Genomic DNA, 72,089 nt, shown 5'->3' on the forward strand with positions numbered 1-72,089 from the left:
GACCTTTGAGACAAGACAATGAGCAATTGGGGGTCCTTTGTTTCCATGCTCTTGACTCCAGCAGTGTCAAATGTTGGATACAGGTGAGTTATGTTGTTCTTCCCCTTTGGGAAAGGTGATGCCTGGTAATTTGAGGATATTCAGCAACTTAAAAACTAATTAGTTTAAAATTAAATTTTCCACTCTGCCAGGCCAAGCACAATAAGACAAGGCCTTAAGACACAAGAGAGCACTTTAGAAAGGGGTAAAGGGTGACTGGGCACATGGAAGATCCCAGCATGCCTTTCAGGCAGATCCAGGCTCCCTAATTAGGTGGAACACAAAACTGTCCCCTGGCTGCTGCAGACCTGAGCTGCTGCCAGTGCCTGTGGGATCCCAGAGCCCTGAAAGCTGCCAGGGAGGGGGGAGGTCCCCCTGATGTCCCCAAACCCTCCCCATGCACCACTTTGCCATGGGATGGCCTCTGCCCACCTGTACCTGCAGTTTGTTTTCACTCTCCTCCCTTGTGCTGTGCGCAGCAAACTGGGAGGATAAAATAAGCTCAGCTGCCCAACTGAAGACCATTTAATTTTTTTTTTTTTTAATCAGTTAAATTAATTGTGGGCAGAAATGATGGGCTTGCAAGGCACTGCTGTGCCTGTTACATCCCACTGCTGATCTAGCTGAAATCTGAAGGGTGGAGACCCAAATCCCTTCTCTTCCCTTGCACTTGGATTTCCTTCATTGTGCCTCTTGCCTTCATCGCCCCACTTTGGTTAAAACTAATGCTCCCCATTCCCAAGGTCCTGGTACAGCCCCAGATTTCTGGGGGGGTGTTTGTGGGGTCCTTCCCACCCCACGGTCATCCCAGCTGCTCACCACAGGGACCAGGGCCACATCGTCCCTTCCTGGCCAAACACGTGGTCACTGTGGGGTGTGCCCAGCTGGTCACAAATTTATCTGTGATGGGGACGGTGAGCTTTTCTCATGGGATGTGCTCCACTGTCTGCTGGAACCTGTCCACTGCACCAAAACTCAGCAAGCATTTTTAGGATTGGGCTCTAGTGGAGTAAAGCCTGCTAGGTAGGAATCTCCTCTCCAGTGTCATCAGGTTATAATTAATTTGTGTTTCTATGGGAAGGTGATTTTTTTTTAAATAAAACAAAACAAAACAAAACAAAAAACCCAACAAAACAAGACCCAACAAAAACCAATCAAAAAGCAAAAAAGAACGCCCCCACAAAACCACCACCAAACAAAAAAAACCAAAAAACAAACCACTGAAAACCAAAACAAAAACCAAAAACCAAACCAACAGAAAATCAACCAAAGCAAGAAGATCTTTCTGAATATCCTCAAACTACTTTTTGAAATACAAACAAACCCCAGGAAGGGTTATGTTAATAATGCTAAAAGCTGCTCCCCAAGCCCCCAGAAGCCCCAAGGCCTTACTCCAAGCCAGCTCTGCACCATCATCCTCTCATCCTGTGGTTAACATCGCTGAATGCTGGAGAAACTGTAATTGTTCATAAGCAAAGTAGCACTTCCCAAAGTACAGTATTTGTTTAATGGATCGTTAAACCAATATAAATAATGCTGAAGCAAGCATGGAAGCAATGAGGATGTAAAAGTAATTACACAGGGAAACTTGGAGTGTGACTGTCCGCTCTCACAGGCTGTGGTGGGGAAGGGAGGGGATTAAACCAAGCTCAGGAGAGGTTTAGCTCTCCAAAACACCCTTTTAGGTTTTTGCATTTCCTTCCCTCTTAAAGAGAAAGTTCTGGGGATGGGCTCTGACCTTTTTACCTTGTTCCTGGAATGATTTCCTCTCTAATGATTTCATCAAGATCAGTGAAATTAAATTAAAAAGGAAAAAAAAAAAAAAAAGATCATTGCTTCTACAGCTGTGGGAGTTGTTGGCAGTGAAATGAATGAAAAAACCATGCCACTTCTGGAGAAGATTTTGGAGTTGTCCTAGTGTATCTGACATCCATAGATTCAACTTCCAGAGGGGGAACTCAGTGACCATTTTAGCTGACCTGCCAGAGAATTTGCTGCAGTTTTTTTGACTTGTTCAGGTGTGTAGTTTGGTAACTCACTGCAGGGCTTCTTGGTCTGCAGATAATTTATCTTTTCTCTTTCTTTCTTTTATTTTCTTTTTTTTTTTTTTTTTTTTTTTTTGAGAAGGAAGATCTCAACATTGCAGCTGGAGGAAACCAGTGTGGTTGGGCTAAAGCCTCATCTGTACACTGGTCATCTCCAATCACTCTGACCTTTACTGCATGGGGAGATAATTTAGTGCTCTGAAAATGCCAGTTATCAGCCCTAGTGCAGCCTCACTGGCTGGTGCAGATGTACAATCAATGGAAGTTTGTTATTCTGTTCATTATTACTTAAGCTAACATAAACACATTTGCCAATAATCAAAAACATTGCACAGGAGAGCATCGATGCACCAATAATTTCCATGCTCTGTATACAGCATGGAGGAGCACTTGGGGGCTCCTAATACCTAAAATCAAAGTCTAATCTGAGCAGTGGAAAGCACAGCATCTTCAGGCTCCTCATCTCCAGGACCATGAGTTTTAAAATGAACTGTTGGGAAACCCTTGCAGGGGAAGGGCTTATTCAGTCATAGAACCCTCACAGAATGGTTTGGCTTGGAAGAAACTTTAATTATCACCTCATTCCAGCCCTTTTGCCATTGTCAGGGTGGTCACCCACTAAATCAGGCTGCTCAGAGCCCATCCAGCCAGCCCTTACATGCCTGCTGGGTGCACTGTGAGGACATGAGGTCTTCATGGACCTCCTCTGCTCCAGGCACCCCATGCATTGGAGAGGAGTTAAGCTCTCTGCTGTGTCTTGGTATCTAAGAGCTCTGGATTTTATCCCTCCTGTGCTTCTGGATGCCTGTGGGTCAATGTGATGTGGGGAGAGAGTGATCCCCATGGAGGGATGCAGCTCTTGCTCAAAGCCCTACCATGCTGTAAACAACATCTACGAAACCCTGACCTGCCTTCGTGCCCAGACCACCGAGCTCTATTATTTTTTTGGACATCCAGAGGGATCTACCAACCTCCCCTGCAGTTCCTCACTCCTCCCCACTCTAATCCCAGCTCTGGAGCTCAGTGCTATGTTTTGTGGAGCCAGCAGCATCCAGGGGATGCAACCAGAGCAGGCTGTGACACCCAAGGGTGCCCAGAGTGTGGGATTTCCCCGTCTTTCCATGGGATGTGAGAGGTGGCAGCTCTCCCACCTCCCTGGACCTGGAGAGGGCAGCAGAGAAAAGCGGAGCGTCCTTGGCTGCGAGCGCCTGGATGGAGCAGGAGCAGCTGCGTTGCAGTATCCAAACACACTTCTCTGTGAGGAGGGTAATTTAGAGCAATTACACCGATTATTATTGCTTTTCTAATTAGTGCTTTTCCTACAGAATTAGCTGAGTGTTTATTAGGAGCCGCTTGTTGCCAATAGCTTAACTGCTTCAGTACCAGTTTTTATCAAACATTAGAGTGGCTTAATTTTATTATTATTTTTTTTCCCCCTCCTCTGTGTGTAACTGGTTTTGTTATCTGGTTTCACATAAAAGCCCCAATTAAATATTCATTTTGCTTTGTTACATTTGGCATTAAACTTTCATGAGCTGTATGTTCTCCTTGAATTTTGGGGGGCTGGGTGGGCAGGGAGGAGAGGGGCAAAGTAACCCTCGTTCTCTTAAAGGCAGGGATGCACACGTGGTTTTTTTGCTTTAGTGATAGTGAGAGAACTGGGAAAAACAAAAGAAAAAAGAAAAAAAATATGAACAGAAAAAGCTTTTTCTCACGTACAGTAGAGATCCAGCCTTAAACCCACCAGCTTAAAGGAAAAAAATTGTGAGGCAGGTGGAGTTTTGGTGTCCCTCTTTGCACTGCGGCACGAGGTTGCGGCATCAAGGCTGATCCCGGGAAAAAAAAGGCTCTTTGGGGGCAGAGAAGGTGGCTTTTCACTCTCAGCCCCTTCTCCCCATCTTTTTTTAGTGTCTTTGAGCAAGTTTTATGGGTCTGCAGCCCACAAAATCCTTCCTCTGTTCAGTCAGGGTGTGAACTTGTGTTCCTGGGAAGGGGTTACGTCTTAGCAATGCAGAGGGAAATGGTTGGGATCAATGCTGGCTTGATCAGGGGATTAACAAAATTAGCAACAATTAAATCCTTACCCTCCTCTCTGATAAGGGGGGCAAGGATTTAAAGAGCAAAATTCTGACTTTTTTTTTTTTTTGAGCCATGAAATTTAAATCATAACAGCAAAGATAAAACTGCATTTGAAGCAAATTCTTTTGATATATCCCATAAAAATCCAATTAAATACTTTCTCCAGAATAATACTTGTTCTTAAGACACCTTAGAGGGATTTTTTTTTGTTTATTTTCCCTTTTTTTTTTTTAATTATGTGTTCACTGTCAAGGGTAAAGTGTGGTTTTGTTTAATTTTTTGACCAATTCTCTTTGGTCATTTCTTAAGCAATGTTGTGACTTTGTAAGAAATTTCAGCACCCCTGTCTTTATCCTTAGAAAACAGTAATGCTTTCCCTCTGTAGTTTGAATTGTAAAGGGAAACAAAAATGGGAAAATGAGGAAGAAGTATTATTCTCAATTTTTCTTCCTCTTCTTTTGATTCAGGAGGCAGACAGGGGTGATGGGACTTGGAGAGCCAGGAAAAAGCTGTCACATTTTTTCCTCCTATTACCTTCAAAATGAGACAAAATAACCAAGTCGTTTTCAAAATCTTGTAGTATGAATATTTTTTATGACTTTCAATAGTAATACAGTGGGTTTTAACACAGGATACAGGGGAATTCCCATGTCCTGCAGAAGGTGCTGGGATGAGCATGTGGGCTTCAGATCTCAATAAAAGGACTGAAATTATTATCCATAATAAAAAAGTTTCTAAGTGGTGACATTTCTGCCAATTCTGGGTGTCACAGTCATGCCTGACTGCTTGTTGTGAGCTTGCAGAGCTGCCTTGAGCAAGGAAACACATTTTTTCCTATTTGAGGGTAAAAGAGGTTCAAAAGTATTTGTCCAGCAAACCAACTGTGTCCATTGTTGCTTCTGGATGTGATCTGTACAACTGATTTTAAGCGTTATAATTAAATAATAAAATGCAACATGATTTAAGTAAGATTTTGTGTGTCTGTCTTATATTTTTTATATATATATATATTTATATTTAAGGACATATTTGTCCGCACAACACCAGGGCTCGCGGAAATAACTACTCGGCAAAACATTGACCAGAATATCAAATCCTCCGAATTATGTCCTACTTATGGGTTTCCAAAAGCGAGCTTTAGAATAAATTCCAGGGGATAAGTAGGATGGGAAATACACAGGCTAATATGTGTGCACGCATGGCGAGCGGCGCCGCTGCAGCGGCTCGAGCCGGGGAAGGCGGGAAGATAAATGAAATTCATAGTCAATATATCATTTCTTATCCCCCTCTTGGGGCAAAGGGTTCAGGTTTTGTTTGGTTTGGATTTCTCTCTCTTTTTTTTTTTTTTTTTTTTTGCCTGTGTTCATCTGTGGCTTCTTTGCTGCCATCCCTGAGTGTAAGAGCAGGAGCGGGGAGAGCTCGGGGTACCTGGTGGGACCATCCCAACCTTCCCAGGGTCTTCAGGCAGATGCCTGATACTTGGGGATTTTCCTCTTGTGAGGCATCAGAAATCCTGATTTTGGATAGTGTCATATTTTTTTTTTTTTGTAAATCAGCTTCAATTAACAGTGCCTTTCTTTGCTTTACATAGCAAATATTAAACCAAGCTTAGCACCAAAGAACCTATGGAGCATGTTAGAGGTGAATGAAAACTGGAGGAGAACACAAGTCATCCCCATGTCAAAAGGTGAACAAACTCACTAAATAGCATTTACTAAATTACATCAAATCAAACAGATTATTTTTTTCTAGAAACAAAATGCTCAAAAATTTGGAGGCAGAGCATCATTATAAGTAATCTAAATCGCATATTTAAATTTCTAAATAGTGTTTTGGAATGATTCAAAATTACTTGGAAAATGTGAAGCCCCCGTCACCACTGCCATCTTTGAAAAAAAAATTAAGTGAAACAAGGAGGATCAAACTAAACAACTCTTTAAAATAATTTTTTCTCATCTTTAAGAGAAAAAGAAAACCACTTTGCTTACAGGTTTCACATGCTGTTTTTCTCCCAATTTTTTCAGGGGCTAAAAAATAAGGGAGAACCTTTCAATTTGATCTCTAGCACAGTGAATGGTTGGCAGGGAGGACGTGGGGTGCTCTGGGCAGGATGGACATTTGAGTGGCTCATCTCTCCACCAGCATCCAAGGCAAAGAGATTTTTTTGCCCTGACTTTGTCTCCCTGTTAGTTTAAATATGTTTTTTTCATAGGTATCATAGATAGGTTTGGCATTCAAATTCTTGTCTCCTATCACATGCATCCAGCCTGTCCTTGGACACTGCCAGGGATCCAGGGGCAGCCACAGCTGCTCTGGGCACCCTGGGCCAGGGCCTGCCCACCCTCCCAGCCAGCAATTCCTAATTCCCAATAGCCCAAAATCTGTGCCTGCCCTCTGGCCCTGGGAGCCGTTCCCCCTTGTCCCATTGCCACAGGCCCTCATACAAAATCCCCTCTCTTTCTTGTAGGATGAGATGAAGGACTTCAGGAGAACAAAATTTCCTCATATCTGCAACAGCAGGGGAGAGCTGAAGCCGTGTGCATGCTGCCCAGAATTACTTTTCAAATTGTTACTCACCCATTGAGTTGTTGCCCAGACAGGCTGTGGCTTCCCTATCCCTGGAAATATTCAAGGCCAGGTTGGATGGGGCTTGGAACAACCTGGGACAGTGAAAGGTGTTCCATGACAGGGGAGTAGAGTGACACAACTTGAAGGTCCCTTCCAGCCCAACAATTCCAGGAGTCTGTCGTCTTATCTTCTCACAAGGCTGAAGATGGGAAGAAGAAAGGACAAAAGGTTACATTCAACCTGGGAAAAGCTAAAACTCCACAGCTCCATTTCATTCCTGAAAAGTGTGTGTGGGTTAGACTTGAAAAAAAAATAAAATATCATATATCAAAAGAAAAAAAAAATTGTTTGGCATCCAGCAAAGTTTGCATAGCTAACCAAAATTTCTCAAAGTTACAAATTCAAGAAAAGGCTTCTTGTTTAGACCAAAGCCCAAAAGCGTAAGTCTTGACTAGGTCTGTGCTCTGTATTCCCAGTGAGTTTGTCTCTTTCCTAAGCATGAAGGTGAGGACACTGCTGCTCTGAATGTGTAGTCTGGGAATGGGATCATATGTAGAGGTCTCCAGAAACCAGATCTTAGAGAGAATTTGGGGAATAAACAAGATGGAGACATACACAGGCTAACACACACAGGGCTGTAAAGCTGTTCTCCTAAGAGTTTAAATAGAGCAGGCAGCCAGGGATGAATTTTGATGGTTGCAAGTTTGATTGCTGCAGGTTATCTCCATCTGGGAGCTGCAGCTGAGATGCTGCCGTGGCTGGTGCTGCTGGAAGGACCAGACCTGGCCCTGCTTTTGGTGGCCACACAGACACTGAGCAGGGGTTTGCTGCTAGGTGGGGAAAACGAGCCCAGTGAGCTGGAGCTGGGGCAGTGCTGGTGCCACAGGGGTCAGCTAAGGAGGGCTGTGCCTCCTGGGAAATTATGGAATCATGGAACGGTTTGGCTTGGAAGGGACCTTAAAGATGATGTCATTCCAGCCCCCCTGCCATGGGCAGGGTAACCTTCACTAACCCAAGTTGCTCCAAGCCACGTTCAATCTGGCCTTGATCACTGCCAGGGATGAAGTAAATGAACATGTGGAATCTGTGGGTTTTTGGAGAAGCTAGCCAGTTTGGGATAGACATCACTGATTTTCCAGCCACAAGCCAGTGGAACAGTGACTAGCAAATAATGCTGTGCATGCAGGATTCAACTCTTCCCAGGCCAAACTTGACTGAGCAGCAGTCAAATCCAGGTCAACTCTGCTTTCACCTTGAGGCTGGCGAGGGAGTTTCTGGCAGAGTTCATTTTCCTGATTCCTCTAAACTGTGCTTCCCCACATGGAAGTGCACCCCTGGCTTAGGAAGAGCCATGACACCTTCTTTCCCTCAGGTGGCAGCCACCCCTCAGGGGTGCCAGGAGTAAGGAGCACCTGGAAAACTCCAATTCTGGAGGCTGATGAGCAATAACCCTAGGTGGGAAACATCCAGGGATGGTGAGGGATCCCCAAAAACCAGTTTGGGCCACCTTTAAGTGCGCTGACCCCACAGCAAGGCAAGGGCACAGAACCTCTCCCCTCCAGCATGGAAACCAGACTGTGTCCCCACAGGGTTTGGGTTGGAGGCTGGAAATCAAGCGGAGTTCCCTGGCCCATGGCTCAGTGGCATGGAAATAGGAATGCCCCAGCAGGTTAAGAGCTGGCTCTTCCACCTAAAGGATGGAAAGAAGGGGGAGAAAAAGCAAGAGAGAGAAAGAGCTGCTGCCATTGAATAATTGATGAGTTTCAGACCAATCAATGCGACAGCAGAGCAGGGCTAATTAAAGGTTTCTGAGGAATCCCTGTAGTAATTTACTTGAATGTAAGAAGTTCATATTCTCTCTCCCTTTTTTTCCCCTCCCTGTTCCCAGGAATTCCAGTTTTAGGCTTCGGCGGTCTCTAACCACCGCTCACTTTTCCCCTCCAGGGGGATGTTTGCTATGGAAATATGCAATTAATATTGCAGCGATCGTAATTGCTAATTATTAAAACAATGCTACCCCCTTTTTCATGGCCTACTTTCTTGCTCAAAATGATTTAAATAACAGGGAAAAGAAAAAAAAAAAAAAGAAGCGGAGACAAGGTGGCTGGGGCTCAGCTGAGCCAGGATTAAGTGCTGAGCATGGCTGGGGTTTTTTTGGCTGTAATTTGGTGAATTCCCACATCTGCCTGAAAACTAAGGGCAAGGTGATGGCTGTCAGCGAGTGGCCCTTGCCATAACCTTGAGCCATGCCAAGAAAACACCGTGCAATGCCAGAACAACCTGAACCCATTTAGTGATGAGGGCATCTGGATGGTCTGCCCGTGTTTCTGAAGCAGCTGTCATGGTGCTGTCCTGGTGCTGCCATGAAATATTAATAGTCAGTGATGAGGAATTAACTGTCAGAGGTGTAGGCTGTCAAGGGAAAGGTGAATCAGGCAGGGGAGATGTGCTCAGTGCTCAGTGCCAGGGACCTGGTCTGGGGGAAAGATGGAATTCCCTCTCGCACCTGGCCAGGACTTGCCATCTCACAAAAAAAAAAAAAAAAAAAAAAAAAAAAAAAAAAAAAAAAAAAATAAGGGCTTTTTGGATTGCCCAGATATTGGGATTCCGGGAGAGTGGAGCAGAGCAGAGCCAGCTCAGGATGCTTCCCACAGGACTTAAAACCCCAAGGTCAGGCTTTGAGGAAATGGCAATGGCCTCAAGCTGTGCCAGGGCAGATTTAGATTGGCAATCAGGAAAATTTTTTCATGGAGGGGGCTCCCAAGTGCTGGCACAGCTGCTCAGAGCAGTGGTGAAGTCCCCATCCCCGGAGAGATTTGAAAGCCATGTGGATGTGGCACTTGGGGACATGGGTGGCCATGTGTGTGCTGGAGGAATGCTGAATTTGTTGAACATAGAGGGCTTTTCCCACCTTAAGGATTCTGTGATTCTCTGACGGTCAAGAGTTGAGATGCTGTGGGGCTCCCCAGGCTCTGCACCCCAACCCTTTCCTAACCCATTGCTTGAGCCACTGGCAGGGACATGGGCTCAGCTGGGACAGATGGAGGGAGCTCACACGAGGCACCACAGGCTGCATGGATTTAGACCCGAGCAAGAGGTGGGAGCTGCCAGCACCCAGAGCACTTGTGGAGCTCCTTGGAGCACCTCCTCCACGCTGTGGCAGCTGCTGCCATTGAGGGCAGGGCACTCAAATAACAAACTGCACTTTAAAACAGCGTGAGGAAGAGCACCGGGGTGGTTCCACTGCCCGTGAGAATGCAAAGGGAGGAAGATGAAAACCCTGCTGCTGAGGGCGCTGGGGTTGTGCTCAACCATTCATGCTCTGACAGCAGACTGCAGGAACCCGGGGGGGCAACCTGCTGGGGGTTTCTGGAAGCAATGAATGTATGTGGAAATAAGGCGTTAAAAAGTCCCTCTGCCTGTTGAGGCTAGCGACAGAGCTGTTTTCTCCCGCACATAAATGAAAGTAAAAAAATTGTCAGGGTTATAATAAAACATGAAAGGCTTATGTATAAGCTAGGAAGCAAGGCTTTGAATGGGTTCCTGGTGGTCTCAGGTGGTGAAAGGTGTAGCTATAATACAGCCAGCAATTAGAAACAGGTTTGCTATTAACTGGCTTACTTTGCTGCCTGCTTTGATGGGGCTGACCTTTCCCTCCCAGCCCATCCTGGAGCAGGTGACAGGTTGGAGAGTGCCTGGCCCTCACCCCTCCCTGTTAAGTACAGGTTTGGGTCCCACCTATCACATCTTTTCCTGCTAGAAGGGTAGGCTTTGTTGTGTGTGGAGCTGATGGAGTGATGGTTGAGCCCTGGCTCTAATTGCAGCGTGTAGGCACTGCAAGCCTGTGGTGGGGAAGGCAGAAGGAGTGGGCTGAGCTTCCTGTTGCTTCCTCAAGAGCAAAAAGAAAACTCTGGTGCATCTGGGATGTTTGAGGAACTTTTTTTCTCTCTCTCTCATTACACAGGGATGCACCACCTCTAAAAATCCCTATGTGTTTTGTAGCACTGTCAAAGGTTCATTAGTGATGTTACTGGCTGATGTTCCTAGAATTTCTCCCATTTATCCTAGGAGTGAATGGGGAGCTCTGTTAACAGACCAAAATTTTCCTGATTTGCTGTTTTTTAAATTTTATTTTTAAAGGCCTTGAACTAAGTAACCTTTTTCTGCAGCTCACAAAGCTGCCTGGAAGTTACCTGATCTAGTTTCAAATCCACCACTGATCCTGCTGGGATTTGAACCAGTAATTTGAAAAAAAAAAGCTTTCTGCTGCTTTTCTTAGGTGTGCTCTGCTTTCCAGCACCAGGCATCTTGTTGGGTGACCCACGATGAAGAGGCAGAATGGGCAGAGTGGAAGTGGTTGGCTTCTGCAAAGGAAGAAAGGGAATTTCTGCCAGTTCCAGTGGGTGAGGAACAATTGGTTTTGGGCTGGGCATGGCAGAGGTGGAAGAGCTGCTGCTGTTACAGCTCCAGCCAGGCATCTCCTGTCTCCATTTTGATGTCACCACACCTGAGGCTGCACTGTTCTGTCCACAACAAATGCCTGGTTCAGGGGAAGTGTCCCTGTCCATAACAGGAGGTGGAATGAGGTGAGCTTTAAGGTCCCTGCCAACCTAAACCATTCTAGGATTTTGTGAAATGGAAAACACAGGTACAGAAGCAACTGAAAGGAGTCACTCAAGGCTGCTGTAAAGTCAGGGAAGTAGCAGAGCCTGCTTTCTTAACCTTGTGCTGGTCAGAGCTTTAACCACCACATCTTCCAAATCTGCTCCCCTCACTTGGTTCCTCATTTCCATCACACCAGTAACACCTCTGTTGGAGTTTTGGGGAAGATCCATTGTCAATTATTTAAAAAAATTGCCACTGCTGGTTCTTGCAGGCCTGAGCACCTCTCTGAAATGCTGCCAAGACCCACAGCAGGCTCCCAGTGCCTTCCCAAGCTGAATGATTACATCTTCACCCAGAGTTAGTAGAGGAGCAGGTCAGATCTGCCCCTAAATTCTGAGTATCTTGAAACCCATCACTGGGTTTTGGGAGGAAATCAAACCACTCTCCTGTCCAGCAGGTGTGGGCCACCAGGCTGATGGAACCATGTGTGCCAGGATCCTACCCTGCTCCTGGATAGCAGCAGATGGTCGAACAAACTCGACTGTTAATCCAGCAGAATTATGGCAACAAGTTTGAGGATGCTCGCACTCAAATCCACACTGTGATGAGGCTGCTTGTTAATTAAAAGGTGAGGAGAAGCAAAACCAGAGAAGGGGCGACTTAAGAGGAGAGCCTTGGAGTACTTCTGGGAATCAGAAGGGGAATGGTGCTAGTCCTAGTTTTAGTGCAATTGCTGAAGTGAGGATCAGGCAGGATGTTGGGTGGGTAAGTTGGGTGATGTCCCACTGCCCGGTATGTCATGCGTTGGTTATGCTGGAGAATAAGACAAGGGCAGAAGCAGCTGCTTGGGTCAGGAAGTACTCAGTGGCAGCTTCAATGGCTCGTGGGTGATGGGATTTTGAGATTAATGGGAGGATGGCGAGTGTGTTGATTTCAAGGCTGGTCCAGGCCATAATTCAGTGGTTACTTGAGATAGCAATGGTTGTTCCTAGGAGTAGGCTAATGATGAAGATTAGATTTGCTTGGGGGTTCATTAGCTGGGGAAGGACCTCCTTCCTCTGCTAATGACCAGAGCACGTCCTCATCTGTGCCCAGATGCCAGGTGGTTTTTAATCGGGTTCACAGGGAGGAGAGACGAACTTTAGGTGGGTAAAGCTCGGCCCTTCCACTCACCCCGGGACGGAGGGAGCGTCGCCAGAGGAGAGGAACTGGTTAAAGGGGAGCAGCAGCAGCAGCAGCAGGATGCTGGCGGGGCGGTGAAGGATTGGTGGGCTGTAATGATGCGCTCGGGCTCTATGGAAATGCCCACCAGCCCTCGGCGGCAGTGGCGGCAGGCGCGGCGCAGACGGGGGGACGCGGCTCCAGAGGCACAGGGAGCGTTATTGATGCGCTCGCCTCGGGCAGGGAAGCGGATAATGGATGTGGGATGCTGGCCGTGCTTTGTCATCAAACGAGGGGCCTGAAAGATGGTGCGGTGGAATATTATCAGTCATTCCTTGATCAAGATGTAATGCTCTCGGGGTCCTTTTCTTTCTCTCTTTCTCCCCCGCCGCAGTGGAGAACGCTTTTATTTCTCCCTCTTTGACCTTTTTGCTCCGGTGTTTGGGATGCTTGGATCCATTCTGCTTTTAACCAAGAGAGGGCTACCTTCCCCTCTTCCCTTCCTCCCTTCCCCCAAGCCTGAAGGTAGCGGTGTGAACTCAAGGAAATCATGTTTCCTGGTCTGTGTGGCTTCATCTTGAAAAAATCCTCTTGCTTTTCATTCCCACCCCCCCCCCGCCATACTGTTAATAGATTATGTTTATGCAGACAAATACTTAAGTTTTATTTCTACGGTACTATATGTAAGAATAGTGCTTCCTAAACAAATAAAAAGGTCAATTCCTGCTTTGGGATTGCCATAACACAGCAAGGGATGGCAAATAAGGGGTTTTATTGCATCTCACCTGTATTTAGGCAAATCAAACAATTGCATTTTTTACAACCCTGCGTAATGGCCTGATACAACCAAATGAGACCTCTCTCCCGGGGAGTTTAAGCAGCATATTAGCTTTATCACTTGATGACCCATAAAATGGTTATGCACCCCTTAGTGATTACCTGACTTACTCAGCACAGCTTGGCAGGGAGGATATTTAAACATTTTTTGCATTATCTGTTTCACAATGTCATCGTTCTAGACGTCAGCCTCTCAGAGGAGGTGGCTTTCCTTTACATCTTTGTATGGGGTATTAGACCAAGGAAAAGGGTGTTGGAAAGAGAAAAATAAGGTTTCTCCATATCTTGGAGGCGGAATTAGAATTTGGGGCGTCTTCTCTTCCCCTCATGTCACCTCTGATGGAATTTCATTGTGTGAATAACTTTGTAGGTGTGAACCTCATGAAGTTGATGGATAGGATAAAAGGAAAAATGCTTCCTCTCCCACAAAGTGGCAGGGATTTGGTGTGTGCTGCAGAGTGGTGCTAAGGTGCACAAGAGAACAGGGGTGGGAATAAATGCTGCACATCATCTCTGCAGGCTGCATGTGGCAGGAGAGCCCCAGGTCCTGGGCTGGTTTTCTGGGCTGCAGAGCTCTCCACCCACCTTTGCAGGCTCAGAAAGTTTTTGTTGTGTTTATCACCACCTGTTCACTAATTATCTCTCAGCACAAGGTGCCACAACACCATGTTTGTGTCCTTTGGTATCTTGGCTGGGGTTCATCTGCAGAAATGCCATGTTTGGGGCTGATCCCATGTAAAGGATGTCTGCAACAGGAGCAGATGCTGAGCAAACCCTCATCAGCATCCTATTGAGTCACCTCTCATAAAAGATGAGAAATGTTTCTTTTCCACAGCTGACAAAGAAATCTGTAGTTAGAGAAACCCTCTGGGCTGGCATTAGAAGGAACATTTCAAAGCATTTCTGGTCAAACTTCTCCTCCACTCCATCTGAGGTTGTTTCTCCTTCCTTGTGGATAACTCCCAAATAAAGGGTGTAAGTGATGACAGCACCAGGGTTTGCCTGTAATTACCCCACAGTACAGCTGGAAATGTAGGAAAAAGTGATGCAAAAGGAATATACTCCAGAGCAGTTTATGAGAGAACAACAATAACCTTGGAGGAATGAGATTCAAAAACTGGGCCTTGGGACAAGAACTTTTAGTGACAATGCTTTTGAGCATCTCAGTTTTGGGGAGTTGCTTTGTGTGTAAAGCAGGTTAGACAAAAGATTTTTTTTCATTTTGTTGAAAACATCAAGGTTTCAGAATTCACATTTTGCTGATAAAAAATAAAAATTATTTATAAGCAAATATTTTTGTACCTTTTAAGAAAAGCTCAGCTGATTGTTTAATTGAAAAAAAACCTCCTAAATTTAAATCTGCTGAAGACTTCAAAAGTAGTATGACTTGAGATGAAATAAAGTTTATTGAAACAAGACATATCAGTATCTTATGACGTTTTTCTATTTCATTATAAAAACATTTGTTGGAATCAGTGTGACAAATACTTTGTGTTTACCAAAAGTGCTCTGCTCCTGGGAAATGCCTTCTAAGGATAAACTCATGGACCACTCTGCTTTTTAGGAAGGAACCTAGGGAGTTATTTATTCTTGATTTGGGTTCTTAAAGGTATTTTGTGGCCCAGAGTTCCCCCCAATTTGACTCAGTCACAACACTTACATGGACCACAACTGGGCTGCAACCCGAGGTCATGACTTCAACCTGCCAGCCCCTTCGAGGTGTTCTGGGTAGTTCTGAGGCATCTGGATACCTGTGTTTGGGAATTTCATTCCCATCTGCTTTGCAATTTGGCTTTGTACAACCTGTCTTGGTTGGAGGGCGCACTGAGGCTCTCTGGGCTCCATCCAGCTGAGCTGCACCATCGGAGAGTGGGTGAGATGTCTGAGCAGCAAGGCCACTCACAGCTCCTCCAGCATGCTGCCAACAGGCCCAAATGTCACCAAACATCACCAAACTTGTAGCTGAGCCCAAAATTGCACCATCTTTGGGCTGGAAAGGAGGTGAATAGTGCAATCTCTGCTGTTGGCCTCACTCACCGTGTCTCCCCACCTGAGGAACACCCAAGAGTCATCTTCCAGTCTTTGTGGCAAATTTTGAGGTGATGAGGTGAGATATCTTAAATAATTCTGGAACAGCACAGACCTCTCTATTCTTACTGATCCTGTCTCATCCATCATGTTGAACCTTCACTGGTCTCTGTGGGAATTCAGTAAGCAGATATCACAAAGGGTTTGCATGCTATGGTGATAGATCTCTCCTGAAGTATGCTCACTGACCATATCAGTAGGAGGATTTACTCCCAAGAGATAGACCCCAGGCCTTAGTTATAGACCACTGTCCTATTTATTACCCTGTCACAGGCTCCTGCACTGGTTTGATCTCTGATGGCTGTGCAGGGAGCAGAGCTTAGTAACCAGAGCAGGAGAGTGCTTTGAGGCTCTGTCACCAGCCAGTGGAGTCACCTCAGGCAAGCCACTTGCTCCTGGATCACCAAAACCACATAGTCTCTTCAAACCTGTGGACACAAATGGGAGACTGTGGGATTTTTGAAGGATTTTGACTCTTTGCTTGTGTCACATTAGTCAGGGTGTGCTTCCCTTTCCGCCCCTGAGGCTCAGCGGACTGGAGAGAGAGGAGGTGGAAAGGCTGCAGGGTTTCACACAGGAGCAAGGAGAGAAAGTGTCACTTTGTGGTATCCACAGGGGCATTGGGATTCTTCTGTCCATTAGAACAACGTGTCTGGGGGCAGCTGTGGGAAAGGGACCTGTACTGAAAGGGTTGTTGACAAGTACATAATGGGGAGTCCCATTTTACTGGGAGGTGTCCTGCAGGTCAGAAGGAGGGGAGATTTCAGCTGCTGTTTTATTTCTAGTGACTGGTTTCTCAAAATCCTCTCTGACGCACAAGGAAGTTATCTTTTTTCTAACTTTATTTGTTAGACAGCTGGACCAGATAGGTTCCTTCCAAATGAACTATTCATGAGCTGTGGTGGCAGAGTGACCACTACTGGAGATGATCAAGGAAGAGCTGGACAGGGCACTTATTTTCTGGTTGACAGGGGGTGATCAGTCAGAGGTTGAACTCAGTGATACTGAAGGTCTTTTCCAGCCTAAATAACTTCTAGATTTGACCCTATTTCTCATTTATTATCTGCTAAATTAATGCTAAGCAAGCCCATCCAGCCATCCTAAATTTGCCTTCTCTGGAAAACCTTTAAGGGGATGAAGACTGCTATCTGTGAGTCACCAGCTGGTAAATAATCAGACTGTGCTGAGCTGAAATTGGCCCATCAGGCTCATTGAGCTGTCCTGTGCAGCTCCTGTCCCTGCACAGACGCCCAACAATCCCACCCAGTGCTGAGAGTGTTGCCCAAGTGCTCCTGGAGCAGCAGGGGCTTTGGCAGCCTTGGGGCTGCGTCCATTCCCTACAGAGGCAGATGGTGTTGACCCATTTCTAACTTGTTTACATAACCCACATTCTCTTCTCCTATGCACCAAAGGCTGAAGCTTCTTACATTTATTGCCTTTTTCCATTTATAGCTGCCCCACCAGAAATGACTATCACCTCAGAAGTTCCTTACATAATTTTTTTCAGCTTGCTTTTGGATGTCAAACCAAGAAACGATCTAGGAATCTGAGATAAATGTGTCAGTTTAAGAGATTTTTTTTATTAGTCTTTGAATTACAACTTCACCCAAATGCTTCCTAAATCAGGACTCTGCTTTGGATTTGACAATTCTTTGATGATTTCTGAGACTTGGAGCAAATATTGCAGCTGGCTGCTGAGGGGCTCTGCTGTGGGGGCTAGTTTGGGGAAACAAATTCCTAACTATTTTGGTCTATAAATCCTGAGCCTAACACCGTGAGACTTTCATCAGTGATTTCACTCCCAGCATATTGGCATTTTAACTTTTTGACAATCCCATTTAACCATCTGTATTGATTGCAGGTTTGGGTATATACAAAGGAGCCTTTTTCAGGGGGAATTTGAATTCCATTGGAGTAGAAGGAAAGCCCCAGATCACGTCAACACACTTTGATACTTAATTGGCAATCCTGGGATAGTGTAACTTCAATTAAAGTGAAGTCATCCCGCGTACCTGCCTACTGACCTGAGCTCCTGCTTGAACATGACGACGTTTGATAATGAGCATGGAGAGCACACAGTCTTACAGCCCAAGGTAATGAGTGTCCCTAAGGCACCAGGTATCAAATCTCCTCAAGGCACCCTTTCCTTTTGTCATTCTTTTTGTTTTTATTATTTCTTTCCCCCTGTAGTGGCTTTACCCACCTGTAATTGCAATAGAAGGAGGGAGCCAGGAGATATTTCTTTGCAGACGAGACAGTGGTTGTGTTATTATGGTGTATTATGTTACTTTCCATTAGACCAAAAACTTTTCATCTCTAACCCTAGGAGGTGACCTACAGTAAATACAGTGTCGTATTTAGCTTTTGTAAATAGCTTAGCTCTCATGAATGTTTTATAGCGGGGTAAATATCACATTCTCTCCACTTATTTACATCCGCACAGCATCACAGAAGACTTGTTGGTATTAAATATTAATTGTAAGCTTTAGTGAATCTATGCTTTTGTCAAGAATGCACTGGGCCACACATCTTTTTTGGCCTCACACATTGAGAAACCGCATGATCTTCCGAAGAAAGAACTGGAAGTGCATTATCAGTGTTTTTAACCAAACTGGCCCCAGCTTGATGGCTGCAGCTCCCACTCCTTTCACCCTGCAGGCTGGGAGGAGGGAGAGAAACCACGGGCAAAGATGTACCTGGCTGAACCCAACACCTTGGCCTCAGTCTCTGTATCTCTCTCATCTCAGGGAAAGTCCCTGTGGAAGGATTTTGGAGATTTATGAAGGCCAGAAGGGATCAGCCAGTCTGGCTACCTCTGTATATGGGTCCAGTGACCTTCTTGATTGAGCCAAGAGCTTGTGTCTGCCTGAAGTATATCTAACTGGGAAGCAACCACACTTTTGGCTGGAAGACTTCAGTCAGTAGTGAATCCACCATGTCCCCTGGTACACTGCTATTACTTGATGTATTGTAATTAATTTTAGAATTACCAATGATTTCTAAAGCCATGCTCTGATTTTCCTGGGTTTTTGCTTCTAGACGTGAACTTTCGTTGTGCCTTTCTTGGTAGATTTGCAGATCTTGTCTTGTATCTTGTACTTTCCTCCTGGGAAGGGCGAGTTCTTGCTGTCCTGATTCAAGGTAATAATTCCTCTCTCACTCTGAATATGCCTAAATCATGGAGCTCTTGCTCTCTGTCTGTTTCAAATTACCCATAGCAATTTTTGTATCTCAGTCAATTCTTGCATCTCATCTGATTTAGGGCTGGGGGATGCACTCAATGCTCCAGGATCAGTCTCTCCCTTGTGCATAAAATTTGCTGTTCCAGCACTGAGTTTTCCTCCAGAGTGACTGTGACCCATTACAAGTTTTGTTTTCAAAGCTTTTTAACCCGACCCAGACCTTTTCATTGATAATTTTTTGAGAAACTGCTCCGCAGTGAGACCTACTTTTGAATATGAACAACACTCTGAGATGTGCAATTTTAACTATCTATAAACACAGTTTACGTTTCCTCCTCAAACTTCAGAATTACTTTTCTCAGGTAATGACCATGGGTTATTGAGGACCCGTGTGTTCTATACGCCCAAATAATTTTACACCAAGGCATCATTTCAGACCTGTAAGTAGGAACAGAGAAGTCAGCATCTGTGTTATTGGTTGACTTCAGTAGCATCTCACCAACCAAACATTGATTGATTTCGTGTTCACCCATATTGGTGTGTCTCTGTGGCTTCCCCCTGAGTCTCTGCTGAATTACACAAATGTGGGAGAGCAGAAAACAGGAAAACTTGTTAAATATCAGCAGAGGACACAAGGGTCAATATCTTTGAGATATGATTTTTTAAATATTTCTCCAGAATGTTTCATCTGCATGATGAATTCTTTCTTCCTCCGCCTGTTGCTGGTGCTGGTTGGGGTCATTGTTTATGTTCTGGCTGGTATTGGAAAGGTGGTTACTTAGACATGGGTGGAAGATAGGGTAATGGAGTTTAACAGCATTGATTTTACACAGAAGGCTCATTCTGCACTTAAGCCACTCCTTTCCCTGTGAATACCTTATTTAAACGGTTGGTACATAATTTTTTTAATGAGATATTCCCTAATCCATCCGACCAAAGACTAGGAAAACTGTGGCTACATAAGAGGGACAAAAAGCTTCTGGTTTTGTTAACTGCCTGATTTTCTGATTTGTTGATTTGGGGAGCCTTTCCTTTGGCAAAAAAAAAATTTTTTCTGCTCCACCTGCCCCCAGCCCATTAAAATGATTGCAAGAACCAGAGCAGTTGCTGGTGCATGCTGGAGTTTGTCAAGTGACTCTTAGCCCAGAGTACCAGCCTCGTTATTTTTAACCAATGCTAATCAAGTTTTGAAGCATCCATTATGCCCTGGTCCAGGGGCAAACTAAACTACATTACAAAACACTTAAGCCCTGCAAAAAAATTTCCTGACCTCTGAAATCTCTTATGACCTAGTTGCAGCTTCACAATGTCTAGCACTAATCTCTCCATTAAAGCCTTTTCACCTATTTCCTAAACTGCTGCACAATGTATGTATTTAGACAAAAGCAGCAGCTTTCAGAGCCATTAAAGGCTCAAGCCAAAAGTAAAGATGATTTTCTTATGGCTGAGGATGTCTGACAGCCTCAGGGGGTTGGACAACACCATGTTCTTCAGCTGACCCTTATTTAAGACAACCTGTGAGTGTCAGGATTACGATGCTAAGATTACTGTGGTATTTAAATATTATGTTATTAGTCAAATACTGGCATGTATAAACCCAAGATAATTTGGGTGGAGAGAGGATTGGGGAAGGGAGGAATTCACTGTCAAGGCTCAGATTTAAGCTGTTAGATTCAGCTCATAACTGAGTCTTTAAAAATATGTTTTTCTCCACTAAACTGCTATTTATATTTACTGGAATTTAAATCATTCCTCTCAAGTTCGATGACCCTGCTTTCTTTTAAATCACTGATTACCTTTCTAATAAAATCAAATGTGTTGCATTGGTGGGAGAGTGTGTTAAATCCTCCTCTTCACTTGGAGGGAAGGAGAACCTGAAATCTATGTTACTCTCTACAATTTTTGAATTCCTGAAACTCTCAGAACTCTTACAAATAACAGTCAAGAGCAGTCAGGGCTTGTCTCTCCTGAGGAACAACACACCTGTCAGCTGAACAGAGAGTTTGCATTGCTGTGATTAAGTAGGAGGAAAACCAAATTAAGAGTCTCTTCCAGACTCACCCTGATCCTTCAGCCTTTCCAGAGGTAGAACAAGGACCTGTATGAGGTCAGAGGAGTGGCCCTTAGGATTTTGCTTTTCCCCATCAGGTGGGCAGAGCAATAGGTCCAGCTCCCAGCAGCCATTGATGTCTGAATGTGGATGGGATGACTTCCACCTCGACACAGGTATAGATCACCCGCTTTGCAAAATAACTTTGCAAGAAATCATGATCCCATTGTTCTGCAGGTTCATGAAACAAAGAGCCTGTGGGGAATGGAGCCTGCTGTCTCTGCAGCACCCAAACCCCTTGCATGCCTCATTTCATTTCCTTTACTTTTGAAACCACCCTTAGGGGTGACCCTAGTTTAGATGCATCATCTCTGGGGCTCTTGGACTCCTCCTTTGCAAAACAGGAATTCAGAGCCCCTCAAGACCTGGTGCAAGATGCAAGGACCAGAGCAAGTGGTATTGGAGCAACAAATGGACAAAAAATGAGTTTCCAGGGAAGCCACTGGCACTGCCTGAGGTTGTGCCATTCACCTTCCCCTATTCTCCCACATTTTATTGGAGTTATTTTAGTTGTCATTCTTCACAGCGCTGTGGTCTCAGGATCCAGTTAAGCAAAACCCGCATTATCCACACTACCTAACAGTGTGACATCTGTGAATGGCTTTCTAATTACTCAAATAAATCAGCATGATTGGAAATTCTCGAGATTTTATTGGGAAGGAAATTTATAGTAATTAAACCAAATTAATTTTGGATTTCTGTTAATCCAAAGAAGGTTTTGGAAGCTTTAGGTTAGACCTGCATTTTCTCCCACAAGTTATGTGGGTGAAAGAAGGAGAAATTAATTGTTTTTGGACAATAAGATGATGATAATAGGAGAATCTTTCAAATGAGCTTGCTATACATCTTTCATCAATTGCAGAGTGTCTTTTCTGGCATCTAAAAATATCGTTCAGGGCTTTTACTAAAGATTCAAACAGACTGAAAGGAATCTTTTTTAATCAAAATAAAGAACCCTTTTTAATTACTCAGACTCCTTCACAGTTGGAGGTAATAATTGTCTTACGTTCTTAAGTAGTGCTGTTATTAGCCTGCCCTGGGGCTCTTCTATTTTCCAGAAGTTGGCATCGCTCTCTGTTGAATGCCAGGATAGAGCGTGCATCAGCTCAAATATTTCTGTGTCCTCGATGCTGGGAGGGATGCAGGTTGAACTCAGCCTCCCCCTTCAGTGCTGCAAGTCCCAAAATGCCTGCACACACCAACAGGGCCCACTCCTAAACACCAAGGGATTGTAAACCCATGCTCTGCAGAAAGTTATGTTTTCAGGTCCACCTGTAAGACCATCGTCTTTTTTTTTTCTTAAGCATTTTATAATTTTTTTTTTTTTGTTAGGGTTTTCTTTTGATTTGGGGTGGGGAGGTTTGGCATATAAGTGCCAGTGAACTGAACAAATATGTTTTCTCTCTGGTTTTTGCTAATGCATTTTAAACCTTCCCTCCAAGATGAATGGAGGGTGAAGGGGAGCATACAGGCAGTGCCATGTCCCTCTGTAGCTGCACAGGTGGGGGTTTGCAGACTGTTCTGCAGGAGTATCAGGATGGGAGTATACATTTTTGGGGGGGGAAAACAGGATTTATGGGACATGGGATCGCTGTTCTTCGTGAAGACCTCCTCAATGCCCTCTAGAAATCCAACTGTTAATAACTGACACAAAATTAACTGCTCTGGGTAGGCTATTGCAGGCCCTGAGAAAGGATTTTGAATATTTGTGCAGATTTTTGTGTCTTCATGTTCTTGGCCATGGATGCTGCTTCTGGGTCTATTTACTTTTTGTCAAAAACACTTTTCAAGTGGATACTTTTGTTGTCTCCTTTTTGTAGCTTCTTCCAATGCTGAGCAGCCTTTTGTTTTCAATTGCAATTGATGTTAGTGAGAGCAGAATTAGACAGAAACCCTCTTGACTTATCACACGCAGAATATAGGTGTAGTATTGGTGGACTCAGATTCTGTCTCTTCAGCAGCTGTAATCTTTTTATTCACCAGTTTTCTTTATCAAGCACACTGTCCCTTTTCTCTGTAGGTGTAAAGGTGAAACAAAGCAAGGGTCATTCCAAACTGCTGAGAGAAGAGGTTGAAGGCATCCTGACCCCCATGTTACCACTTTCACCCTACCAGATGTTCAATTCAGCACATCATGCCTGATTCAGCCTGTCTCCTTTACACTACCTTAAAATTACACTATAATTTTGGTTGGAAGGAACTCAGTGTGTTTAATTGCTGTGAGAGGGGAAGAGCACAAGTCCAGAAAAATAAGTAATTCACCACACAGAGTAACACCCATCAATTACAAGGAAGTCTACAGAAAGAGGGAAAGAGAAAGGAAAGAAGGAAGAACATGAAGATGCTTCCTCTGTGCTTGCAGAAACCATATATATAATATAATAAACCCTGAATAACAGGGGTTTGGCCCTGTTGTTCTGGAAGGGAGTGTGGTAAAGAGTGACTAAATCAGCTGCCTCAGAGCATCTTCTGAGGCCATGGCACCTGAGATGGGTTTGGTGGAGAACCAATACCTCCAAATTAACAATTGCTGGCTGTCTTTGATGGGGAGCTGGTTGCCCTGACAGGATGAAATTGTGATGTTTCCATGTTCCACACCAAAAGCTGAGGGAAGCCTTGTTCCATAACTGTGGAAATAAGAAACTAGTTTGGATATTTTGGATATTTGGGAGGCATCCTAAACTTGATGTACAACCAGGAGCTGGTGTAACTGCTGCATTGAAAGCCCTAGGCACAGCCAGGCAAAAACCTTCCACTGAGGCAACTTTATGGGCATGAAATTCTTTCAGTAAATCAAGGCAAGGTCTGGGTGAAAACACAGGAGGCAAAGAGTTAAGCTGCTTTCATGTTCCAGGTACTTTCCACTAAAGAAGCCTCATATCGGAGTGCTGTATCTTTCTGAATGTGAGTTTAGACTGCTTTTGTGCTAATGCATTTATATTGTGATTGTGAAAAGCTTTTTTTAAAGAGGAAGATAAATCTTACCCAAATCTGATAATAATTTTTAAAAATCTCTGCTCTGAGATTTATGTTGCTTTTTTCCCCTCCTCCCCCTGAATAAAAAAAAAAAAGCAAAAAAAAGAAATAAAAAGGAAAAACAACAACCCTACTGCATCAAAGACAGAAATAATGGCTTGTAAGTACTTAAAAGCTTATGGATAGGAAACTTAAAAAACTGGTCGGATTCAAACCAAATCCTATCAGATTTTCTTGGTTCTCATAAACCTTTAATCAGCTCCCATGGGGCATTTTTACTAACCATAAAACATGTGATTAGAAGACACATGAACTACTGGAATTATGACAGCGAGATGGGCTTTGACTTTAGCCCGACTTAGGGATGGCAGCGCAAGGAGCCGCGGGAGCTCTGCCCCAGGAGGGGACACACCACCACACTGCCATCCCCACCAGCCAGGCTGGGGACAGGACCCTCACTCACGCTGTCTCAGCCCTGGCAGGGGCCCTCAGAGCCCAGACACCCTCCTGGACTGAACCTTGGTGCTCTTTGAGGCGCTGGCAGCCTCCTGCTGTCAGTGGGGTGACCCACAAAGGACAACAGCAGAGGGCTGGGGTGATGCCCATGGCTCATGGATGGAAAATGTGGCACTTTTACCAACCTTTTCTGTAAGATGGTGTCTGGCTGGCAAGTGCAAAGTGTGAGCCAGGCTGCCTGGTGGCATCCTGCCCCACCCAGGAACACCCTGTGAGCTTGACACAGCCTCTTTCCATCTCAGGGTTTGGTTGGTTTACAATACCAATTTTCTGGAGCATGAATTCCCTCATACAAGTCAAAGCTTTGGAGCAGAATGTAAATTAGTTGGGATCTTTGGGTGCTTTTGTCTGGTTTGTATCTGCAGGGGCACACTCACTGAGACAGAAGAGATTTTGAGCTTGAATCTTAGGATCACAGAATGGTTTGGGTTGAAAGGATCTTAAAACTCATTGCATTCCAAACACTCTGCCATGGGCAGGGACACCTTCTACTAGACCAAGTTACTCAAATTAGGCTGCAAATGGCTCCTCAGCCCCTTTATGGGGGAAGATAAATATTTTATTTGTAAAAGTCCCATTAATCTATAGGATAGAAATATGCTGTAAACAGCATAGAAATCACCAGTATGGTAAATATAATTTAGCATTCCTCTGCGTTAGGTATTACTGATGAATGTGAGAATTTCCATTTCTGTCATTCAAAAGCAGTCTAATTTGGAAAAAAAAAAAAAAAAACCCAGTGTCTAGAGGTGAACAGGTCTTTTTAGGATATTAGTATACAGGCAAAGTTTCATGTCCTGTCTTTTTACCCAAGAGTAAAAAGGATGCAAGGGTGGCATTTTAAAAGAGAAATATGCTTAGTATGTACAGACCTGAATGTCTGGTTGGGTAATTTCGGATTAGGGAAAACTGCTGTTGTTTTCACTGACACCACTGCACATTAAGCATCACCCCACAAAGTGCATTTACTCTTTGTATGTGGATATGATAAGGATTCCACTTAAATAAAAAGAGCCAATATTTCTGTTAGGATAAAAGCAAACAACTTGAGTATATGACTAAAATCTAACTTAACATAATCAGTTGAGCACACCATGCAAAAAGAATTCCAGGAATCCTGGATATGTGACACTATTTTACTAAGCTGCTGGGGGACTGCATACATAACTTAGTTCATCTGCTCTGGTCTTCTCCAAATTCTACAGGAATTTTCTTGAGTGTACCTGGGAGGACTATATCAGTTTGTGTTACGCCAGCTACTGCAACACTCTTTGCTGTAAAACAAATTTGCAATTCCTGATGCTGCGATGTCTGCAGGAGGATTACTGTGTGTTAATGTGATTGGACTCTATAGTGGCTGGAACAAGATGGAAATGATGGAAGAGCCTGATACTGTGAATTACAAAATACAGAATCACTGGTACAAGTGAACTCCTGGTAAAACATGAAACTCTACGAGTGTAACTCAGAGGAAAGGTAAAACTGGAAGCACAAGGTTCATACCCAGAACAAGGTTCAGCTTAAAACCCTCCCCATATTGGCTTCTGGGAATTTACCTTTCCTCAGAGAAAAGGTAAAACTGGAAGCACAAGGTTCATACCCAGAACAAGGTTCAGCTTAAAACCCTGCCCATATTGGCTTCTGGGAGTTTGGTTTGGCCAGGTAGAAGGGGCATTGTGGCCATCAGTTGGGTCCTGTTGCCCTGAGAAGGGGTGGACACCCCTTTCCATCCCTGGAAACATTCAAAATCAGGTGGATGGGGCCCTGGGCAACCTGCTCTGGTGGAAGATGTCCCTGCACAGCGCAGCAACTGACAGAACCAGAGGACACAGTCTCAAGCTACGTCAGGGAGGGTAGAGGTTGGATATTAGGAAAAAATTTTTCACTGAAAGAATAATAAAGTACTGGAATGCTCTTCCCAGGGAGGTGGTGGAATCACCATCTCTGGATGTGTTTAAAAAAAGGCTGGTCATGGAACTTGGTGCTCTAGTCTAGTTGAGGTGTTAGGGCATAGGTTGGACTCGATGATCTTAGAGGTCTCTTCCAACCTCATTATTTTGTGATTCTGTGATTCTGTGACCTTTAAGGTTGCCTTCCAACCCATACCACTCCATGATCCTGGGGGACAGGCAGAATTTGGGAGGTGCTGGGACCCTTTCTGTCATGGAATTCTTTGAGGTCCTGAGACTCTCTTGAGTGAAAAGTGGCACAGTAATTTAAAGAACAGCTCTCTGCTCTGTGCCACCCATTGTGCATGCCAAGAGACAGTGGGTTGGCCCTCACCAGCCCCTCACACTCTGTGGCCCTCCTTTCACCATGGGGACATGAGACATGGGGACACCAATCTGAGCAGCTTTGTGAGACACACCTCTCTGGGGTCAAACCTCGGCCCTCCTTTTATTGTTTTTCCCCCATTTTTGCGGACATTTCTTTGCAGTGCTGATCTCTTATCCCTGCACAGGAACCATCTGAGGAGGGAGAAGCAGTGGTCATTTGTTCTCTGCCCAGGTCACTGGAGAATGTGCCACTCTCTGTTTGGGATTGCCTTCAACCTGGCATCGCTTTGGAGAGCTGCTTGGACATGGTCCCAGCTATCCAGGCAGGTAAGGGTGGAGCTGCTCTGCTGGCATCCTCTGTAGAAGTGCTGTGGCCAGGCTGGAGCATCACCATCCCAGAAATCTCCACGAATGTTTCAGGAAAAGTGCTGTGTCAGCATGCCCTGCTATTCCCAGGAAAATATGGGGGATGCCCCAGAAAATGCAGCCCAGCTCTACAGGAGCCTCCCAGGTAAGAAATGGGTCCTCCATCGGGACCCCAAAATAAAAGTGCTTACACATTTTCTGTAAAATTGGGGTGAAAAAGACCCATTGCAGTGTATTTCCGTGCAGCCACACAGTGATTGCTCGCATGGAAATGCTTGGGTCACTTGGACTGGAGTCTTCAACACACAACGACTTTTAACAGGCAACATCTGACAGTACCAAAGCCCTTTGCAGCCCTGGGTGAAATTATGATAACAAGAGAAAAAAGCTATTACTGCCACCATGCTTTCATTATGCAAATGATATTAAGATAGGCTGTGCAGATCGCCTGTGGCTATGCTATAATCTCCATGCAGTGATTATAATGTGTCAAACTTAGTCATTTTGATTATGACATGTTAATTACATGCCATCCTCATGCAGACATGAATATTACTCGCAGTCAAACAAAACACAAATTGGGGGCATTGTTTTTTTTTTTTGTTGTTGTTGTTGTTGTTGTTTCGTCTTTTTTTTTTTTTTCCCCAGTTGTTTTTGCTGGAAATTTTGATGATTAAATGGATTAAAAGATAAAGAGATATGTAACATCGTAAACTCATGAAACATTGGCCAAGCCATCCCTGGCTGCCTGGGTGGAGTGGGGTCTTCTATTACAAAAAAGAGTCTGAAGCTTTATTATGGGGTGCTTTTTTGGTCCCAGCAGGGTCGGTGTTTAAAAAAATATGTCTGTTATAAACTGTAGGGCTGAGTGAGGTTGAAGAATAATTGAGTTTTTAACTCTCCATGGGATTTATAAGAAGAGGGTGCAGATGGCCAAGGTACCCCCATTTCCACCACGGTGCAGTGTCCATGGGTCACCTTACTGTGATGCTACCCATGATCATCCTCAATTATCTCAATTTCAGAGGATTCTTTCTTTTTAATTAAATAATGTTCCAAAGTTTCCTGAGGACAAGCCCTTTTTTTTCCTCTGACAGATCCTGCTTAATCCTCCTTGAGGAAGAACACTTTTTTTTTCCCTTATATTTTCCAGCAAAAAATCACATTTTAAAATGTTGCTATTTTGAATGTAGCTCACTGTAAAAAAATAGTTTCAGGGGAGATAGTTGAGTAAAATATTCCCCCATGATGAAATATGCCATTAAATATAGAAACAGCTCAGATATCAGATCTTCCCACCGAGATTCCCCTGGATGAGGTATCTAGGTAAGAGGCTGAATAACTGAGACACCTCAGTACGTATGGAAGGGAAGAAAAAAAGAAAAGGCACCTCACAAGGGAACAACACTTAACTAGACTTATAAATAGCGGGGATTGCAACTTGCCTGATTAATTTGGGGAAATAAACCTCACTGAAAGCTTTTTGCAAATTCATCAGATTTCCTTACTTTAGCCCTTGCTAATGTTTAAAAATAAAATATTGACATCAAAGCTAAGGCTTTGGTTTAGGTAATTAAATGCTTTAAGTTACTCATTCATTAAGAGGGATCTCTCCTAGTGCTGTTTCCTCTGAGTTATAAAAAAAAAAAGAAGAAAAAGGAAAAAAAAGATGACAGAAGCCAAATAAAAATGTGCACAATAGACTATTTTCAGCTAAAAATTGTGTGATGGCAGGTGGGACAGAACTGAGAAGAGAGAAGGAGCCAAAGGATATCCAAACATCAAGGGACAAGCTTAAAATTTAGAATTGCTTCACCCCAAAATCAAATTCCATCTAAATTCCTTGGAGAAAAGTAATAATAAAACTGGTTCTTTCTGGAGGGACCAGCACCACTTGAGAGATCTGTCATGGGTGTGATGAGCACAGCAGGGCTGATCTTGATTTTGGATGCATTTTGGAGCATCTGCAGTGTAGATTGTGATCAATTACTGTGATCAATAATTTTTAACTTCAGGCCATAGTCACCATTTTGGCAGCTTTGAGGTGAATTGTCTCTTTGCTTTTTTTTAAAGTGTAAAATAAATTTTAAATAAAATAAAAGGCATCCCCCTAAACATTGTGCTTTTACAGAGGGACATTTCAAGGCAAGTTTTACACAGGTTCTGCCCAGAGGGAAATTAAACTCTACATGTAAATGGAGATTACACACAAAGGAATCTATTACTTTCAATATTTCTCAGCAGGAGGGTTCAGAGTTATTTAAATAAGTTTAGATATTAAACCTAAAGTAGCCATTAAAGGAATGTGGATTTGTTTGCCTAGTTTTTATAGAAATCTTTTTTCCTTTTCCAGCTGACTGAAAAATCCATTGCTTGCATGATGGTGAATATTTTTAATGCATAAAAAAATCAAAGAACTTTCAATATGACACTTCCTTTGAATTTTTAAGCACCAAATTACAGAATACTTATTATAGTAAAATGTCTTCTTTAGGAGAGATTAAACTGCAAACATTTTCTTTACTTTTTTTCCCTTTTTCCATCTATTCTTTAGAAGAGAGCTAATATAAACACTGACATTAAACCATATTGGCTATGTAAGGCACTTTGATTGTCATTGAGATTATTTTAAAAGTTATTTAGGTCCCCACGTTACATCTTTGCAACTGCATGGAAAATGTTTCACCATGTTTCTCTTTGCAATATTTCTTTGGGGATTCATAAATATTGATTGTACCGTAAAAAATTGATGGAATCTTGAAACAGACTGCAGTCTTGGTAGCTGGGGAATTTACTCAATTTTTCTCAATAGCTGCAGTCTATAAAAAGAGGAGATTTTGCAAATTGTTTCTCACCTTGTCTTTTTAGTATTTAATAGCTCTCAATTCTGCAGCCTCCTGAACCATGCACCGGGTGCATTTTCCATCAAAGCTGTATCAGGCCTATTCAAAGGGAATTAAAAGGCGAGGTGTGACCAAGGGGTTAACCTGCCTTCATGGCTGGCAAGCCTAACTTTCATTACTGGTGGCAGTGTAGAGCCATCCTGCTGCTCCTTGTGCTAAAACTTCCGTTAAAAAAAAAAAAAAAAAAAAAAAAGAATCCTTCAATATTAATGGGTGCATGCAAAAGAAAAACAAAACAAAAACCTCAAACAAACAAACAAACAACCCCACCAAATAAAAACACCATGACCAAAACCTTCCAAGAATTCCTCTCATTTAAAAATAAGCAAACAAACAAAAAACCTCTAAAAAAATAGGCGTTTCCCTGAACGCCAAGGAATCCCTCAGAATATTATTATTATGCAAGGGATATTCTCCTTTTGATGTGGAAGAGTTTAAGCTCCATTTACCCAGGATTAGGCACAAAGAAAATGTCTTTGGTAAAGCCCTGGGATGGAACCTGTGCCTAAACCCCAACATCCATCATCCTGCCCCACTGTACCACATCCAGGCCACCTTTGCTGGATCTCCTTTGGCTGACACCTGGAATATTCTGGTAAATGCTGGGAGAGTTTGGTAAATGCTGTAAAAGAGATCAGTTTATTTCCCTTTTAAGCCTCTTTTGGGGGTATTTCTGTGCTCCTCTCTGACCCATGGGTACTGTCAAACTTGGAGGCAGCAATGACTTCTTGGTTGGGTCCTGGCTGTGCTAGATGATGGTGATTCCCTCTTCCCCAGCTGTAAATTAGACTTTCCCTTGGATTATTTTGCTCTTCCAAGGAGAACATTGACAGCAGCACCGGGCAGATAGGACTGTGCACAGGCAGCAGTCCCTTTGCTTTGCTCCTAGTTCAATTAATGGGCATCCCAGGAATAAACAGGAATAAAGGGACAGGTCTCGATAGCACTGCTGGGTTTTGCTTTCCTTCAGCCAGGCTGGAAGCAGCCATGGGATTATTTCCAAGGTGATGCCTGGGTGTACTGCAGATTTGTGTTTTGCTGGAAAGGTCTGCCTGGGGTCAGATTTTTTAAAGGTGACAAAAAATGAGCTCTGCTGCAGGACCAGAAGCCATCTTGTCCTCCTCTATCACTCCATTAAGTCAAACCAAAGATCAATGCGAGATCTGGAGAACAGATCACCAAAGGCAGAGAAAAAAAAATAAAATCGCTGGTGAGTGGGCAAGAATAGAGTAGAAATAACCAGCCCTTATGTTGGAAAAAATAACTTAGACAAGCATTTTCTGTGCTGGAACTTCTGCCCTCATATATTTAATTTGGTTCCTATATATCAGCTTATATATCAGCTTATATATCTCATATTCTTATGTCTCATATTCTTATATATCATATGTAAAAAACCTCCAAGTGCTGCTTGGAGAAAACACTGCAGTTATTCAAGAGATCATAAATGTCTCTTGTTTAAGTAGGCCTCGAGGTATCCACAGATCTGCAATCTGTCCATCAGGAGTCCATCCAGGTGTCCAGAACAAAGGTCCTCAAGAAGTCCGTCAGGGACATCTGGAGAAAAGTGGCAGAAAGCACTCCAATTATTCAAGAAACCCATAAAACTTCCTTTTTTTAGTAGGTCTCCAGGTGTCCAGACAGTAAGATCCACAAGGTGTATGTGAGGAGTCTATCCAAGTGTCCAGAAGAGATAATCTCAAAAACCAATTGATTTCCATGCATCTGGATTCCACCCCACTGCTACCTACTGCCTCAGACTTCGAGCCAGTGCAATAAAACAAACATTTCCCATCTGACAAGGGATGCTTTTCCTCTTGGCTTCAAAATCCACTGGCCTCAATTAGCAAGACCCAAAGAGATTTTGATACGCTTAAGCCAGGACATGTTCTGTAAAGAAAGTGGCCCTGCTAAATGGGTTTCTGCTTCTGGGGGCTCTTTGCTGCTGCTTTTGGCATGTAACAACCCCTTGCATTAACATTAATGGGGGCTCAGCGTGCACAGGAGCTGCAGAAAAAGCCTGCATCAAGGCTGGGCATGTTGCAGTAATGGGCCTGGTTTATATGCTCTGTACTTTAGGGTTTAATTCTCCCGAATTGGAGTGGGGAGCCCCAAAAAGCTCAGATGAGCTGCTGTTGGCTTCAGCGTGAGCAGGGTTTGTAGTGGGACTGTAATTATGAGATCAGGTGTGGCCTGTGGCCAGCCAGGGCTCACCTGTGCACAGCTGAGCTGCACATGGCCAGGCCCCACTTGGGGCCTCGCCACCTACAGCTCCTCTCCTGCTGGCCTGGGACCCCTTAAAGTCTCTTTGCAAAGCCATAAATGGAACCCCAGGATGGTTTGGATTAAGCGCATCTCATTTCAAGCCCCTGTGCCATGGTGTCCTGGTTCAGGGCAAATTTGGAGGCCCCTCCAGAAAGCAAACCCACATGGCCCCTCCTCCAAACCTGTTTGGGAAGGATTCCTCGGAGAGGAGGGGAAAGAACCTGTTTATTTAACAGGCACAGCAGCCCCCAGCACGCAAAATGACACGTGACACCACTGTGTCACGGCTCTGAAAAAGATGATAAATTCAGAAAGTCTCTCTTGGGGATGGTTGCTCTGTTATCAGTCCCTCCAGTGCTGGGATAGCTGCTGCAGGCCACAAGGTGCAAACTCTTGGTGTTTCCCAGGTCCCAGTCTGGAGCAGGCTTGAGTGGTTCCAAGAAAGGGAAAGAAGAACAGTCCAGGGAAAATTCGGACTGCTTAGCTAAACTAACTAATAAGCAGGAGCAAAAGCAAGAGTAAAGAAGGAGCAAAGCAGGAGCAAGAATAAAGAGCAAATCTGCACTATGTACTGCTCCATCTGTGTGTCCCACCAACTATTAGGGGGAGTGAGCAGACTGATAGCAAAACAAAACAAAGCTTCACTTCTCAGAGCCAGTCTTGAAGGCACAGAACATAATATCCAGCATAAACAGAACAACCACTGGGGATACAAGCATGATAATGTCACCCTAGGACACATGGGCAGGGTCACCTTCTGCTGGATCTGGATCAGGCTGGTCACAGTCCCTGAGCAAGACACAGCAATGTCTTCACAGCAACTTCTGACATGAAATCTGCTCAGGCTTTGCTGCTTTAAAACAGCAAAGGCAGCTGAAAGTCTGAAATTTAGGGCCAGAGGTTTAATGTAATCAAGAAGTGAAGGTGCAATGTTAGTGAAGGAGGGAGGGGATGTTACTGTAGGGGTGTGCAGCCCCTGTGTTTGACCTCAGGGTTTAACAACTTGTTCATCCATCCTTGAGCCTTGGGTTCGTCTGTGTCAGGGCATCAGGGGTGGACAGGCACAGTCCCAAGTGCCAGCTAGCCCAGGCAGGCAGGGGATATCCCCTTGACGGGCTGGTGATTGCTTGCTGTGCCTGCAAAACCCCAAGCAGAAGGACCAGAGCCTGGAACTGAGGCTGTCCATCAACCATCACAGCAGAGAGTGTGCAAGAGCAGTTCCACAACTCCAAACCTGACAGCAACCAACTTCCCCAGAACAGGTACTTTATTAGCAAATAATAGCAGCAATGACCAGAACAAATCCCACCCCAAAAACATTCACATCTGGTAAGAAAGGGAGAACATGATGCCCCAAAAAGATGCAGACTATGGACACACGAGGTACCAGAGAACTGGGAACAGGTTACCTACAGAGACCTTAAAGAACCAACTCAAACTCCAGGAGAAATTGCTAAAAATCTGTGTTGTTTTTGTAACTCTTATTTTCCTTGCAAAAATATTTGTTGAGATTATTCAAATTTCATATTATATTATTATTTCACATATTATGTTGTTATTTATATACATTATTAATATTTGGATGAGAGGACCTAGCCTCAAGCTGTGCTAGGGGAGGTTCAGCCTGGACTTCAAGAGGAATTTCTTCACAGAACATATGATTACACATGGGAAGGGGCTGCCCAGGAAGGTGGGGGTGTCCCCACCCATGGAGATGTTCAAGGAATGGCTGGACAGGCCACTGGATGTGGCACTCAGTGCTCTGGTGACAAGGTGGGGATTGGCATATAAAAGTTGTGCTGCCAAAACCACTGCAAGGTGATGGGAATCACGGGAGTGATGTTGCTGTGGGGCAGCTCACCTTAATGGAGGAAATGGAAAAAAAAGGGAAAGATTGTGAATATGGGCATTAGAGGAGGAAAATATTAATTGCAGCCTCTACAGGAATCTCCCTCAGATACAGATTAAACAGGCTGGCCCCGGGGAATAGAATCATTCCAGCAACTCATGGAGGCACAAATGCAAGATGAGTCAGGAAGACCAGGCATGATGGTCCCCAAGGAGAGCCCAAACTCCTTGCTCCAGACTCAAGCCTCCTTCCAAGCTCTGGTAAATCCCCAGCAATCATTTCCTTCTCCACCCTCTCTTCTGCCAGGATTGGAGCAGAGATGCTGTTTTTGCATGGCACAGCATCGTGCTTTGGTCTCCAGTTTTATGGTGGTAGGCACAAGCAAGATCTCTTCCTCCCTTGTATCCACTCCCCTCTCAAGCTCAGTGATGAGGGCAATCCTCAGCATTTAACATTATGCTAATCCTTGCCTCACTTGGAACTTGGCCAGTTCATTTTCATGCTACACTGCTCATTTCCAGCTTCTAACGTAGTTTTAAAGTTGCATTAAATAAAGAATGGATGTAAAAATCAAATTAATTACTGGACACTCCATGCTACTTAATTTTAAAGCTCCCATTCCACCAGTATTTCTTGTAATCACAACAAGCTGTGGAGTGCCAGGATGGCCATATTGCTCTTAAATATGTTGATTAGAGGAAAAATATGAAATAGAGATAAGTGTTGTAGCATTGATTTGCAATATTGTTTGCAGCTTTTATTTTCACTTTGCAGTTCACAGCTGAGGGAGCTGGGAAGGGGCTGAGCCTGGAGAAGAGGAGGCTCTGGGGGGACCTTGTGGCTCTGCACAGCTCCTGACAGGAGGGGACAGCCGGGGGGATCGGGCTGTGCTCCAGGGAACAGGGACAGGAGGAGGGAATGGCTTCAGGCTGGGCCAGGAAAAATTCCTTCATGGAAAGGCTTGTCCAACCCTGGCATAGCTGCCCAGGGCAGTGCTGAGTCCCCGTTCCTGGAGGGATTTCAAAGCTGTGTGCGTGTGGCACTTCGGGACATGGGTCAGTGGTGGCATTGGCAGTGCTGGGGGAATGGTTGGACTTGATGGAATTAGATGACTTTTCTGACCTTAATGGTTCTGTGATTCCATTTTTAAGAACGAAAACAAAATCATCTTGGATGGCAGGTCCTAGGATTCAAAACATACTCTATGTAAAACTGAGAGTTTCTCTGACGGCTAAAAAAAATTGTGGTGAATTGTAACGCTCAAGCTCCTTCAGACAGACAGGTGCTCTGGTATATTTTTTCAAGAACTTGTGTTTTAAAATTATTTTTTATTTTCTATGTTGCATGTCTAATCATTACAAAATTCTAGTACTGTGTCTTTAAAGCTAGGCAGATGGTCAGAATTTGGCAAAATTTGGGTTTGTTTTACTACATATGTGACTTTCAAGGATAAGTGTTTGTTTTTGTTCCGTGAAGAGTCATAGATTATGTTGCTTGCCAAGTCATAACCTTTTTTGTTTCCATTTAGCTCTGTTCTATAGCTAAATCTGGACATCAACAGAACACCTTGGTTTTTTGCATTTTCTATTTGAGTTTCTTTAATCCTTGCACTTCTGTTTGACTTTATTTTTAATTGCTATGTTTGTGCTGAGCGTCTTTCTGCAGACCCTGCTGCCCACAGAGGTACAGCCACAGAAGGTTTGTCCTTCTGGAAATGGTATTTTCCTGTTCCATGGGCTTTTCACACTGTTCTGGGGTGTGTAGGGACTGACCCTGCATCTGTACTCTTCTGTAAATAAAAAGCAGTTTGGTAATCCCAAAACATGCTCTCTTACAAACATGAAACAGGGGAGGACGCTTCAGTATTTCAAAGGAACCTGAGAGCAGAGCACTGAACCAGGGCCTTTGAAATTAATGCAAGCTTATTTTTATCATTATGTTGCTATTTTATCATTTGTTAAAGTGTATCACTTAATTTATTTTCCTTGCAAGAAGGGGAAGTATCTAGAATTCAGATTCTGATGGTTAAAAAGCACAAAGCATTGGCACAGAAGGGGTTACACCTGCACAGCCATTCTTCATGGTGCAACTTCTTCCAGGACCCACACAAAAACTTATTAAGCGGCTGCCTGTCACCTCTCCTTAATAAATAAGAATCTCTTTTCAGCCTCTTTGTCTCCTTCACCTCTGGGGCCGGCGTCCTGTAAACACACTGCCAATTAAACCTCACGTCTAGCAAGGCCACAACTAATGAAAAGCAATAGAGAATTCACTGCCTTTTAATGAGGAAAACATTGCTTTTTACAGGGAACAATTTATTGGGCCAATTCCCCCCGTCCATCACCCTGGGGAACTGCTGCCTTTTTTACCCCCTGTTTGTTACTTTGTCAAGCGCGTGTAAAATTGCACGCTGAACACAGAGGTGAAGGCTCTGACTCAATTTATGGTGTGACATCTCTGATCTTGCTCCCCGGATCAGTAAGCGATGCTGGCAATGATATGCATGGAAATTAATTACTGTGCCCGGCAGCAGTACAGCAGGCCCCTGCCGTTGATAATAGATCAGTTTGCAGGAGTTTGTTGGAGGGGCGGCCGCCTCTGCCTGCTGCTGTTTGCTGTCACAGGCAGACAATGTCAGCTCAGTGCAAGCCACCACAGCATCACCACAGCCCTGGCAGGGGAGAGAGGCCGCAGGGGGTGCCACTGGAAAAGGCAAGCCAGATTTAATATTTAAAAAAAAAAAAAAAATTAAAAAAAAAAAAAAAAAGAAAGGAACACAGTGATTTTACACCTCTTTTTTTTTTCCCTAAGTGCGAAGAGGAGGAGTTATGTAAGAGTGCCACAATGTTTGAGCAAGGGGAAACTTCTGCCAAGCCTACTATTAAAGTTATGTATATTAAATGGGGAAAAAAGATGGATGGAGAGGTTGAATTAAAAATAAGTGATATTGGGAATAAATTCTGGATAAAAACCTTCAGGTCATGTCACCCGTGGTTATAATATTTGTTAGCTCTGTTAGCTTCACAGCCCTTTATCCTCGGATTTGCAGTTTAAAATGCATTCATAGAGTCGTAGACTCATGGCATGGTTTAGATGGGGAAAAACCTTAAAGATCACCTGGTTCCAATCTAACATTTTGGCTGCTCTATTTCGTCTCCTCTTCCTGACCAGACCAATGTTTTGGGGGTTTTTTTGCATGTGGATGCAGCAAAGTTTTACTTGGCTTAGCTCACCCATGGCTCAGGACATGAAGGGACACTCAGTGCACCTGGGGGATGGCCAAGATGTGTCATCCTGCTGAGCTGTTCTGGGGAAAATGAGAGAATTGCTCCAGAGCAGTTGTGGGAAACCCCTCCTCACTGAGCTGTAGGGCAGTGTGGTCCTTGAGCATCCTTGAATCCCTTCCCAGGTCACTCCTCCACAGAAGGAGTGGTGGAGCCAGATGAGATGGAAGGAGGGATGGAGGGTAGGTTTTGGAATCTCTGCTGCTCAGAGTGACCCCAAGATGTGTCAGAAAGTCTCTTTTCCCAGCCCAGCGCTTGAAGAAGGAGTCAGAGCTCTTCATTTCTTGGTCTCAAGGTTGTTTATTGTTTCTTATCTATAAAATTCTTTCTCCTGTCCTGCCGAGGTCCACTCAGCAGGACAGACAGTGGCACTCTGGCCGCCCTTGGGGCAGTGTTATCTTTGCATACTAAAAACTACGTGTACAGTATTTACAATTACTTTCCAATACCTATCACCTATGTTAGACAGTGAGCTTATACTCTAAACCAATCTAAAAGTACCAACATCACAGCAGAAGATGGAGGCCAAGAAGAGAAAGGCTGGACACGCCCATATTCCTCCATCTTGTCCCCTGAACCCCCATTCTATAAACCCCAAACATCTATTTTTCACCCCGTGATAAATTCACTATCATTCTACTTAAACATTTGTGGCTTACAGATCTTCATATAAGATTGGTAATTTGCTCCATGGGTCATAATCAAAGTCACAGGTGTCTTGGGCTCTGTGCCAGGGTCTCTGAGCCCCCTGGCAGGGGTCTTGGCAGTCCAGGACAGCCAGAGGGATGTCCTAAATTCCGACAGGTAGGAACAGGCACAAACCCCCAGTCCTGGCCCCTAACACCTCCAGCTCCCCTGGCACTGCCATCTTCCTCACCTCACTTATTTTAGGAGAGGAAAAGGGGTACTGGTCACTTCCATGTCCTTCTGGGAAGAGCACTTGGACATACATTGGGGTTAGAAAGACACAAGGAATGTGAACTCTGCAAGAACTGCATGACTTCATAAAAATCTCCCTGGCAAGGTATTTCTGTCTGTTATTTGACATTTTTTATCATAGCATTTTTTAACACTTTGGTGTATCTAGTGGGAGATACCCTTTTTTTGCTTGGTCCTCAGATTGTTCACACAGTCATGGACTTAATTTAAAATTTCATTTATTTCTCATCATTTACTTCATGGTTTTGAACACTTTTAGGCCCAAAAGTGCTCTATATTGTTCTGGGGATTAGAAGAATAAGACATGATGCCCAGCTAAAACCCCAGCACCAGGGTACCTAGGCAAACAGGTATGATGACACATTTGGTCCAAACACAGCAGAATTCCCCATAAAAGTAATTATCCTAGAAAAAATGGAGGACTCCAGCTCCAGTTGGTGGCTTTGGGGTCCCTATTCCCAACCCAGTCATAGTACATGGTTTTTTTTAAACAAATATTTCCTGTTTGTAGCACTGATTTTCAGTTCACCTGTGTTGAAGCAGCCATGCAAGTCTCTAATGGCAAGAAGGACACTTTAAAAATATGTTTATAAAAAAGTTGTGTAACAACAACTGTATCTGGGAAAAAGAGGCAGATGGAGAGGAAACAGGGATACCCATTAGCTGGTTTTGATTCCTTGAGTGATGGCAGTGCTTGTTGATTCCACATCCCCACAGCTCTTGTGCTGCTACCCTCCACTCTCTGCCACTTTGCTTTTGGATTGGGAACATTTCAGAAAATAGCAGGTGATTTAAAGAATAAATCATACATTTAGACCTACCTGGGCATCTCCTTTGACACAGTTTGCATACACAATGAAGAGCAAAGTTTGGTTCTTCCTATTTACCCTGACAGTGAAGTCTAGAAACTGCCTGAAATGCATGAAAAGCCCAAGATTATTTCAAAGCTCTGGAAAAAAAAAAAAAAGAAAGGAAGAAAGAGTAGGGAGAGCTGTGAAAGATCATTTCTTTCCTAATGTGACTGTTAGATTTGGCTGGTTTAGCAATTAAACTTTTCCTTTATTTGTTACCCCTACAGACCCCTGGTTAGAATAGGATCCTGAAGTTGAGTCCGCCAGAGCATTGGGCTTACATGATTCAATTAACCTTTAAGGTAGCTCTGGAAGTTGGTACTCTAGGAGATCCTTTTGTTAATTGGCAGCCTGACACAGACAATTAAGTTTGATCAGATGAAGAGGGCATCAGGGACATCATTAGCATACTGTACTGAAGACTACGTGGTGTGTAAAAGTTGTTTAATTTCTGCCAAGGAAGAAAGCGGGGGGCTGGGGGAGCCCTCCTTGCACATACAGCATTTTGCTTATTAAATATTTCATTTCCCTTGCCATAAGCTGCAAATGTTCCCATTTTTTACCCCTCCTTTTTGGTTTCTTCCCACTGCAGTGAAATCCACTGAATGATCATTCCTCTCTTATTAAAACTTCTGCATTTCACTTGAAGTATTGCACAAAAAAAAAAGAAAAAAAAAAGAAAAAAAAAGACAACCCCAAAGTAGCCAAAACAGCAACAAAATCAGCAGGGTTGCTTCAGAGATGGTCACAAAGCCCATGGTGGATGGAGTATGAGCTGGGTGTGGTTAAAGTGGTTAAAGCTGGAGCTGTGCTAGGTGAGATCTCCAGCTATCCTTTGGTCAGGGAATCACAGAAAAACATACCTGTGCCTCTCACAAGCAGCAGGTCTGATTACAAAGGTGTCTGTACATCTCTGGGATGCTGGGGGATGCTGGGATGAGGAAGTCACATTCCTCATGGCAGTGCATGTCTTTGCAAAGGCAGGAAGAGCTGGAGGAGGTGAACCCAGCACTGATGGTGGTGAGCTTGGGTTAGTGATTGAGAGACAGTTTCTCTGCATTTCTCCTACCTGATATTAACAGCAGTGGCACACTTGAGGCCGTATTAGAAATGCATTCTTTCTTTTCAGGCTGAGCAGAATGGAGGTGAGCCAAATTATGGCCATCTGCAGGGTTTAGTCGCCACCAACATCCTACTGAATAGAGACTTACATCACCTTGCTCACATCTGCTGCTCTGCAGTCCCTTTTTCTCCCTCTGCTTTCTCCAGCCCTTTTTCTGTGGGCAAGAGAGAAGGAATAGAAACACTGAGTGGTTTGGCTAGGCAGGGGCATTAAACACCATCCCATTCCAGCCCCTGCCATGGACAGGGACACCAACACCTACCCCAGGTTTCTCCAAGCCCTGTCCAACCTGGCCCTGGACACTTCCAGGGACCCAGGGGCAGGCACAGCTGCTCTGGGCACCCTGTGCCAGGGCCTGCCCACCTTCACAGTACAGAATTCCTTCCTAACATCTGAGCTAAATCTCTCCTCTTTCAGTTTTAAACCATTCTCCCTTGTCTTCTCAATACCTTCCTGTATAAAAGTTGCTCATCCTCTCTTTTTCATCGGTGCCCTATAGTCATCTGGAAAGGAAACAAGGCACATAAAGCCAGTAGGCACATGATATCAGGATTCTCCATCCTGATGCCACATAGGCAGGGTCTCTGCTTTCTCATTAGTTGCTTCAGCAATTATGATATATATTGCATAATTCTTATAGCATTAGCCTTGCTACATAAGCCATTAATGAGCTAAGTTAGTGATAGAAACAAATGTAGACTCTTGTGCTGTGTGATGCTAATAATATCTATGAGATTTTAGTCCTAATCCAGGGAGACATTTTCAGCCCTCCACTGCCGTAGCATCGTGTAATGGAAAATTAATGGGAAGTTGCAAATGCAGAATGAGTACCTTTTTTTGTTTTGCTGGCTTACCGTGCCCCTTGTAAGGTTGTTACACAAGAACAAAAGAGCTGAAGATTAATCCAGACCACTATCCAACAGTGACCAACTCTCAGTGCCTTGGGGAGGACACAGGAACAGGGTAAACACACAGAGACTCCTGCCCAGGATGCTGTTCCAGCCTCCAAAACCCTTTGGCTCTGAGTCCTTGTTTTCCACAGGTCCAGCCCCCAGCACAGTCCCATGGAGCAGATTACTCAGAATAGTAGAACTTGTGTGTTTTTATATATTGTTCTCTTTTATTAATATATTATAGCTCTTGATGTATGTTTCTTCCATAAAATTTTGGAGCTCTTTTGAACTCATGTAACTATTTCAATACTTCAGCTGGTAAATAACAGAGACAAGTGGTGAGTATGCATAACCCTCCCATGGCAACTTGTAGGTGATTTCAAGCTGATGGTAAGAGTTAAGAATATGGGAATTCTGGGCTTTTGAAGTGTTTTTACGAGTCTGTGCCAATAAACCCCATCATTGTTCTACACTTACTGAAAGACTCAAGGCACTTGGTGGAACACTCAGGGCAGCACTTGGAGAGACCAAGTCAGAATCTGCAGGTCTTTCTCTGTCAAGGAGAAATGCAGATGGCATGTTCATTCCCCAGAGTCACCTGTCTCATGTGAGCACCTCCTTTCAGGTGGGAGGAACCCAGGAAATTTGTTTCCTACACGGGGGTCAAGTCAGTCTTGTGCACATGACCTAAGTCTGCTCATTTCTCCTGGACAGTCAGGGATTCCCATTTACTCCATGCTGTTTTCCGCCTCATTTTCCTGTGGGAGACTCGCCTCAAAAATGGAGTCATAGAATCATTCAGGTTGGAAAAGACCTGTAAAATTGTGGAGTCTCATTTTTAGTTGACCAAACAATGCTGAGAAATGGCTTTTACCAATCATTGGTGGTGAAAATTTTATAATGCAAAAATCCATGGCTCTGCACCTCCTAACAGAGGCAGCAGGGAGAGGCAAGGAAAGGGACAGGAGTGTCAGGAAGTTGTGGGTTTTTACCAATTGACATAAGTCTTCAGCTCAATAGATCAGTGAGAAGTTATGTCAGGACATGAAATGGTGGGAAAAACAATTCTATGAAGAAATGGGAATTGTGTCAAATTCCTCTCCAGAATTTAGCTGTGGAGCAGGACTTTCCTGCATCCTGCATGTGTCATGGGCACCTCCTGCAAACTCAGGGACAAACAGGTGATTCCTGCTCCATTTCCCGCGTTCGGAGCATAAGAAAAGGGCAGAAAAGGTGATAGGAAAGAAAAAGTGAGTTGAAGGCAAATGACTGCACTGGTGAGGTGTGCTGGGAGCACTGGCTGTCACTTGTGCAAGGCTGTGAGCAGGTGTGCCCCTTGCACCAGGGCTGAGGTTAGCCTGGTTCTGCAGAAGTGCAGAACAGGATGTTTCTGAACCATAGAGGAATAATACTTGAGATGTATTGGCTGTACAGTTTCATTAAGATGACATAACGCCTTGGATAGATTATAATTTTATAATACCTTTGCATGCCACTGCTATTACTACTATGTTGTTTTATGATGGTGTTAATATACAGATGTTGCTTTAATCTGTTTTTTAATTTACTTTGTATATCCCCTACGTACATTTTGTCGTAAGGTAGTTTATTTTGTAGCAGCTCATTTATTTTAAAAGTTGGAGGGTTTTTTTATATCACTGCTAGCATGCTAATGACATTTATACATGTGTTCTCTTTAATCTCTCCCCTAGTTGCCTGGTACAGAGCACAGATATTATAATTTCTCTGACTTTTCTAAGTGCTGAAAATTGTTTTATTAGGGGTTTTACTTTGAGGTTTAATTTTTTATTTTGAGGTTTATTAAGTACTGTATTTTGGTGTGGCAAACCTCATGGTTTTTTACAACTATTTTCATCACAGGGTAAATGTTGTCACTGTAGAGGGGTTTAGTCACATTGCCCTTCGTTTGATGCTCCCTAGAAAACTCTTGAAAGGAGGATTTTTAGGGGATCATGTGTCCCCTCAATTTAGGGGTAAGTCAAAGGCCAAAATTTTAGCCTAACCTCTAGTAGTCACGTCTAGCTAGGACCTGGATTTTAAAAAATAATCACATTCTTCTAACAAGCCTAAGCTCAGCCCAAGGAGAAGGATGTTCCTGAGCTTGGATGCAGTTGCCATACACAGGCTGGAGGGGAATTTCTCCCAGCTGAGATCAGGTTGAGTGGGATCTTCAAGGTTCCTTCCAACCCAAATCAATCCAACCCAAATTCCGTCACTTTGTATTTGGGGTCCTACGAAGAAAACAAGCAGGTCATACTGGGGAATAAGGACTCAGGGACTGGAGGCTGGCAGAAAAAGACATGGAGGCACGGCCTGGATTTCTGGAATTTGGTGAATGATGCTGGCAGCAGTTTCTCTGGGTGTTTAGTTGCAGTGACAAAGTGAAGTCCCATCTCACAAGGACCTTAGTGCAGAGATGTGAAGGAGGATGTGTGCTTGTTGGGGGAAGAAGAAGGAGGGAGGGAGCAGCATCTTTCTGAGCAGCTTCCCATGCTGGACTTCTCAAATTATGTCTAATTAAGTCTGCTGCCCAAAATGCCATCAAATTAGCAAGTGAACAAATTGCACTGACTTTGGTGGGACGAGTCCCTCGTTTCATGCTGCCCTGCAGCGTGACTGCTCTGTCTGTGGCTCTGCTTCACTGAATTCCTGGTGAAACCCCTCCCAAAGCAAGGACAAATCCAGCCCTCACCACAGGCTTTGACTCCACTGCCTCGATGTAATACCCTGCCAGAGCTCTCCAGCCTCCTCGGGGAGACCTTCTTGCTTTGCCTGAAATATGTACATTGGGAAAGGCCTGAATATTTTTCCCATAACTTGGTGGGATGGAGCTTGAGAAATGCTGCTGTAGGTGGTTTCATGTTGCCAAAATGTACTTGCTATTTGATGATGTGGGCTTCGGAAGGCCTGCTGTTCCCAATTGTCCATTGCATATTAAGGATGGTTATAGCCAAGAAGACTTCTCTATTTATTTGCTCCCTTTTCACTGTGACTTTATTATGCATGAGCAGCTTGACTGTGATACTTCTTTTGTTTTACATTTTGCATTCATTAAAAACCAGTCATCTGCATATTTTGTGAACCCTCAGGGGTCTCTTCTCCCCTTGATGCATGTGTGCCAGTCCCATTAGCATGGATGGGAATTAGGAGCTCATGCTGAAGAAAAAACACGGGCACACCTCCCTCTGTTTGTCCTCCTACTATTCAACTAGGATATTAAAAAAAAAAATCATTACAGAGGATATTCACTTTGTGTTAAAAAAAAAATAAGGAAGAAAGGAATGGAAACTTGACCATGTATCTCAGGAGATTCTTTTTATAACCCAAGGCTAAAGACCTCATAAACAGAGGATGTAAGTAATTTCAGCATTGCTGAGATCTACAACTCTGTCTTTACCAGTAAGTAAAGTGGGCCAGACCCACTCCCCAACAGAGAGGACAAGGGGTGTGGTATGACTTGCATCCACAGTGCAAGTCACTTGCACCCCCTGCTTCCTCCCCGAGCCTTTTAACATGAGAGTGAGGTCTGACAAGGCTTTCTGGCCCTGTTTTGGTCACTAAGAGTCACCAACAATGGTTTTAGCCTGTTTCTGTAGTTGTAGGCTGCACCGTGGTCCTTCCTCAGTGATCTCTTGGTGGTGCTGGGTGTGGGTGGAGAAGTCATGGGATTTTCCTAAAAGCTGCAGGATCTTGGGGGCTCCTGACTGACCATCCAAGACTGCTCCTCACCAAGCTACTGAGCCAAGGGATCAAAGTGTCCAGGTGAGGTTCCTGTGGTGGATGGGGAAGGCTGATCCTGCCCTTATTCAATTTTTTAGAGGGCTGCTCTCCTCCCTCCCCTGCTCCTGTTGAGCAAGGGTTCAGGCTGTGCATTCTTGTTCCCTGCGAACAAAGAAGTGATTTATTTTTTTTCCATTTCAGTTAAAACTACTGGTGCATGGTGGCCTCTGGTAGAGGGATCCCCTATTTCTCTGCCTTGTCTCTGAGGGTTAAAGCAATCAAGCTTCTTCACCCAGACAGAAGTTTTGTGTAAAACCTCCCCTGCTCCTCTGTGTTTCAAGTTTGGCAGTTCCCCTTTCCACAAAAATGTGCACAGGAAGACGCACTGAGAGATATGAATTTATTTTCTGCATTGTTAAAGCTTCAACATTGCCCTCAAATCATCCTGACACAAAGGCAATGCAGCTGGGTTCACCAACCAGCACGTTTTGCCCTGAGCAAAGATACTTTCCCATGCATGGAATGACCTCCCACTGTTTCCCATAAGAGCACAGGGCTGGCTAGAGGAATTGAATCAAAAGCTTTCAGAGACAACAACCTGCCTGAAACAACCTGAAACAAATGAGGGCTTGGGATGTGGCTGGACAGTGATAGCTGGGGCCACGTGCTAATCGTGGGATTAAGCAATAATCCTGTTTTATTGTTGCTGCCATGGCTGGAGCACCCCATGCTCTGCTCAGCATCCTCCTTGTTTTAGCAGCATGCTGGTTGCTTTGAGGGCCAGGTGTGTCTGCCAGTGTGCTGTGTGCTGGTCTGTGATGGACACGGGCAGGCTTTGGCACAGTGGGTGCTCTAGCAAGTCAACCACACAGAGCCTGTCTTGTCTGGATGGTGGTGGGTGGGGGGAGAGGGATAAAGAGCTTTGGAAAATGAGACATTGTGTGTAGCACACTTCCTGGCTCTTTGGGCTCTGATTGTGGTTGGGTTGTTCTCTGAAATTAGCAGCATTTCAAGTGTCAGAGTGGGTGCCTGGCTGGAGAAGCCCAATTCCCTAATGATTCTCAACTCTGTATATCTCTGCTTTCTGTCAGCAGCACGTTCTAACATCCAGCATGTCCTGGAACAAAATGTCAAGGAGGCTGTGGATGCCTCAAGCCAACAAATGCTCAAGTTCAGGCTAGATGGAGCAACCTGGTCTAGTGGCAGGTGTCAGGGGGGTTGGAACTAGGTGGCCTTTAGGGTCCCTTCTGACCTAAACCATTCTAGGATGCTTCGGTTCAAAAGTAGAGAAATTACTTAGCAGGAACCAAAAGTAGAGGGATAATTTCCTAGGATAGGAGAGATTTGTCAGCTGACACCTGGAACAAAGAAACATTTACATAATCATGATGAGTTATGAGGTTGTAAGCCATCTTTAGGTCAGCTCCAGAGCTTGGGGACTCCTTGTCATCTTTTGCATGAAGGTAGAGAATTGTAACTTGCCGTTTAGGAAAAGGCTCTCCCTGCAGTGGGTAGTGGGGCACTGCCCAGGCTCCCCAGGGAGTGGGGACAGTCCCAAGGCTGCCAGAGCTCCTGGAGTGTTTGGATCACAGAGGTGCACAGGGTGGGACTGTTGGTGTGTCTGGGCAGGGTGAGGAGCTGGACATGGCGATCCTTGTGCTTCAACTTAGGATATTATGTGGTTCTTTGGACATCTCAGCATTGCAGATTCATATTCTCACCTTGATTTACTGCAGCCCTGCTGGTTATTCTCAGCCTGTCTCTTCTCTGGGATAACTTTGCTAAAGCATCTCCCATTCAGGCTCTTGCCCATGCACACACTTCCCTCTGGTTCAGAGTTTCTGGTTGTGTCCCAGGTTGTGCCTCAGCTCTGAGCAACAACCACAATGCAGAAGCAAGTCTGAAGAAAACTTGAATCCAGCACCACTGGGTCTCTCTTACTCCACTAAAATAAAACAAACAAAACCAGAAAGGATGGGAAATGGTTTTACTGGAGCAGCATCAGTGTCTCCATTTGTGAATTGGTTTCTTAAGAGAAGGATGCTCCATTTAGGTAAGAGGTACGGTCAGTGGCCTTCACATCTACAGCCCTCCATGCACCAGCCTTGACTCAGCAGTCTGCAGCAGTAAATCATTAATGGCCCCTTAAAAAGGGCGAGCTAGTTCATAACACAAGCCTGAAATGAGGAAAGGAGATGGGTGGAAGATCAGACTTTCCATTCCCAAAATAAAGCATCGCAGTCATCCTGAATATCTGGAGAGCACACAGAAGGCCGGAGGCGTTCTCTTTGTTAAATATTTACCACTGAAGTATTATTTGAAAGAACATTTCTGGGACTTTATCTAAGCAGGATGGAGTAAGTGAAACATTTGGACGGGTCAATAGGACCATTTGCCAGAGTGACTTGTTCTTAAATGGGAATCAAAAGCCAACCAGAGAGAGCTCTGTAATGTTTGACTACTAAAAGCATTGCTCCAGAAATGCTGCACTGTGCTGGCTCCAAGGGACCAGTGTTTGGCTTGTCTCACTGGCATTGCCAGGACAGGATTTCCTCCTCATTAGCAGCTATACAAGCTCTTGGACATGAGCAGGGCAAAGGGGTGAAGTCCTGGTGTCTTTGTAGGAACTTGACGGTGCTGGGGAACTGATCTGGGCTGATGTAAAAATATTCCCTCAAAATCACATTTATGACTCATTGAAGTGACCTGCATTTAGAACAGGTACAGCCTAGCACAGGTCCAGTCATCCCCTTTGCAAGCACCAGGGCTCAGGTCCAGCATTGCCCAGATGACATTCCAATCTTCTCCCCAGCACTCAAGAATTCACTCATAGTTATAATTAAATAATAGATAGTTCAAGGTCATCCACATATTCAAAGCCACCAGACACAGAACAAGGATTGTTCCTTGTGAAGACACTGCAGAAAGTGCCATTCTGTAGATGCAAAACCAAAGTGAAAACATTGCTTTATGAAATAAATAAAAAAAGTGGGTGAAAAACTCAGTTATTTCAGGTTTCACTTAAAAATGAATGAAGTTTTATTGTCTTCCCAGATGTTTTAAAAGAAATTTTGGCTGGATTGACTGCAAGCTAAATAATTCTGGTTAACCACAGAGGAGCAAATCACTGCATTACCAATGAAGTAATTCAGGAATAAAATAAATAAATGTTCTGGGCACAGATTTGTGTTGTGCTACTTCTTTCCAGCTTTTTTTGTTCATCTTCACTGGAAAAGCATAAGATACTGAAAAATTCTTGAATTAAGACAAACGACCTTGCTAAGTCCAAAACATCAGGGCATTATTGACATTATTCTCTTACAAAGCACAGCTCTGTACCAGTTATTAAGAAGAAAATGAACCCTACCCCAGCTGAAATCAGGACAAAATTGCTAATGAAATTATGAAGAGTCCCATGAAGGAAACCCTGCAGTTATTTTTTGCATGAGAAAAGTGGGTGAAGCAGAAATATCCACCAGCAAAGGGAAGGGCAAGTGAGCTGGATCCAGGTGGGTGGTGTTGGTGAGTGCTGCTTTTCTGTCTGCTCTGCTCCCCACCACAGCAGAGAGCCAAGGAAACTCTGAGACCAGTGGGTTTGAGCCTGTCTTTAAAATATCAACACTTGTTAAGGCTAATTCAGTATATGTGATGATTACTTTCCCAGAATTTCCATTTTTTTGAGCCACCTGAGCTAAAGGGTTGCTCTGTGCAAATTATCTCTCTTCCATCAGCTTATCTGCCTCCCCTTGAGCTCAGGCAGACTTTGAGCATCCAGTGTGGTTTCAGGAAGCCAGGCGTGACAAATAAGGATGAGTTGGATTATTTCTTTCTTTATTATTATTATTATTATAAGTTATAAAGTGCAAAACACCATCAGCAGCTAATTTTGATTCACAAATACACTGGAGAAACCTGTAACCTAGGAACGCTTTGTGAGCGGGGAGAGAGGCACGAAATTTGTCATGCCTGAGGAACCACTCACCTCCTCTGTACACCCAAAATTTGCATCACACTGGGCAGGTGCACAGTGCAGCCCAAGCTGAGGGAATCCTGCCTGAACTGGGGAATTGCTGCTCTGCTTCCCACTGTTCTGATTTGTTTCAGATGTCTAAGTAGCATCCAAAAATTAAGAGTGCCGTTAAATGTTCTTTGAGCTCTCTCTCCATTGAGTGAACTTAGAGGACCAGCCCCCCATCTTTTGTCAGATATTGTTGGTGTTTTTATCATGTATCATAGAAGCATGGAATAGTCTGGATTGGGAGGGCCATTTAAAGGTCATCTAATCCAAGCCCACTGCAATGAGCAGGGGCACCTTCCCCTAGGTCGGGCTCCTCAAAGCACCATTCAACCAGACCATGAATGTTTCCAGGAATGAGGCACCCACCACTCTCTGGGACACCAGTTATGTGTAAGTATCATGCTGTTAGAAACAGCATTTGATTAAAATTTTCCCTTTTTATTTCTGATTTTTTTGGGTTGTACCTACCCTGGTTCTTGAGCAGCAGGACTTCTGAAAACTGTTTTCCCAAAACTTGCTTTCCTAATGTTTCTCTTCCATATCTAAAAATAATGTTGAGTTCATCTTAGGGCTTGATTCCAGAAGAAGACCATGGTTGGGTGCCCTCTTGGTTTTTTTTTAAGTAGCTTTCCCCTTCCCATCCCTGAAAATTAACTTGAACTTATTCAATATATTTGATATATTTGTGATTGCAAACCTTTTGTCATGTTTTTTGTGACTCTTTAACAGCTTCAGAAATTATCAGCCTCATTTCCTCAAGCAACATATTTAAAAATATTACTGCTGAAACCATGGCATATTTCTTTACTTTAATTTGACAGCAGGTAAGGATTAACAAAGATAGAGTGTAGACTCTGTCTTTCTGTATTTCTCCTGGAAATTGTGCTTACTTTTGTTTTCTCTTTAACCATTTATATTTATGACCACATTTCTTCCTTACTGGGCAACAGCAAATGTCATACCAGACAAGAGCAGAATTTGGCAAGCCTTTTTGTTTGGTCCTTGCAGTGCCTCACAGTTTGCTGCTGTCTGCAAAATTAAGACTTTTACAGGATTTTCCATAATCTTTGGATGGCTGAGCTGGCTCAGACCAAGGCTTCATTCCTCAGCCTCTGTTCTGAGACATATCAGAAATAATTTTCTATTATTGGCTCTATTGATTTTCTGTGATGCTTTTGGCATGTAATTCTTAAGGAAATCACAGAATTGCAGAATGGCTAAGGCTGGAAGGGACCTCTGGAGGTCATTTTGTCCAAACTCCCTGCCCAGGTAGGGTCATACCAGAGCACAAGGCAAAACACTGTGTCCAGATGGTTCCTGAATATCTCCAGGAAAGGAGACTCCACACACTCTCTGGAAAATCTGTTCTAGTGCACATTCACTCACAGGAAAGAAGTTGTGTCCCATATTAAGGTGGAACTTCCTGTGCATCAGACCCTTGCAGAAGAGCCAGCTGTCCAGCTGCAATAGCTTTTGAATCTATTGCTCACCCTGAACCACTGATTCCTACAAGTTAAAATTTTTGGGTTGAGATGAAAAGGCCATGCAGAATCTCTGCTAAAGAGAAAACTAGAAATATCGTAATCCCAGGAAGTATGACTTTAGAAATCAGGGGTTTCAGGCTGTTTATGGCACTGCTTCTTCATTAGTTCATCTGAATAATTGAGAAAACTCAAATATTTAGCTGAACTCTCAGGCTGATGTGTCTCTGCAATTACCTTCATAATAGAATCACAAAATTGTTTGGGATGGAAGGCACCTTAGAGCTCATGCAGCACCACCCCTGCCATGGGCAGGGACACCTTCCACTAGCTCAGGTTCCTCCAAGCCCCATCCAGCCTGGACTTGGACACTTCCAGGGATTCAGGGACAGCCACAGCTGCTCTGGGCAACCTGTGCCAGGGTCTCAGCACCCTCACAGTGACGGGCATGGAGGAGCTCCTACCTCTTCTGGCATTCACTCACTCTTGTTTATCTTGCAGGATATAATGATTGGGCCTTTGACACCAGTTTTTACTACTGCAGACATGACAAAAGAGTCCAGCCAGCACCAAAAACATGTCATGGATAGAGTTGGGACTCAATACCCACACCCTTTTTTCTCTATCTACATCTACTTCCCCCGCCCAGCATCCACTTTGGGTGCAACTTGGATGGAGAAGAAAGGATTGAATTAAATCCAGCGCTCAGAATCAGCTCCTACAGAGGTGGAGATCATAGCTGATGCGTATTTTCACTGACATGACAGGTTTGTTCAGCCTGGGTTATTTGCCAGCCATAATTATAAGCATGGAGAGGAGTTTAAACAGGACCCCTCGCTCGCTCTGTTGTACCCTGGCTAGGCAGGAGGGATATTAGGAAATCACTCAGATAATTTTAAGGAGGATGGATTTGTGATTATGGTGTTTTGACCCACCTGGTAGCCTGCCCTTGGAGCTCTACTTAACAGGTCTTCCCTGTGTCTTTTCAAGCAGTTAATTTTGTGGCCAAGTCCCTGAACTCTCTTCCCATTCCTTTTTCACGTGTAGGGCTGTTTGCTTCTCTGCCATCCAGTCATCTTGCGAATGCTTGCTCAAGGACACTGCAGAAGATTTGTGCTAATAATGAAAAGCTTGAAGGGGGCAAGAGATTTTGCCCAGGAAAAATAATGCCCATCAAGTCTATTGTGTCTCTGTCCCATTGAGAAAGGGGAGCTAATAACAGAAAGGTTAGCTAACATGATGGCTTTTAGGGGTTGTGGCCACGTGAATTAATGCATTTGGTCTGTCTAAGCAGAATTCTCAGCTACCTTTTAAGGATTCAGGGGTTTAGAAAATTTGCTTCCACATTTTTAGTTTACAAAGAGGCTTTCCTGTTCTTGCCATCTCCCTCTGTCACAGACTGGTAGCTGGGAAAAGAGAGCGGAATATTTCTGCACTGCTTCTTCACTTAATATGGGGATATTTTCAGCAGTCAGTGGAGAATGTATTTCTAGGTTTGGGGGTTGAGGCTGTTTTCTTTTTTTCCTTTCCTTTGTGTGTTTGTTTCTCTTTGCACCACAAACTGCACGGAGGGGCCGGGAGGATTGTGCATTACATAAGAGTGGCCCTCCATGCTTTAATGTGGGTCTGTGCCGTGCCATGCAGCGAACATAATGTGTCCTCCCAGGGACAATTTGCATAAAGGATAAATAAGAGAATCACAATGTGAAGTTTATTCATTTTTAAATCCTGCAGCGTTTGTGATTGAAGGCCCAAGCTCAGATGTTTTCCTGATGTGTACCATTAAGAGTCAGGGCTTTGCCTAATGTCTCTTCTGTTACTGCAGGGAGATGTAATGTGCAGTATTTCTCCACACTGGAGTATCATTTTCAGTGTATACCACTCGGCTAGGGAGTGAGGAACTGCAGGCTGCATTATCTTGTACCAGGCCTACTCTCCTTAATTTGCTGTAACCGAGCCAGCACATTAAATACAAAACATATTGATGTTCTCTGAGAACCCTTGAGGGTCTTTACCCTTCCTTGTCAAAGGAACTGTGCAATCCAGGAGGAAAGAAAAAAGGCATTTTGCCATGGTGAAGATTGTTGCACTGCTGGCATGCCGTGGCTGACACAATGCCGTACTTCCATTTACTTCACTTAGAGGGGAAAGTCATAACAAAAGGCATTTTACCTCCCAACTCCAGCTGAGGGTTAGCAAAGGGAAGGGATCTGAACCCCAGCTCAGGTGGTGTTGGCAGCAAGGGCATTAATACTGCACACTCCTAAATTTGCTGAAGTCATAGAGTCATAGAATTATTTAGGTTGGAAAAGACCCTTAAGATTATGGAATCATAGAATGATTTGTGTTGGAAGGGACCTTAATGATCATCTAGCTCCAACCATTAACCTAACACTGCCAATTCCACCACAAAACTGTGTCCACTCTGGTGATCTCACAGATGAAAACTGGTGGTGAAAGGGTCTGTTTCTACCTGGGCATCACAGGCAGGAACCCATACAGGATGTCCCACCAAATCCTCTGACAGAGGTTAGTTGGGCCAATGTGGTGACTCAGGTTCAGATTTGGTTTTAGTTCTCCTGTTTAAGAGCTGTTTCTTTTTGGGCTGCCAAAAACCCCCAACAAACAAAGAACAACAACAAAAAAATTCAAGTAATTAGAGAGAAAAACAAGGGAGAGTGTGCATGACCTGCCAGATCCCCTTTGTCCTATCACCAGTAAAAAATATGAAAGCAAAAATCCCAGTGTTCATTGTCAGCTTGCAAGCATTAGCCCCATATGTCTGCAGATGGTTGCCTTGCATTATCCAAAGAGGTTTTTGTGGGTTTGGGGACCACAATTTTAGCACGAAGCTTTCAACATGTCAAAAGGGAGCATTTGAAACTCTAACAACTGCTTCTTCATCGCCAGTGAGTTTGGGCTTTCTCGATCTCAATCTGAAATCTCTCTGGTTAAGAGTCAAGCTGCTCTTCCCCTGTGTCTTCTGAAGGTGGTGAACATCACCTCTCTCATTGGCACCAGAACTGAATGAAACCAGGTGGTTTTTGGATTTGAATCCTGTGATTGACAGTCTTTAGTAAACAGCAAGGGAATGAACTCAGCAAAAAGGTTTTCTGTGTTTGGAAGAATTTCTAAGGTCTGTCATGTTGGCTCTCTTGATGTTCTCTAAGATAAAAATTTCAGCATTCCCATATCCAGAAGGTCTCTGCCCTCAGCCTGATGGTGCTCATGAAATTTGTAAAGACTGGATAATCTTGGAGAGTTCTTATTATCAATTTTGGGTGAAACAAAGGAAGAGAATAAAAACATATCAGGGAAACACTTGGAGGCTCACACACGTGGGTTGTAAGTTAAAAGTGACTCCCTTAAGAAATCAGTTAATTGTAACAACATAGAATTAATACTATTATGAAAATTATGTACAGTGCAAATCTCTTTACTGGTTAAATTTACTGGCTAAATTCCCTGCGTATTCATCCATTTTTACACCAAATCATGATTTTTTATTGCATTAACTGAGAGCTGTCATTCATCTCAAGTTCTGAAAGCTAAACCCAGAAGGGAAGATTTGACACAGTACTGTACCATGCCCTTGAGGAGGGAGTTTAGGCTGGATGTGTTGGGCACATTTCTCTGTGAAAAGCAACACAGAATTTCCCAGTGTCAGGCTGAGTGATTTGAGATGACACAAACTTAAACTTAAGACCCAGGATAGAAGGTAGACCATGGGTAGACCAAGCTGCCAGAAACCCAGCAACGAACCAACATTCTTTTAGACAAAATAACCCTATAAAGATCCTCATTTGCAAAAGTAGCCCTTTGAAGGGAGGAAAACACCAAAGCCTAGATGGAATTTATAATCTTTATATTTTTTGTTGTTTTTTTTTTTCTTTTTACCTACAGAAAACTCATGTCTGATTCATTAAGTTACATGATCTTTGCCATGGGTAATTTTTATTCCAAACTGTTTTATGCAGCTCTAACCACAATCCTTCTGATCCTGTGCAATCATTTGTTGTCTGTAGTATCAGAAAGCTCTGGAGTGGTGAGATAATACCCCACAACCATCAGCTGTACAGGGACTTTGGGCTGCAGACATTGACATTCCCCTTTTTCATGCTTTTCAGCATGGAGGGAAACATTTTGTATGAGTCAGAAAATATTTTGTAAAATAAAATAGAAGAGTGTGGGGGGGGAATGTCCTAGGTAAGAAAGTGCTATCGTTTACAACCAGGAGTAAGAAGCAGTTCTTAGTTTGGATTGATTGAATGAATTCTGTGGCTAAATCAACAGAGACCATTCCTTTACACAGATCAGGAAGGCTGATTTTCCATCTAGCAAAGAGGGACTTTTTCCCTGCCAAAGTAACTGGCAAGAATCTCTTGAAGCCAGTTGGTGTACTGATGGAAACCAGAAGAAATAAGCAGGAAATAAATGCTTGCAGATAAGATACTGACTTTTGGGACTTGGGCTGCAGTCTTTATTTGGTGGCATTTCAAAAAGTGATTTTTTTGGTTTTCTGGGTGGGGTTTTTTGTTTGGTTTTTTTTTTGTTTGTTTGGTTTGGTTTTGGTTTTGTTTGTTTTGTTTTGTTGGTTGGTTTTTTGTGTTGAGTAGGGTTGGAAGGGGTTTTGTTTAATTATCTTTGTTTTTTACTGTTTTTTGTGGTGATGCCCATCACAGACTGACCAGCAGATGCCCATTGCTGAGCTGCTTGGAGACTCTCTCTGTGTGCTGTTGGTGAGCCCACGTTGGATCCCTGCTGGATCTGTCCCCACATCCTCCACCCCAGCTCCTTCTCACCCTGAGTCTCCTCTGACTCCTCCTACACAGCTCTTGCAGCATCCCTCACCAGGCAGCAGCTCCCCAAAGCCACCAAAGCACCCCCAAAACCTCTGCACAGGTAACATGGGTTTGTTCTGCACTGGAGGCGTACAAAAACCAGCCCAATAACAGCAGAAACACCTTGGCTGTTTAATTCACTTGTAGCATCTGCACCCTGGAGAGGCTCTTCCATGCTCAGCAAATTTCCCATCAGAGCAGCCAAATGCCATCTCCTGTTGCCTCCAGTTTTTTACAGTACTGATGTCCTTATTTAAAAAAAAAAAAAATGAAAATCCTGAAAAAAGTAAATATTGTTGTGGACTGCTTGTGCTGTGGCACAACACAGTTTTCACTGATGCCTCCAAAAAATATTTTCTTAAAACTCCCTTTTTTTAAAATTACATTATGGGCTCTGTAGGGCATTTTCATAGAATCCCAGAATGGTTTGGGTTAGAAGTGAAATAAAATAAATATAATCTCATTCCAACCCTCTTCCATGGGTAGGAACACCTTCAGCTAGACCAGGTTGTTCCAAGCACCATCCAGCCTGACCTGGGACACTCCAGGCTCACCTCCAGGGCTTCTGCACAGTGCTGAAAGGGAATTTCAAGGAATAGTTTAAAGTCAGCATTGTTTTTTCCTCCTTTGGAGAGTAAATGTAGCAGAAATTTATTGCGTGAACTGGCTTGGTCAGAGGAGATTTCTTGTTATTCATGGTAAAATTCATCTGTGGGAATTTCACAAGTTCTCGTGTAAGATGGGAAGTAGCAGCACTTTATTAGCTCAGGCAATGAGATCCCTTACAAAATCAGGAGGCTGGTTTTGAATCTCTGGTGGCACCAAAATACAGGGTTGATGACTTTCCTTCTCCCTGCTCCAGCTGATGCCCCCCAGTTCTCCCCCTTGTGCCAGGACCTCAGGAGCACCTCAGGAATGAGCAGGACTGTGATGCTGGGACATCTTGCTGTCAAGACAAAGGATGGACATGCTTTGGTGTGCTTTGCAAAACTCCCTCAACACTAAACCCTCACCCAGGCCACCTCACCCTACAACCTCCTCCCAGAACCACCAGCTTCAACACCTGCTCCGTGTGAAACCTACCTGGGGAGGTAAATGCAAAAAAGACCAGTGGAGACCTCCAAAGCAGGCTTAAAAATTGAGTGGATGATTCATCCATTGATTCTTCCATGCAAAATACACCCCAACTTCAGCCTCTGCCTCTGTTTTTCCCCTCCCCACAACCCCAGCAAAGCCCTAACCCTCCTGGCTCAGTCCTATCTGGGCGAGTTTGCCTGTGCCTGTGTATGTCTGTGTATTTTTTTTTTTTTCCAGAGTGACTTGTTTGTGCTGTCATCAGCCGTTGTTTTGGTAAATGGTGAGTTAAACAGATATATCCAAGCGTAAAATCTAAAAAATGTTCCCTGTGGGCGCCTGGGGGGTGTTGTTTGAAATCAACTACATATCAATTGAGCGGCGGCGAGCGGATCCGATGATAAATTCCAGTCCACAGACGCCTTATAAATTACATTTTTTTGTTCACGATCTAGCCTCATCTCAGCTCCCCAGAGGCCCTTAGACTGAGAACTATGATTGTGTTGGAGAAATGTTTGCTCAGCTTGAGCGATGCCATTAGTGTTACATGTGCCAGGCCGCTCTCGCCGGCACCCCCCACTTCCACCCCTCCATCCCCCCAATCCCAATCCGATCCCCCTCCCTCTTCCTGCCTTCCACAAAATGCAATATGTGCCTGGTAATTTTTCTGTTCATTATCTCATTGTTTTCTGTAAGTACAAGGTTAGATTGAATTACTGCAGGCTCTATTGTCTATTTGTAATTCTCCTTCCATGCCGTGCTACTAATGAATGGGCAATTTAGTCAAATCTTTGTAACGGCTTCTTCTGTGCGTCAGCCACTTAATTACTCTGAGCTTTTCTCACTGCTGCTTTATTGCATGGAAACTCAGGCTGCTTCCAGGTCTTTGCTAGGGGATCTCCAGCTCCAATAGAAGGGAAAAATAACCATAACAATAACCAGCCTGGATTATCTTGATTCCTTGGTGTAGCAGCATCCTCGTCGCACAGGGGCTTGCCTGTCCTGCGGGGTTTGTTTGCTCTGGAGTTGGTGCGTTTGTTGTTGTGTGTGCACAGAGGAAACTGTCAGTGTGTAAATTAGGCAAAGTGCATCTAAGGTGAAAGTGGTAGAGACCCTTCAACGTGATGAGTGCCAGAAAAAAAGGGCAAAATAAAAAATGCATATAGGATGTCATTTTATGGAATATACCCTACTCCAGACAATTCTACTGAAGCTGAGACGCCAATCCCCATCTGTTTCAGGATCTCCAAAGTAACTTGTTTTTGCAACCAGAGGAAGAAATTGTGCTCTTTCTGTTTGTTTGTTTGTTTGCAAAATGGATATGTTCACCTTTGTGTTTAGCATCCAATGTTTCAATCGGCAAATCAGGGGTAGGGTGTGGGAATAAACACATTTTAAAATCCATTTAATAGAACTAATCTTGATCATTTATAACTAGGATTAGGTAGGTAAGTATGTGTAAAGAGCTTTAGAACAGCCCCTTTGTATGATAAATACTTTTTTCCCCCCTTAATAAGAGGACACAAAGAACGTGAGAGGAAATAAAGGAGTTTGAAAGAAAGTATTGTGAAATACAAATAATAGTGTGACAGATTATCTCCATGCGTGATCTGAGTCGCCTGTTTAAATTCCTAAAGGGATTCCATTCCTCTCTTCAGTGTCTGAAATTCTCGGAGGCTGATGGAGTGCAGGATAATGGGCAGGTGGGCCCTAGGAGTATTTGAACTCCACTTTTTCTCTGCGTTTAAACTGGACACCAATACTAAAATCGCATCTTTAGTAAACTGTGCTGCCTCTTTATGACATAACTGTGTTTTAGTTTTTCATTTTGCTCAGGGTGTGTTGTCTCCATGGAAGAAATGCTTTAACAGTCTCTCTCTGATCCTGTTCCTATTTATATCTATGTGCTGCTGCCAGAAACCCAAACCTCTGGTTGTACTTTTTGGTCACGTTTCTCAATTTTTAATTCAAAATTGAAACTTTGGATTTGTTCAGGGATTCATTAATTTGTGTCAAGTTGACCTTTTACAGAGGTTTTCATATCCATATTACAGACAGGCATAAACTTCCTATTGATTTTGCTCAAAGCATCTGCATGCTCAGTGATATAAACAGACATTTAATACACAAACAGTAAGTTCAACAGTATAAACATATTTTCGTTCCACTTCCTGTGACTGGAAAAGAAATTCCAATTAAAATTCTGTTTTGCACAGTTTTTAGGGAATGGATTTACTGGAGAAGATCTTGAAAGCTTCACAAGAATATGAAAAGGCTGATAACAAATTACTGTAATTATTAACCATTGGAAAGGTCTTTCAAAAGGCTTTCCAAAGAACTTTCCTATAGGGGAATTTCCAAACCCCTGGAGGCAAATTGCAGAAAAGAGCTCAGTGCTGAAAACCAGCACAAAGGCATGGTGGGAGATGGGGAGATTTTGACTAATGCTCATGTTTATCTTTGACACTACAAATCAGAATCTTCCCCAGTGCAGGAGCAGTTGGCACGTGGAGAGGGGCTGCATCTGCCCTCCCCGTGGCACTGGGATGAGGCAGGGTGGTGTGTGTGTGCCTGGGACAATCTGCAGTGTCCATCCCACAAGTTCCTGGCTGCTCTCTTATCCCTTGGCTGGGATTTGCTTCACCAGCTCTCATGGTGGGACTCACTTGGCCTTCATGACAGACATGTGTGGCTTTAGTCCCCCATTCTTCCCCAGACCACCCTAAAGTGGCCATCCAATACAGACTGTCCACAGCCAGAAATGGGTTCTGACTTGTTGGGTTTTGCTCCTAAAGGCTTAAAGCTCTTTGATTTCAGCCGAAATTGAAATAACCCACTTTTTACATGATTGCAAACAAAACTGACTGCAGAGATGCCCCAGAATTTGGCCAGGACACAAATGAGAAACTCTGTGAAAACCTCCAAAGCAAATTCTTGTGTCAGTAAATGTTCATTTTAATCACAGCAGTGTGGCCTGGTCAGACTGACCTTTTTTCCCCTCTTCAGGCTTAGGAAAGTGTGCTGAGCTCATTGTGACCCTAACACCATCCCAACATTCTGCTTCACTTGCCCTGTCCCCATGCTCGTGTGCTCCTTCCTCTCCTCCTGCACAGGCTGTTCCTTGTGTCCACCTGGAGGTGCTGCAAACAGACAGATCCTGTCCAGGGCTTGTGTTCAATCCTGGATGTCACCAAGGAAGAACAATTTTACACTGGGATAGGACAAGAGTGATGCTTGTAAACTGAAGGAGGGTGTATTTAGATAAGATACAAGGAAGAAGCTTTTCACAATGAGGGTGGTGAAACACTGGCACAGGATGCCCAGAGCACCTTTGGCTGCCCCTGGATCCCTGGAAGCATCCCAGGCCAGGTTAGATGGGGCTTGGAGAAAGCTGGGACAGTGGAAGGTGTCCCTCCCCACGGGTGGAACTGAATGAGCTTTAAGGTCCCTTCCAACACAAACAATTCCATGGTTCTGTGGCCATGGCATGACATGGCTGTGCCAGGAGGGGTTGTCCAGGTCTCACTGGATCAGTGGCCCCTTGGCTGCTCTGCTGCAGTGCTTTGTGTGGAGGGATAAGGGGACCTCTGCCAGCATCTGGGCCAGTGAGTGCTGGGTTTCTAACCACCCCTTTCTCATGCCACTCACAGAACTGAAAACAGCACATGCCTTCAGAAACACATATCATTAAATAACAGCTTATTTCTATTTGTGTTTGTAGAATAGCTGAAAGTGGGGAGGCAGCCTAAGAGCAAGCTGGTGCCTCGTAGACCCAGATAGGCTCTTTGCCTGCTTTGTTATAATACTTCATTGGAACTGACACATTGATAGCCACAGTTTTTCTAGGAAGTGACCTTCATGCTGCCCATTGATTCCCAGTGGCCATCAACTCCTTGCAATTGGAATGACAGGCCAGGTTAAAGGTCAGTCCTTAAATAAAGCTTCTGGATTACTAAACACCTGAAGTTCAAATGAAAATGGAAATCCGCACCTCATTTTATGTGACATGTTACTGCTAATGACACTTCGGGATCTTAAACGGCTCCTGCTCTTTAACTCATGTGCATGTTTCACTCCATAACCCCTTAAACCAGCTCCTTTCTCCGCCACTGCTGGACCCTTACAGGACAGGCAGCAGGGAAAAGCAATCTCCCTGGGATATATGGCTTCTGGGGAGGAAAAAAGCTTTCTCAGGAAAAGACATCAGAACCAATTAAAACATTTGCCTTTCGAGCGATGGCCAGAAACAATCATTCCCTTAATTAAGATTCACAGTAAAAGGATTTTATTTACATGAGCTGTGGCATTAAAAAGACCCCCGTTGCAGAGCTGTGGAAGTTGGATGTGTTTTGTTTGCCTGTGCACAGTGGGGCAGTTCTGGACCTCTGGGTGTGCCTGGTTGTGGGGATGGGTGTGGGGGCTCTGCACAGCAAAAAAGAGGGTTGTTATCTCCCCATGCCTCACAGAGCTGTGCTTAAGTCATCCTCATGCCAAGACTTGTTCCCAAAGCCCTCAGCCTTGGTGAGACCCAGCTTTCTGTCTGTGGGGCATCCAGGAGTACCATCAGTGCATTGGTTGGGAAAAGCTCAAAATTGGGGAAATTTTAAATTGGTGAACCAAAACCACTACATGAGGGCTCCCAATACCTTTCCCAAGGGACCTCCAGGCTCCCTGAGGATGATGCTCTCAAATGCACCTCTTTGTCTTCTCCTCTGAATTTTTGGTTATTTCCTGCACCTTAACCTGAGTGGGAAACATTGTCAGAAAGGGGAGTAAACTTGTCATTGCATTTTCACAAACATTATACTTATTCTGAAGCTTCTGCCAAGAATACTTTGACAGATTCTGCTAATTTGCTTCTATGTTATTACAACATCTCTGGTTTCCAGCTGAGTTTAGCATACCCTTGTGCCAGATGCAGTGAGTGCTCCCTGTCAGATGCAGTACCCACCCCAAAATTCACACAGTCTAGATAATAACATGAAGCTATTTGCTGCAGGGAAGGTTCATCTTCTGCAGTGTGTCAGGCCAGTGGGTGCCACAATCTGGTGGACACGTCAGCATGCTCATATTTCTTTATCCACAGTCCCCAGTGTTTAATAAATGACCACATAACAAGTTAAGGGTATCTGAGGTCCCTCACTGGCACTGCAGCTCATTAGCATGGTAAGGCCTGATCCAATGCAGGGCTGCCTTGTCTAAAATATTTTCCTGGAAGAATCTCTGGACCACCCTAAATACAAGTTGTGCCTGGAAATTGACTGAGGCCCAAACACAGGTAAGGTCTGTTCTGACAGTCTGTAGTGACCACATTTCTATGCCTCTTTAATTTAGCTTGGAAATTTGCTTCAAACTGCACCAGAAGAGGCTTAGATTGGATATTAGGAAAGATTTCTTCACTGAAAGAGATGCCCAGCCCTGGAAAAGGCTACCAAGGGCTGTGGTGGAGTCCTCATTCCTGGAGGGGTTTAAAACCCATGCAGATGTGGCACTTGGGGTCATGAGCTGGTGGTGACCTTGGCAGTGTTGGGTTGGGCTTGGTAAACTTAGGGAGCTTTTCCAGCTGAAGTGATTCTATGGTTCCACAATATTTATCATCAAATTTCCAACTACAATCCTATGTGTGTGCATCAGTTTGTGTTGGATGATGCTTTCATTGCTTTGGAGTATCAGTGTTGGCACAAATGGAGGGAGGGAGGGAGGGAGGGAGGGAGGGAGGGAGGGAGGGAGGGAGGGAGGAAGGAAGGGAGGGAGGGAGGAAGGGAGGGAGGGAAGGAAGGAAGGAAGGGAAGGAAGGGAAGGAAGGGAAGGAAGGGAAGGAAGGGAAGGAAGGGAAGGAAGGGAAGGAAGGGAAGGAAGGGAAGGAAGGGAAGGAAGGGAAGGAAGGGAAGGAAGGGAAGGAAGGAAGGAAGGAAGGAAGGAAGGAAGGAAGGAAGGAAGGAAGGAAGGAAGGAAGGAAGGAAGGAAGGAAGGAAGGAAGGAAGGAAGGAAGGAAGGAAGGAAGGAAGGAAGGAAGGAAGGAAGGAAGGAAGGAAGGAAGGAAGGAAGGAAGGAAGGAAGGAAGGAAGGAAGGAAGGAAGGAAGGAAGGAAGGAAGGAAGGAAGGAAGGAAGGAAGGAAGGAAGGAAGGAAGGAAGGAAGGAAGGAAGGAAGGAAGGAAGGAAGGAAGGAAGGAAGGAAGGAAGGAAGGAAGGAAGGAAGGAAGGAAGGAAGGAAGGAAGGAAGGAAGGAAGGAAGGAAGGAAGGAAGGAAGGAAGGAAGGAAGGAAGGAAGGAAGGAAGGAAGGAAGGAAGGAAGGAAGGAAGGAAGGAAGGAAGGAAGGAAGGAAGGAAGGAAGGAAGGAAGGAAGGAAGGAAGGAAGGAAGGAAGGAAGGAAGGAAGGAAGGAAGGAAGGAAGGAAGGAAGGAAGGAAGGAAGGAAGGAAGGAAGGAAGGAAGGAAGGAAGGAAGGAAGGAAGGAAGGAAGGAAGGAAGGAAGGAAGGAAGGAAGGAAGGAAGGAAGGAAGGAAGGAAGGTTGGTTTCTAATATCAAAATCTCACAAGTCCTCTACAGCCTCTCCTGTATACACTGTTATATCACCTAGATTAAGCTTTTTTTGGAAGGCAGGCATCTGGAATAAAGATGGATATCTTTTGTTTAGAAACCAGTGCCAGAATGTAACTCAAATAATTCCACAGGACCATTCCTAATAGCAGAACTCCACCAGGAGGCATTGCACAGATCATGGATGTGGCATTTTGGGATATTTTTTAGTGGTGAACAAGGTGGTGCTGAGTTAATGTTTGGATTTAGTGATCTTGGAGCGATCTTTAGTGATCTTAGATCCAACCACAAGTATTCATGATTTTGTGATCCATAGCTGAACATGCAGCAGGTTGAAGGCCGTGCTTCTTCCAGCTCCCTGCCGCTGTTCTGTTGGGGGCCTGTGGTCTTTTTGGAGTGTTTCTGTAGCCTGCCTGCAGCAGGAATGGTTTAATTGCTGTCCAGGCTGGTGTCTCTGGCCCAGGGGCTGGGTGGACAAGGGGCCGGGTGATGCTCTTGTTTCCCAGCACGGTATCCAGAGGCAGCGGGAAGAGGGAGCTGCCGCCTGTAAACCGCCCAGGTGATGGATTGTCTCTGTCCCTTGTCAGCCTGACACCACTCACCAGCACTAAGTTAATCCAAACAACACCGTGCAGCCTGTGTGCTGCCAGGGCTTGCTAATGCCCAGCTAATAAAGCAGGAATAGCAGAGACACTGAGCACAGTTTCGTGAAGAGATTTAAGCACTTGTTAATGGGTTGGGAGCACCAAAATGTGAGTTTGCTGACTATCTGCTTCAAGCATTTGCTAGTTTTGGTGGGATTTCAGGCACAACACCCAGATTTTTAAGGCAATGATTTAAAATGTCTAAGAAGAAAATTAACTCTATCCCAGCCAAAGCTAGGACATGAAATTAAAAGATTAGGTAATCTCTCCAAATAACCCTTTGGTTCTGTTCATTTTGTAAAAAAAAAAAAAAAACAAACCTAAAAAAAAAAACCCCAACCCAGCTTCACCTGGTAAAATCTAAGGAAATCTTCTGTGTAACATTGGAATAATAGAACTTGTTTCAAACCATCTTCCAAAAAAATGTTTAAAATGTTTCCCCTGGCCAGAGACCTTATGCTGAATTTCAGCCAGCAGCAAATCTTTTCCAGCCAGTGTTATAAATCAAAACTGGGTTTCTAATGAAAGTGCTGACACAACTTTAACTGTAATGGTATTTTCAGGCAAAACTGTAAAGAAATTGGAGCAGTACACTCAGTATTCTTGTGCCATATCCAGAATTGACTTTTTTTACCTTCCTCTTGAGTTCTTCTCTGCACCACAGCAATGCTGAGAATAAGTGTAATTGTCATGTAATGGGGAATGGATATATCTGCTATACCTAGTGAAATTCTACCGTATAAACCCTCTCCCTAGAAAAATCAAGAGAAAAATGGCCAATTTTTAAAAAATTATTTGTCTATAAACTAACAGCTCTGTGTGTGAGTAGCTGCCCAGATCACTCAGCCTCATATTTGCTTCCTGAGTGGACAACTGAAATATTAAAAATACTAAAAAAGAAAGAGTAGCCAATATGCAAAAAGACATCAGAACCAATTAAAATATTAAAAAACTCTTCCTGGTCGAACATCTATGTAGAGCAGCCTTTTGCTCCAACATTCTTGAAATCTGGGTGAAAACTGGGTGAAACTACAACATGGGCAAGGGATGTACTTTTGGGAAGATCAGTGGTCCCAGGGGATCCCCTCGTGCATTAAAGCTTGCACAAGCACAGAGATGCACAAGGACATTGGGGTTGATGGAACCCTTGGATTGTTATAGTGCTTCAAAGCAGGTTTTTTGGAAACAGAACGAAAATCAGGATTCTGGTGAAAATTTAAAACCTCTGAAAAAGCTGTGGCTGGGCAACAATCAGAAGGATTCTTCTCAAAGTTGTCCCACATCAAGAAGGATCCAAAAATTCCCCTGCAATAATTTAAAATCACTGATTCTTCCCAGCAGAAATATTTCTGAGAGAATGAGATAATTTTTAGTGAGATTCCACAGAAATAGAAGAAGGTTCTCCATTGGAAATCTGCTTGGTTCCCTACACAGTTTGCTGCTGTATTTCAGAGACTGTGATATTTGCATGTATTATCATAAGGATTTCAAAGTATCACCAAATGAAGGACTTTGAAATCAATTTCCATGCCTGTTCTACATAAATTTTGTTCAAAGTCCAGTCAAAGGGCAGGACAAAATGCTTCTTGAAATCCAGAAACTAAGAAAATACTCAGGAATATGGTTCTAAGAAGCCTAAAGACCTTGCTAACATTTCTTACAGTGATGAGATTCCTTTTGGAATTTCTGGATTCAAGATCACTAAGACACAGAGGACACCTACCAGGACAGTGCGTGGTCACTTTTAAAGGTGCTAAATCATTCACAGGAATTAAAAATCACTGTCTAGTTGCTGATCCTGCAACACAGTGTCCCACAGGGAGGATGGGAGCTCTTTATTTTTGCCTTCCTCAAACACAACATGACATTCCCATTATTTTCTATAGAATGGTGGATCTGCATTTATCTCTCCAAGGCTGAGTTACGTGAGTAAATGGTTTTATGGGATGTTTTTCTGTAGGGTATCAAATGGAAGGGAACCTGGCTTGCTTTCCCACTTCAATTTTACTTCCCTAATGGTTACAAGGATGAAAGTAGGTTTGTCCCTCTGTTTGCAATTTCTGTGTGTTTGGATTAAAATTCAGGGCTGTTCAAGGATGGGAGCCTCTGAGGACCCCCTCAGAGCCCTCCAAGGCCTCTGGTAGAGACTGTGGCTCCAAGTCTCAGCAGCTGGAAGTGGGCAGAGCTAAAATCAGTGTCACTCTCCAGCTGGGGTCCTAAATGAGAGTTGTTGGATATCTACTGGAGCTCTGACTTTTTGTGTCTTGAAAACTGTTTCTGAGTAAAATAGCGTCATCTGTCCCTTTACTGACAGTCACCGCAGTTTTGAAAGGTGGCAGGAAAATAATTCACAGAGATGTTTTTTGGGAATAACTGGTTTTTGGATTCAAATATTAAAAGGAAGGAATAAATTTATGAGAGTGTAAATCCCCTCCTACATTTCAGAATATTGGGTGGCTTAGAAATCATAAGTTTATAGGTCAAATGAGACATTTCAAAGCCTCTCAACCAGAACATCTTGTTTCTTTGGAAGATTTTCTAATCAAAGCAAAGGAAAAGTGGAAGGGGAGAGGACATTTCAAGTCAAAAAGGTCCATGCTCTAATGGGCTGAGAGTCATTTGTTCTGTATGCTCATTTATACCCACTGTGAACCTTCTAGAGAAAAAATGAAGCCTCTTTGTTTCAAACAGTGTGCCATGAACCATTTTGACTTTTTTTCCAATCAGGTTACAGCACTCTGAATTTCCAAAAAGTTTTTCTGACCCTAAAGTGCATTTCTTCACAAGTAACCCACTTTTCCTTAAACAAGCAGAATGCGCCCAAAATTAAAACACCTGATGTCTCAGTGTTTATAAATATCACAATACGCGTGATATTCTGATTAAACACTTTATTTTGTGTTATGACTTCAGCCCACTGAGGTAGCTTTGAGTCCAGAGGCCCAGGACTCTTCATCCTTTATGGGTTGACCTTAACTCTTACACCTAAAAGGCAGAGCAAGAAAGGGACATGTGGCCCCAACATCCTCCCATGACTATGTTTAGTAACAGCAGTAAATTCCAAAGCCAAAGTAGCTGATGTGAGGGAGTTTTAGTAGATTTTTTTTTAACAAAACATTTGTTTCTGCTGTACCTCTCTTGGTGCTTTTATAAGATCTCACAAAGACCTCTGGGTTTTCCAAAATACTGCATCCAGGATCCTGTTCTTTGGCTTTCAGTCTGCCATCAAATCTTCTGGTTTTATTTCTGTTACATTGACAGGAAAGAAATTTTAATGCAGTGTATTTACTTTATCTGCTTGTCTTTACAAATCACTCTGCAATCCCAGGGTTTGGTATGAGACAGAGAGAGAAAGAAAGAGCAAGAAGTAGTATTTATAGTAAAACATGGGTAGTCAATAGCATGTGGGAAAACAACTGAATCTGAAAATGGTCCCAAAGGTAATTTGCAAATCTGCTGAAATCCCGAACAAGCTTTGATTTAACCGAAGCTTGAAATGGCTTTTATTTACTGTCTATTGTGGAATAAATGACATCTCATAAACAGGCTTTATCCATTACCACAGAATGGCGATCACTGTGTTAGGGACATTTTATCCTCTTGATATAAAACAAGATATGCTATAGTGTGTTATTACAAATAGAAAAATCAATGCTGAGACACACACCTCTGAAATTTCATTTTTGCAGAACCCCATTTTCAAAAAATGTATTCTCTAATAAAAACGTCTCCATAACCAGGGGGATTTACAAAACACTGAGCAACAAAGAACAATAACAAACAATGAATAAAGTGGCTCCATCCTGAGTCTTTTTGCTGTGCATTAGTCACACGCTTGCATACATTTCTGAGCGCTGAGCAAAGCTCCCACTAGGCAGGGAAGCAAACCAGCTGAATTACCTTCACTTTTAAGCGCTTTATGGAGAACACACACTGCATGCCAAGTTGTGCTGGAGAGGAAAACTTTGTGGTGAAAAGAGCCTGATGCAGGGATGGAGCCGTCCAAAGAAAGACTTCCCTTATTTTATGCAAAGTCTGGACCAAAAAGGGAGCTAAAAGCTGGGGTTTTTTGGCTGAGACTGGCATTGGCAGTTACCTTTCATTCACAACAGGTCTGATATATTTGCCCCTATTCATTGTTCATTACTTAATGCTGATTCATCAGAGTCAGTTTCTTTGATAAATTTTCACTTGAAAATGCCTGAAAACAGATTTTCTCCAGTCAGTCAGTTATGAATTTTTCAGAGTGTCCACTCCCACTGCACATAGTTGACCCCCCAAACATGATACTGTAACTGGAGTCTGACTGGATGCCTGCAAGACCAAAATTACAAGTGATTTACTAAAAGATCAAGTAGTGAATGGCAAATAAGAAACAGTGATTGCATTGATCTTTTTTTTTTTTCCTAATGCATGATTATTTGTCGCTGGAATTTATGATTCTTCTGAGATTTTGAGACTCATCAATCAACTGAGTGAAACGGGGAGAGAGACTTCCCCAATACCATAGCATATGAGCTGTAAATGATTGTGAAGTGACTTCCCTGAACACTCCTGAAAATGCAGATAAATTGCTTTTGAATTATTCAGTTGCCAGAAATCAGGACCAGATAGCCACCTTTGGTGGGTCACAGTATCCTAGGGATGTGAAGCTGGGTAAGGAAAGGGGGCCCCCTACTCCTGCAGCAGCAGCAATCCCATGGAAATTCACATTCCCCACAGAAAGGGAAGAGTCATTGACAAACTCAACTGGCATTCCCACTCTTTTAAATCAAGGAAGAGATACATCCAAAAAGGAATTTCTGATGTTTTTTATAGCCTGACCTGGGCATTGCTTCAGTATAATTTAGTTCACATAGATTGGTCTCTCATTTATTTCTAATACTCTCTGTGTAAAATTATACCATGGCATTAATGTCCATGGATGAGCACATGCAATGAGTAGCTGGGTTTTCACAGACTCTGGAAAAGCAGATGTCAAAGACCAGATATATGACTCGCTCCTCCTCAGGCAGATAAGTGAATTTATTAGGATGACTTGCAAAGTACTGTGATCCTTAATGTAAGCAATCATGATGAGGTCACATTTACATTGAAAATGATCTCATAGCCCCTAGGGCTTGCCAGCCAGCACTTGAAAATAATTCTTGCCTCTTGCTGTGAGAAATAGGATTTTTGAGGCTGGAAAAGCCCCCTAAGATCATTGGCTCCAACTGTCCCCCAGCACTGCCAAGGCCAGTAGTGACCCATGTCCCCAAGTGCCACAGCTGGGGAAGTCACAACTGGGGAAGACACAACTGGGGAAGACACAACTGGATGCTGCCTTGGGGAGCTTCATGAGCAGCTGGAGTGGTGATTCTGCTCTGAAACAGAGCCTCCACAGAGGTTTCAAGGGAAACCTCTTTCTTTAGGCTTTCATTCTGGTGCAGACAAAAATTTTCTGAGGCCCGAGGCTGGCTACAATTCCCTGTGGGAAACACCACCTCTGAGAAGTGCATTCAAGTGGAGGTTTGCCTACTGCAGACACAAATAAGAGCATGTAGGAATGCTTTCAGGATGCAATTAAGAACATTTCCTTGGACTAGAGAGATCCCTCCACTCTGTTTCTTTGTGCCCTGTGTCATGTTCTGGCTCTTCCGTGCCAAGAGTTAAAACGAGGACAACATTCTCAGTTACTTCAGTAAAACTATGGTCTAGCTCCTAAAATGATATATTTCAATTATAAAAAATGGAAGAAAAATAAAGATTTGAGATCAGCAGTGGACTCTCAAAGTGTGGGGAATTACAGCTTTCCTGCCTTGTGGAAGGAGACTTGAGGCTGAGGGTTGCAATTATGAAAATAAATATAATGAATTTGTTATAAATGCTATAAATGCAATTACTGGCCAGACCCGCACAGACAGCTACTTTGGTGCCAACTTGAAAGACTTTTTCATTGTTATCACTGTAGTGAAAAGTGTGCAGTTGTTCATGATTTGAGTTCCTCCAGTTCCAAGGACTTACTCACTGGCTGTGTTAGGGGCTGGTTAGTGACAAATGTTATTTGCACATGGACACCTCAAACTTCTGCATCTGTGCTCAGTAATTCAGGTGATATGGTGAGTGTTTCAGGTGCAGAAAAACCAAGACACCTCATGTCACTAAAGTGATGGAAAGAACATGGAAAAATCTGATTTTCTCCTTGCTATGCCATTGTTTGAACCTACATGCCCCAGCACTCACAGCCACAGACAGTCAACCTCATGAGGACTCCTGTAAAAGGAGTCCAAAAGTTTATGGAATACAGTGAGGACACAGACCAGGATTGATAAAGCTGATTTGACAGCCTGCACTATTGCCAGTCTACAAATGTTTAGCCACATCCATGGTGGTTCAGTGGAATAAACCCCTTTCATAGGCAGAATTACAGAGTCTGGTTTTCACCTTTCCTGCCATGTGGCTCAGAAGATGCTCATCCATCTGTGTATATCTCCTTTTGGAGCTCCTTTCTGGGGGAGTAACCTCAAAGCAAGGTGGTATGGAGGGGAGTGGCAGTCTGCTCTCTCAAGAACAAGAGGAAACAGTCCCAAGTTGCATGAGTAAAGGGTTAGATTGGATATTAGGAAAGATTTCCTCACTGAAAGGTGTGCCCAGGGCAGTAGTGAGTTCCACCCCTGGAAGGTTTAAAAGCCATGTGTATGTGGCACCTGGGGGACATGTGACAGTGGTGGCCTTGGCAGGGCTGGGGGAATGGCTGGACTTGATCCCAGAAGGTTTTTCCAACCTAAATGATTCTGTGATTCTATGAAAAACTCTTTGGTTTGTGGGCTGATGGAGGAAACAAAAAACTGTCTCATCCTCATCTCTGCCCTTGTTTTACCACCTTTCAGTCTGGCTCACCGTATTGCAAAGGCATTTTTCCCATTTGATGCTCATGAACAATCTGGGAAATGCTTTCACCCAGCACTGACCCCTTGCCAGGACTGACCAGACCACAGTGAGTCCAAATGAGATGCAGATCTGCAGATTGCATCTCTTGCTGGAGACCCTCATGCATATGGATCAGGCTGCCTCCTCAGGTGGGGATGAGCCCTGCTCACACAGAGTACTTAAGGAGTGAATGCCTAATGGAAAACCTTGAAAGACAGTCTACTTTTAGAAACAGTTCTGCTCCACCTCCAATATACGATATTGCTCTTCGTTTCTTCTCTATCACAGAGGACATATGCATGAAAATAGGATTGTAGTTTTTAAACATTCATCTGTTCTTGCTGCTTGTTGAATGTTTGGAGACTTAATGCCAGTGGAGTCCCAGGCCAGTTGTTATATGGGAAATGAATGGGTCAGGGGTGGGAAGAGGAGGCCTGGAGGAACGCAGTGGTTGAGTTTTTATTTTCCTGCCAGATTGTTCAAGTAATTTGTACTGAAGGAACATGTCAGAAGGAGACAAGGAAAGAGTCCAGCAAGTTTGAATCTTTCCCCTTCTAAGGCATGATAACACACTACACACAAAAAATCCCTGCTGGTCCCAAAACCTTTCTCCAGTGGTGGCCAGAACCAACCCAATACTCTCATCCTAGTATAGAGAAAGCCAATCATGTGGAGATCATATTTAGAATTTCACCCTGAAACATCAAGTTTTTGGCTTGTAAATTGGGACATGACATGAGATGGCTTTGAGCTTTATTTATGACTTGGTGTTCACCTCAGTGCCTGCGCACACTGCAGGAAAGTATTTGCGGCAAAGCATTGAGTTCCTCCTCAGAAATAGGACATGAGGCTTCAGAGTTAACATTCATTTGAGATAACTGGTATGGGGGGTTGGAGAGGTGCAGTTTCCACACTGCTTCATAGATGTAGCTTCAGTTTTTTTAGGATTTTTTCCATGGCCATGCACACATCAGATGACTCATCCAGGAGCGAAGGAATAGGGACGAAATTGTCCTCTCCACTCTCCCAGCTAGCTGTCATCCAAACTGGAGCCAGAGCTCGCACAGGCACCTCCTCCAAATGTAATAATACTCAGAACAGCATTGCTTCAGTACAAAATTATGTGTTATATTGCAGTTATGGGTAAGTTGAAGGCAAAGCAGCTTTGCATTTTTGATAGTCCATAAGGAAGGGGATGAGTAGGAACAGTGTGGATGAGTAGGAAGTGTGTCCAGTTGCACACCCAAAACTCTTCATCCTACCCAGGGCACCATCTAATGGTGCACCTGAATGGGTACAAGCACTAATTACCTGATGAAATGCACTTACAACTTCCTTCAGTGAGTATCTATGGCAAGCTTAGTGTCCAGTCAGCTTTGTCAGGAAGAGAAATGAAAGACATCTTGTTTCATCACTGATTGCCTCAGCTGTCTCACCTTTAGTGCAGTGGTGACAAGCGTCCTCCCCACTGCCTGACTGCATGTTGCACAGCTCACTTTTTTAAAGCTGTTTACCACAGAAAAATGTTTAAGTAGGATTCAGATGTCCCTCGGCAAAGAGAAAGAGGAAAGGAAAAGATGAAGGGAAAAAAAAAAAAGGCCTTTCAAGATATAAAACTGAAGTTGCTGCAGGCAAAGATGCCTTTGAGCGGTCTCAAGCTAAGACTTTCCATTTCCATGTAAAAATGTCTGTCGAAAGGGCAAGCTACATTTACAATGAGCAAAGTTTTATAGCTTACACAGGCGTGAGCACCTGCTAGGGAGATGGGAAAAGATTCAATTTACCTTTGGGTTGCAATGCTCAGATTCCCATTTAAAAGTCTAAGACCCCTGATTATTTATTGATGTCTTTCTCTTCATAGCTGTCTGCATTTTCACCGGCTTG

Source organism: Molothrus ater, chromosome Z (assembly GCF_012460135.2).
Source record: "Molothrus ater isolate BHLD 08-10-18 breed brown headed cowbird chromosome Z, BPBGC_Mater_1.1, whole genome shotgun sequence".
NCBI classification, from domain to species: Eukaryota; Metazoa; Chordata; class Aves; order Passeriformes; family Icteridae; genus Molothrus; species Molothrus ater.